The sequence below is a fragment of the Chelonoidis abingdonii genome, chromosome 1 (assembly GCF_003597395.2).
Source record: "Chelonoidis abingdonii isolate Lonesome George chromosome 1, CheloAbing_2.0, whole genome shotgun sequence".
Taxonomy (NCBI): domain Eukaryota; kingdom Metazoa; phylum Chordata; order Testudines; family Testudinidae; genus Chelonoidis; species Chelonoidis abingdonii.
Window position 1 is genome coordinate 285,769,681 of NC_133769.1, and position 72,089 is coordinate 285,841,769.

Sequence of the window (72,089 nt, forward strand, 5' to 3'; positions counted from 1 at the left end):
ATCAGTGTAATTTATGTATGGAATTGACAGCAGGAAATGAAATAACATTGACTGATTAGTTGTTAGTGGTGGTTATTGATAGATTTCCCCCCCCTGGGTTATTAAGAATCTATACTGTGTGATGAACCAGAAAATCAAGGTGTCAAGGTTCCTTCCCCACTCTGAACTTTAGGGTACAGATGTGGGGACCTGCATGGACACTTCGAAGATTAATTACTAGCTTAGATCTGGTATTGCTAGCATCACCCCCAAGTACTACCTTTTTCCCTGGGTAGTCTAGAGGTAGTTCACCAATTCCCTGGTGAACACAGATCCAAACCAGTTGGATCTTAAAACAAGTAGAAATTAACCATCCCCCCTCCTTTCTCCCACCAACTCCTGGTGAATCCAGATCCATCCCCTTGGATCTAAAAACAAGGAAAATATCAATCAGTTATTAAGAAAAAGGTTTTAATGAAAGGAAGGAAAGGTAAAAGAAAACCCTCTGGGAGAGATTAGCATACCAGCTACTCTCACAGACAACAGATTCCAAACACAGAGAATGTTCCCCTGGGCAAAACTTAGTTACACAAAAAATACCCAAATACCCAATTTTGATAATTCCCTTAATGGTACCGAGACAAGTTACAAAGAAAATAAACATAAACTTATTTATCCCTTTCTAAAACTTACTACTCTGATAAGATGCTGGTTCCTTGATCTTTTTCACTCTCTGCTAAACTGAAACTCTAACAAAGAAAACTTCCCTCCTTCCGTTTTGAACCATCCTGTTCCCCCATTGGTTCCTCTGTCAGGTTGTCAGCTAGGCTTAGGTGAACTTCTTACCCTTTACAGGTAAAAGAGGCATTAACCTTACCTATCTGTTATAACCAAGGTACTATATCCAGTGATAAAAATCACTGGATGTGGCCAAAATGCACGGGCCGCCCGGGGGGGGCAAGTGGGGCAATTTTGCCCCAGGTCCCGGGCTCCACACGGGCCCCCAGAGAAACGATCGAGGCTCCCACCTCCGCCCCTCTCCTGAGCGCTTAGCGCAACAAGCACCGTTTACTCGCATGGCGCCACTGCAGGTCCATCTGGCGGGCCTCCTGAGCTCGCCCTGCTCAGAGCCGCGTGGTCAGGGGCAGAGCGAGAGCTCCGGGCTGAGCGGAAGGGAGTCAGAGAGCCAGAGAGGCACGCTGCAGCTGTTCAGGGCGCGCGCTGAGCTCCGGGTGAGCCGGGGGGGAGTCTTGGGGCCAGTCAGGGAGGGGCAGAGGTGGGGGCTGTCAGGGACAGAAAACGGGGGGTTGGATTGTGCATTCGGGGGTTTGTCAGAACTCAGTGAGGGGGGGTAGATAGGGGTGGGCAGTCAAGGGGACGGAGCAGGGGGGTCCCAGATGGTGGTTGGGTGGGATCTCTGGGGGGGTAGTGACAAGTGAGCAGGGTCGGGGATCTTGAGGAGCAGTCAAGGGTGTAGAAGTTGGTGTCTGAGTGGTGTTTTACTTCAGGGGGGTCACAGGGGCAGGGCAGGTTGGATGGCAGCCCACACTTCCTTAATTTCCTTAAAGCTTACATTCAGCAGTTTAGGGCTTGCAGAAGACAAGCTCGTTAGGTTTTCTGTTAGGGCTACCATCCTTTCACTTCTCAAATTCAAATTATAGTCAATATTTTAATTTCAAGTGCCATGGAGATTCATGTCAGGAGAGTTTGAGTTCATTTAAAATTCCGGATAGGAGGGGATCACATGAGAAGAGCAATATCCTTCCAAACCCTGCCAATGGAGACCCCTCCCACTCCCCCTCCCTTCCCTGAGGTCTCAGAGGGTTAATTCAATGGTTCACAAACGTTTTGTCCCTGGTGACCTTGTCACACTAGTCATGAATCTACTGAGTGCCACCCCGCCTTATAAATTGAAAACACTTTTTATATATTTAACACTATTATTAAATGCTGGAGGCAAAGCGGGGTTTGACGGTGGAGGCTCGGACAAAACTCGCACCCCATGTAATACCTCGGACCCTGAGGACGGTCCCAAAGCCTCAGAGGTTGAGAACCTCTAGTGGTTTAATTAATTTTAGCACCGGATGTCATCCAACGCATGTGTGCTATTTTGACATATCATTTCTACAAACATTCAGGCTTCAATCCAGATTCGTAACAAGGCTAAATCTCCTCACTTGTGTGAGTATGATGCTATCCTATATGCTAAGACAAACCACACGTAGACCGTCTCCAGTTTTTGAGGGACTCCACGGAGCATCTAGGACAGAGATCCATGAGTCAGATAATCACGGAGGAAGGACGGCTACCTATTGTCACGGTCAGGTACAATAAGGACACTATAATGCGCATCACGAATTGGCTAGAATACTGTTCGTGCCAAAAAATCTTTCCCTTCTAGCGGATGATGTTGTACATGACAGTGACCACTCAACAAATCATGACCTCGTCTAAGATTGCAATCCTAGCGGCACTGTGGCAATTTGGCCCATTGTTCAGAGACAGATTACGGTCGCACGATGGACACTTTGGTTTGACCACCCAATATGGCTGTTCTTTATGTTCTAACCTAAAAGAAGCCAAAGTATATGGATGAGTCTCAATGGAAAGCCAGCAGTGTTGATGCAGAAAACTGGAAAAATTCTGAGACTGGATGGGCTCTAGACATTTGGTCACCAACTGAGGCGTGTTTAAAGTTTTTGGATTTTATTTTCAAGCCAGATCATTTCGTTTTATGTGTTCCTAGTTTAAACAATCAAAACAGCTGTACAGCAAAATTGACCACCACAGTCTGTGACAACCTCAAACCATGTTCATGTTTTTGGCTAACTAGATTTCAGTTTATCAATTAAAAAAAAAACAACATAATTTTGATCGTGATAAGCGACATTGTCCATGATTTTTTTTCTGCTCTTATTAAAAACGCCTAGTTCTTCGATCCAAAAACAGTTTTCATTGAATATTTGTCAACCCTTTGTGGCTTAAGTGCTTTTACCGCTCAGCTGATGCTAAAACCGATACCTTGTAAAGAAGTTTTCTCAAAACTGGGTTTGTGCTGAGATGTGGAAGGTTTATTTTTCCCAGGTCTGCCCGTGGAGGGGAGCAAGTGGGGCAATTTGCCCTGGGCCCCACAGGGGCCCCCACGAGAATATAGTATTGCAATTTTTTTCTGGAAGGGGCCCTCAAAATTGCTTTGCCCCAGTCCCCCTGAATCATCTGGGCAGCCCTGAAATGCACACAAGGTTGGTAGTCGGGGAGAGATTGTACACTGCTGATCCTGGGGCTGCTGTGTGCAGGGCTACTCCCCTGGTACAAATTAAAGCAATATAAGAGAAGAGATAACTGAAACAAGATGCCAAAACCACAGTTGGGTTATAGAGGAATCATAGCTATGCCCTTCTCTCCTCCATTCATACCTTTTATGTCAGCAGCATGAGTCAGGATGGTGGTTTAGAAACCTTTCAATTGTCCGTTTGTGATGTGAGGAATCTATTTGAGGTACCTGCCTGAAGCCAGATATGCTTGATCTATACTCAGATTTTACTGGTGACATGGTGCCTGCAAAATGGAGGATCTGGACTTGAATCCCTGCAGATAACCATTTGTAAATAACGGTGCCTGGTAGAAATTTGAAAAAGACAGATTGTCATTACCTAGAGAAATTCCACAAAGAAGACTACATTTTAAAGCAATTACAATTGGTAAGTGCAACATCCCCTGAGCACAAATCCCTTAAAATCCAGAAATGCCAAGTTATGGGACCTCTCCTAACCGTACCCTAAAGCTCACACAACATTTCCACTGACAATGACAGCTTCTGCATCTACCCAAGAATTTCCTTCAACCTCCAACAGATAAGAAAACACTACACAATACATCATTCTTTCTAACAGTGTAATGCAAATGTTACTTACCAACTCAGTGGTATTATCAAATATTCAGTGTTTGCATAATTGCAGAGTAAGTGGGAGGTGAGTCATAAGTTTGTGGGAGGAGTTTTAGGTGATAATTATTTTTTGCCTTAACACTGATTCTATTGCACTACCTTTTCTGAGTTTTGTCTGTGCCCACACACAATCTGAATTGCTAGATTTTCCTTTACAAAAATCTCTTTGGTGGGGTGTGGGTATGGGGGGATGATTCTTTCATTCTCTAATCTGTCATTGCAAACCAGTGCTCCCTCTATCCCATTTACTCTCAAAATATAGCTGTATTACTGGCACATATTCTGGAAGTTTTTTTTCTCAGAAGTACTTTAAAAAAATGTTAAAAAAAAAAACAAAACAAACACTCAGGAGACAGCTGAAAATCTAGTGGTTTCATAGTCATCCATTACTTCAGTGGAACAATAGTTGTCGTGTTCAGTTATATGCACAACCCTACTATTTTCCATTCCAACCCTTCTTACATTACATCCCACCTTTTTTTTCTCCTATGACTCAGACTATATGCGAAACCAAGGGCCTCTTGTCTTTCCTTAAAACAGGTACTTGGTTTAGAGGTTTCCTATTGCTAAAAAGATTATTTTCTGCAGCTGTAATCTGAATATGTGTGAGATTCTTAACTATTTCTTAGATGGCCATGTGGAATGAAAGTGATGTAATATTTAATTTTGTAATAAATTTTCTTTGCAACATTTTAAGCTAGTTAATAACCTCAAAGGGCAATACATTGTTGTACTCCCTTAGAAGACAATGTTGTGTCTGTTGCTTTTCACCAGGGGCGGCTCCAGGCCCCAGCACGCCATGCTCGTGCTTGGGGCGGCCAGCTGTGGGGGGCGCTCTGCTGGCACCACGAGGGCGGCAGGCAGGCTGCCTCCAGTGGCTTGCCTGCAGAGGATCCGCTGGTCCTGCAGCTTTGGTGGACCTCCAAAGCCACAGGACCAGTGGCCACTCCACAGGCAAACCACCGGAGGCAGCCTGCCTGCCGTGCTTGGGGTGGCAAAATCCCTAGAGCCGCCCCAGCTCTTTGCAACAACAAATGTAACAGGAATGAACCTCCTGAATATATCGGAGTTCAAGTGATTGTGTTTACTAACTACCATACCAGGCCTACCTACATACACAGACTGCTTCTCTGGCAGGATTCTGGTGGCTTTTGAAATATAGAAGACAGTGAGTACCACAAACTATTTGAAGAAATACTACCCAATTCTTATATTCTGCAACTAGGAGCCAGATTTACACTCAGAATTACAATCTGTTTCCCAGTCTCCCCCTCATGATTCTCTCACATCAGGAGAAAAGTATGTGTGCCAGTTCTATACCTGGCTTAGGCTACTCCCCTGGCACATTGAGGTGCTGGAACTATGGCTCTTACTTCCCAACCCTGCCTACCTACTCTCTTCCAACCTGTGCAGGAAGGGTAGGAATCTTGCAAATGCTATCTCTCCTACCCCTCTACTATCTGTGATTAAGGTAGTCTACAAAGAGGAGTAAGGGAGTGCTCTCTTACTTCTCTTGCCTAAGAGCATAAGATCGGTCACACTGAGTCAGACCAATGGTCCATCAAGCCCAGTATCCTGTCTTCCAACACTGAACATTGCCAAGTGCTTCAGAGGGAATGAACAGAGCAGGCAATCATCAAGTGAGCCACCTCCATCATCCACTCCCAGCTTCTGACAGTCAGAGGCTAGGGACACCAAGTTCATAGACTTGCATCTGTAACAATCCTGGCTAATAGCTATTGATGTATCTATTCTCCATGAACTTGTCTAATTGTTTTTTACCCTGTTATATTTTTGGCCTTCACATAATCCCCTGGCAATGAGTTCCAAAAATTGATTTTGCATTGTGTGAAGTACTTTGTTTTGTTTGTTTTAAACTTGATGCCTATTAATTTCCTTGCATGACCCCTGGTTCTTGTGTTATATGAAAGAGTAAATTACAGGTCCTCATTCACTTTCTGAACACCATTCATGATTTTATAGGCCTCTGTCATATCCTATCCTAGTCGTCTCTTTTCCAGAAGTCCCACTCTTATTAATATCTCCTCATATGAAAACTGTTCCATACCCCTAACCATTTTTGTTGCCCTTGTCGGTACCTCTTCCAATTCAAATATACTGTTATATCCTTGGGAGCAGCCGGTTTTGGAAGAAATCACTTGAGGCCAGAGAGCAGACAGCTAACAAAAATACCATTTATTTACAGACACAGAGCTCGCCTAACCGGCCGAAGCTGGCTGGGCTATTCGCTAATAATCTAACTCAGTTGCCATAGGAACAAAAACCATGACAACCAAATACACAACATATTCCTCACCCCCTAATAAGAACATTCCCTAAATAAAACACACACTAGACTAGAAAAGGAGGGTAGACTGCCTCCATTCCTGGCTAAACCCTGGGGATTATTTTGCCCCATAACCGTAGGTTCGCCCTAGCTAAAGATCCAGCCGATGAGGAGGCCTTCTGTTTCTAGGTGGATTATGGCAAACTTCTGATGTTGTTGCACCTGAAAGTGCCATGGGCTTAGGGTCTGCAGCACGAACAGGTGAGGAGGTGGTATCAGCTCGTGCTGGGCAAAGGGGTATCTCAACCGCCGGCAGTAATGGAGGAGAACAGTCAGGAACAGGTGATTCGTGATTCAGTGTCTCACCAGAAGAGGTGAAGTCAGACCACTTAACTGCAGATGTGTCCTGAGTACTGGCATGACCTGGCAACATCTGATTTACATGTTGCTGCCAGGTAAGATTCTCTGCAGTCTGGAGTGTGTAGGAAACAGATCCTCTTTGAGAGATGATTGTGGCAGGGACCCATTTAGCTTTGGAAGTATAATTCTGAGCTGAAACTGGGTGTTCCGGGCTAAAGATTCAGTCTTTTGCTCTGGGTGCCTGTCTGATGACTTGATATTGCTGCTGATGTTGCACAATTTGTCGAGGTTTAGAAGGTTTTAGCAGATCAAAGCAAGTGCGCAGCTGTTGTCCCATTATTAGAAAGGACAGGGATGCCTGGGTCGTAGCATGAGGTGTGTTTCTGTAGAAAAGTAAGAAGGTATCCAGACGCTTTTGAATGGGGTGTTGTCCCCTTGCTGATTTTAAAGCATTTCATTGTCTGCACAAATTTTTCAGCTAATCCGTTGGTGGATGGATGATATGGTGCTGACGTGATGTGGTGTATCCCATTTGCCTTCATAAAATTTTGAAACTTCTGAGAGACGAACTGTGGTTCGTTGTCGCTCACAAGTTGTTCTGGCAGATCGAAATGACTAAAGAGTTCCCGTAGTTTTTGGATAGTACTCTCTGTAGTAGTGGACTGCATTATAGAGACTTTTGGCCATTTAGAATGGGCATCTACTGCCACCAAGAACATGCTTCCTTCAAGGGGGCCAGCGAAGTCAATGTGAATATACGTTGCCACGGGTTTTCAGGCCAGTCCCATGGGTGTAGGGGTGCCCACTGGGGTGCATTCCTCACACCCTGACATGACATACAAGCTTTTGCCTTCTCTTCAATAGCACTGTCCAATCCAGGCCACCAAAAATAGCTTCGTGCAATTTCCTTCATGCGCACTATTCCACAGTGACCGGAATGTAGCTGTTCTAACATCTGTGATCTCAGTGGTGGTGGAATAATGACACGTCTCCCCACAACAAAACAACCAGATTGGACCGATAACTCCGTCCTCCTGGACATGTAGGTAACAAGGTCGGGTGAGACCGGAGAGGTTTGTCGAGATTTTCCATGCATCACCAGGTCCATAACTTGGGACAATACTGGGTCAACGCGAGTTGCCTTCTTTATCTGAGTAGCAGTGATGGGTGTATTCTCTACCTGTTCAAAGTAGAAGATTTCCTTTTGGGCACTATCTTGATGTTTGACCGGCAAAGGCAACCTTGAGAGGCCATCTGCATTGCCGTGCAGAGTGGATTTCCGATATTTGATTTCATATGTGTGTGCTGAAAGTAACAATGCCCAACGTTGCATACGACTAGCAGCTAATGGGGGAATGCCTGTGTAGGGTCCAAAAATTGACGTCAGAGGTCGATGGTCTGTGAGAAGAGTAAACTTTGCCCAAACAGGTACTGATGAAACTTCCGAATTTCAAAAAAAATTCCTAATGCCTCACGTTCGATTTGGGCGTAGTTAGTTTCTGCTTTGCTTAGAGTGCGTGAAGCAAAAGCAATAGGTCTCTCTTCTCCCGAAGGCATAATGTGTGACACGACTGCTCCCACTCCATAAGGGGAGGCATCGCAGGCCAATTGTAGGGGTAAGGATGGATCAAAGTGCGTTAGAACTTCAGAATTTAGCAATGCATCCTTAGCTTTGTTAAATGCAACATCACAGGCTTCAGTCCACTTCCAGGCCTTGTTCTGCCCAAGGAGCTCATGAAAGGTTTTAGCAGTGTGGCTAACTGTGAGATGAACTTTCCATAATAGTTCAGTAGTCCTAGAAACGAGCGCAGCTGGCTTACATTTCGAGGTGGGGGAGCCTCCACAATAGCTTTAACTTTTGCAGGGGCCTTATGAAGACCTGCAGAATCAATGATGTGTCCCAAAATATTCAACAGAGGGCTTGAAGAATTCACACTTGTCTTTGCGAACTCGTAGGCCATACTCTTCCAGTCTTTGTAGGGTAGCCTCTAAATTCTTTAAGTGATCCTCTTCATTCCTTCCAGTGACCAGGATATCATCCAGATAGCACTGAACTCCTGACAAGCCACACAAGATCTGGTCCATAGCCCTCTGGAACAGGGCGGGAGCAGACGTTATTCCGAAGGGTAGGCGACAGTATCGATAAAGCCCCTTATGAGTCACAATAGTCAACAGCTCTTGGGACTTTTCATCGACGTGCATCTGTAAATATGCTTGACTCAGATCAATCTTACTGAACTTTTGTCCCCAGCCAGGCCTGCGAAGAGGTCATCGATGCGGGGAAGCGGGTATTGCTCTGCACACAACACTGGGTTGACAGTGACTTTAAAATCACCGCAAATCCGGAGAGAGCCATCTTTCTTCACTATTGGGGATGATAGGAGTGGCCCATGAGCTATGGGTAACTGGTATTAGGACTCCATTGGTGACCAGGCGCTCCAGGTCTGCTTCAACTTTTGGCCTGATGGCATATGGCACAGTTCGGGCTTTCAGATATTTTGGTGGACTGTCAGGTTTAATGTTCAATGTCACAGTGATTCCCTTCATACTTCCCAAATCATCTCCAAAAACAGCAGCATGTTTCCTTAGTATAGGGGTTAGACTGGTTTCTTCTTTAGTCATCCGGTGCACTTCTGCCCAGTTCAGCTGAATCTTCCCAAGCCAAGACCTACCCATTAAGGCTGGGTAGTTACCTCTCACCACAAACACTGGCAATTTAGCAGCCTGTCCATTGAGCTCCACCTTAACATCAATAGTGCCCAACATGGGCACAGTTTCTCCCGTATATGTCTTCAGAACAGTTTTTGTTGCCTTAAGCGGAAGATGCTGTAGCTTTTCTTTATACACAGTCTCAGAGACCAGTGAGACGGCTGCACCGGTGTCCAGTTCCATGCGTATAGGTTTGCCATCCAACAACGAGGTTACCCAGTATGCACGTGAGCCCACCGCCAAAGACAAAACATGCAGTGACACTTCCGCTTGCGATGAGGTGTCACCTTGATCATCCTGGGTCTGCTCTAGAGTATGCAGGGTTCCTCTTTTTGTCGGTCAGACCACAGGCCTCTTTTTCTTTTGTTTACAGGCACACTCATTGTGTCCCTTTTTGCCACAGTGCCGACACACCAGGTCCTTACACCAGCATTCTGATGCCTGGTGACCTGGCTTACCACAGCAGTAACATTATTGACTCTGCAGAGTTTTGTGGGTAGGTTCTTGTGACACTGTTTGCACCCTAGGGGATGCACCGATATATTGCGTCTCAGCCAGTTCCATGGAGACAGCAATATCAACAGCCTTCTGTAATTTAAGCTGAGCCTCTGTCAGTAGGCGCTTCCATATAGCTTCACTGTACAGGCCACACACTAACCTGTCAAGCAGGGCATCATTTAACATTTCTTTAAATTCACAGTGTTCTGCTAGTTTTTTTAAAATTGCTACAAATTGTATAACTGTTTCATCTTCTTTTTGGTCTCTTTTGTGGAACCGATATCTTTTAGCAATTACCAGTGGTTTGGGGGAAAAATGGGACCCCAGGATTTCCACAATGTCACTGTAAGATTTAGTCTCAGGCTTAACCGGGTGTAGTAAGCTGCGTAGCAGGGAGTAGGTTTTAGCCCCCACAACAATGAAGAATATTGGCATCTTCTTCTCTTCTGTAATGTCATTTGCAATAACTAAAAGCTCAAAACGCTCAGTATACACATGCCACTGCTCTATATTCTCATCAAAAGGTTCCAGTGGCCTGGTCAGAGTAGCCATGATTTTTAGTTTCACTTTCACAGTCAGTGCAAACAAGCAGTTTTTTTGTTTGTTTGTATTTTACCTTGACTTCTACTTCCTTCTCTTACTGGAGCAGCACCGGAATCCCATCCTCATCGCCACTTGTTATATCCTTGTGGGCAGTCGGTTTAGGAAGAAATCACTTGAGGCCAGACAGCAGACAGCTAACAAAACTACCATTTATTTACAGAAACAGTGTTCGCCTAACCGGCCAAAGGTGGCTGGGCTATCCCCTAATAATCTAACTCAGTGGCCATAGGAACAAAAACCATGACAACTAAATACACAATATATACCATTTTTTGAGATGAGGTGACCAGAACTGCATACAGTATTCAAGATGCGGGTAAACCACTGATTTATATAGTATCATTATGAAATTTTGGTCTTATTATATATCCTTTTTCTAATGGTTCCTAACATTCTGTTTGCATTTTTGACTGCCGCTGCACATTGAATGGATGTTTTCAGAGAACTGTCCACAATGACTCCATAATCTCTTTCTTGAGTGATAACAGCTAATTTAGATCCCATAATTTTGTATGTATATTTGGAATTATGTTTTCCAACATACATTACTTTGCATTTATCAACATTAAATTTTATCTACTATTTTGTATCTCTGTCACCTAGTTTAGCAAGATCCCTTTGTAACTCTTTGCAGTTAGTTTTGGAATTAACTATCTTGAATAATTTTGTGTCATCTGCAAATTTTGCCACCTCAATGTATACCCCATTTTCATCATTTATGATTAGGTTGAACAGTAAAGGTCCCAGTACATAGCCCTGGAAGACACTGCTATTTACCTCTCTCCACTCAAAAAAATGACCCACTCTTTTTTCCTGTATTTTAACCAGTTACTGATCTATGAGAGGCCCTTCCCTCGTATCCCATGACTCCTTATTTTGCTTAAGAGGCTTTTGATGAGGTATCTTATCAAAGGGTTTTTGAAAGTCCAAGTACACTATATCCACTGGATCACCCCTGTCCACTTGTTTGTTGACCTGAATCAAATAATTCTAACAGATTGGTGAGGCATTATTTCCCCTTAAAAAACTTCATTGTAAAGTTGTGTTCATCTATATGTCTGATAATTCTGTTCTGCATGCAACAGATGGGGACAACTTATTCCTGGTAATGGCTATCCAGTTATGGGGCAAATTTCCAAAACTGGTTAGGTGAAGCCATTGTCTGACTATTTTAGGAAACACTTCTATTCCTGCCATCTTGAATAGGCCTTTCCTCCATATTAATGGCACACACTAAATAAAATAAAATAAAACTTACAAAGAGAGGCTGAGGGAACAGGGGTTTAGTCTGCAGAAGAGAAGAGCGAGGGCTATGATAGCAGCCTTCAACTACCTGCAGAGGGGTTCCAAAGAGGATGGAGTTAGGTTGTTCTCAGTGGTGGCAGATGACAGAATAAGGAGCAGTGGTCTCAAGTTGCAGTGGTTGAGGTTTAGGTTGGATATTAGGAAACATTATTTCACTAGGAGGGTGGTGAAGCACTGGAATGAGTTACCTAGGGAGGTGGTGGAATCTCCATCCTTAGAGGTTTTTAAGGCCTGGATTGACAAAGCCTGGGCTGGGATGATTTAGTTGGTGTTGGTTCTGCTTTGATCAGGAGATTGGACTAGATGGCCTCCTGAGGTCTCTTCCAACCCTAATATTCTATGATGCTATGAAAATAGCAAGCAAACCCTGCCAATGCCTGCCAAAAATTATCCTGAAGCAAATCAACCTGAAATAATAATTAGTGAAAATAAATATAAATAAAATCTTTAAAAAAACCCCAAAGATATCTAAAAATAAATAAACCCTTCCATAGTCAGAGATTTTTCCCCAAAAAAGGAAGTGCCAGAGATTCTTTGAAGTCCATTATGGGCTTCATTATTATTATTACTGATTTTATGCAATACGTAGCAGTATAAAATCCTAAAACATACTTTAAAAAACAAAACAACTAAACAGTAATAATTTTAGTCATACTTTGAAAAAGTTTTATAATGACCTCTACTACCCATTAACAGATATAGTTGGTCATAAAATGGTGAAATATAGTGATAGCCTGAAACCATGCCAGAGAAGAATTTTCACAGGCCACTGGAGCAGATGTCAGCTTCTTCCCATGTTTTGCACAAGTCATTCTGCATTGGAAATTCTGGAATCTGACAACACCTATGTGGCAAAATAACAACACTTATGGAATTATGAAACGAACTAGTGAGACTACTGACGTGGTAGCTCTACTTGCTGATAATGCTGAAAATATAAAAAGTATCATTTCAAGTGTTTTTTGTAAGATTCAGGAAAGTGTCCAGAATATTAAAGATAACTTCAATGGTTAATAATTGACATTCAAGATTTCACACAGAAATTTGCATGCATTCCTTCTGTTTCATTTCTTCCCTTATTCCTCCCTTATTCAACATTTGTTATTTTTTCCAAAATAACCATATATTGATATCTGAAAAAATGTTGTCATGCAAAACACATATTGTACTTTTCCACTTTTAGTTGCACAATTTTCAAAAATGAAAGGCCAAGTCCTTCAGCTGATATAAACCAGCATAATTCTACCAACTGTGGATTTGGTCTTGAGTATGAATTTTCTAACACTTAAACAAATCCAAATGTTGGTTTCTCCACCAAAGATGCAGAGGTTTAATTGTAATGTTTAATATAGAAAGTAAGAAAAGAAGTACCTCTTTGATAAGTCACTTTAAAATACCCTTCAATTCCCATTATTTTGTTCTTAAAGAAGTGATATAATTTGATGATCAAAATTTTAATTGTTGGCTGAATAGAATTTTCATAACCAAACAGCTATCAGAAATCCACTGCTTGACAACAAAAAGGCATGCATAACATTATTTTAAAGCTCCTGTTCAGTGTTTGAATATATAAAGGGTTTTTTTTTGGTTTGTTTGTTTTTTAAAAAAATCCATGTACCGAGGTAAAAAAAGCCCGAAGAATTATTAAATATTGTTCTACATTATAAAACACAACTAATTTTGGATGGAGTGCTATGGAACTACCATTTTCTCTTCTACTTTGCAATTTCTCAGGAAAAATTATAGCACCCATCTTTAGACCCATATTTGTTTCTTAAAATTAAAATTTAGGGAGTAGGGATAGAAAAGAGAACTTGCTATGGATGTCTGGACTCAATCTTAGCAATGGAGTCCAGGATTTTTAAAAAGGGGTGCTGAAAGTTAGGTTATTAAGTCTGTATTTAAACATTTAAATAAGATGACTGATATTCAAAAGTGTTGACCCCTTAGAACTAGCTTAGCTCCAGGAGCTAGTGTATATAATGGAGTCAGTTTCCAGAAAGTTGTCATCCTTAGGTTCAAAAGTTGCCACCGATAAGCAGAGATCAAGCCATGCATCACTGAGGTTAAAGGGACAATAAAAATGAAAAAGTGATCTCTAAACATGCAAAATCACTTAATAAAAATGACTCTGCTGGAAAGAAAATGGGAAGCAATTAAGAATCAAGATAGGATTCAAGAAACCTACATTCTTGGAATTCCAAATGAACGAGACTCTGAGTTGTAGGTGGGTAGGAAATTGTATCTTTAAGCTCCTGAAAAGGGATATTAAAAATTATCCCAAGTAAATGAAGAGCAGTTAAAATATCCCAACATGAAAAAACAAGAAAGGGGCAAGAGGGAAGGCAGCACTATTACTGCTACCCTGCCTGAAGTATATGATAGAGTGAATTCTGAAAGTAGCTGAAGTCATAAGGGTTATATGATAATTGGGTTCTATGGAGTTCTTCAGAAAATATCATATAGTCCAGTTTCATAGCCATGTTTGAAAGAGCTTGTTCTTCTTAAATGGCCATATGAAGCATCAGTAGTGGAAACAAGTGGAGTATTTCCAGGAAAATTCTGGGTTATCTATGAAGAAATGTAGATTGGCCAGATCTTGGGGTTCAGATGCCCTGCTGGGAGTGCAGATCAGGATGTGTATGCGGAGTTATCATTAAAGATCATCTTTGCCCTTCCCTGACCCTGATGCAGTCTCTGTGCAGGGCCAGTCCCTCTGTCCTGGGTTAGAACAAGTTAGAAAATCCTGAGCACAGATCACTGTTTTGGGGGGCCAAAACCACACCAGGGGAGGACATGGATGTGACAGCCATCCCCCTTTACTCAAGACAGATCCTCTTTTTCCTGCTATATCAGCAGCAGGGAGGAGTGGTCTAGAAACCACTGAATGATCCACTAGGGTGATTCTTCTAAGACAGATATGCTGGCTTTAAAGTCAGTATATGTCATTGGTTCAGCCCAAAGCAGCCTCACTAAACCAGAGAATCTGACTATTTTTTCTGTGACATTAGTTCATCTAACACCTGGCTGGAAGGGATATTTATAGCCAATCAATCTGGCTCCTTTGACTTCTCAGAAGAGAAAGACTGATATACTTATTTTCAATAGCCTTCCCAAATAATATATATTTTGGAAATTCATTCACCCATTTCATAGATTTATAGACATTAAGGCCAGAAAGGACCACTGTTATAATTTAGACCAATCTCCTGTATAAAACAGACTGTAACATTTTATCCAATGATACCGTCACTAAGCCTAGTTACTAGTGGTAGAACTAAAGCATATCTGTCAGAAAGACATTCAGGTCAGCTCTGGGTAAAAATTTTCATACTAATAGTCAATCCAAAATTACTTGTGAATTAGACACAAATTTACAGAGTAGCTTTGCCCCTCTCTTCACTCTCCACCACCGCCAAAGTGGCTACATTCACAAAACCAGAGAAGGATGTGGTGATTCTGTTATTAATGTTAGCCTAATAGTTAGGGTGCTTATGTAGAAGGCAGGAGATCAAGTTTCAACTCCCCACCCTGGAGCAGGGACATGGACAAACATCTCTTCTCCTTCAAGATGATTGTCCTAACCACAACATTAGATGGTATGCTGGTATGAGTGTTCCTTAATCTTTCCACTTGAAGCTGCTCTACTTTGTATAAAATATTGAAATTGTCACCGGGACAGAGAAAGAGTGACTCTGTAATCTGGAGTTTAGTGCATTTACCTAAGAAGGGGGCAGTCTACTTCAGAGTGAGACTATGAAACTGGATCTACCACATGAGTGTCCTAAACATGGGACTGAAGGTTAAAATGAAGTGTGGGGGGCACCTCCAATTCTTCCTTCACCAGTCTGTAAATATAGTCCTTCATTTCTGTTGTTTTTATTTTAAAAATGTCCAGAAAGAAAACAAGTGTGTTAAGTATTTTAGATACATGGGATTATAAACAGAATTAACTGCCATTGGGGAAACAATACTTCCTTAAAGATCTTTATTAAAAGAACAAACAAACAAACAAAAAAAGTAAATACAACTATTTTGAAGGAATTCTATTAACATTGTCATTTTATGCAAAATACATCTAAAATAAGGTAATTTTATATAAACAGCACTGGTTGTTAAAAGTAAAAAGCCCATGGTATACGTGGGATAATAAACCCACCTTAGGATCCAAGGAATCAAAATTACTATTCCTTTCCTATTATTTTCTTTTAAATGAATTAATGCATTATTGATGCATTCATGGCAGCTGCTGAGGAGACAGAATTAATGTAATTCTAATTCAATTCCACCTCAGCACTTCTATATTTTAACCAATAATGTATAATTAAATGATCCTTTAAAAATAAATTGAATTACTTAGAGGTCTATTCTTCTTCAGTGTACTTGAGTAATTCTCCTTGGTGTTCACAGTGCAAGAAGAGTGGGGCTGTGTTTACCCTAAATAATCCATGAACTAACCCCTATGCATTGCTTCATAGCGGATGCAGTTAGAGCAAATTCTTTATGTTCTCCTGGACATATGAGGTTCTATGTGATCTAATATAAACTATACATTTCTATTGAACCTAACACCATCATCTGAATGACAGCCAATTTTATAAAATTATGTTTTTGTTTTGTTTTGTTTCAAAAAAACACCTAGAATCCACCCCTCTCATTCACATTAGAGCTGGGGAAAAAATTTAGACTGAAACTTTGTGTGGCAACATATGCAGATTTGGAAACTACTAAATATTTCACATTTTCATGATGATTTTGTCAAATTATTTTGAGAAAAAAACAAAAAAAATCTTGTTTTGTTTCAACATTTGCAAAATTAAAAGTTTCATTTTTTTCCCATTCAAAACACTTTGGTTTCAATATTTCCTGTTTTTAAAATGAAAAACATATAAATCTAACTGTTGCTGTAATCAAATAAAACATTTCATTCAACTGAAAACAATTTATTCTCGACTTTTTGATTTGCCAAGAAATTTAAAAATGTCCCCAAATGACTTTTTCCTTGTAAAAAATTGCCGTCCAACTGAAAAATCCATTTGTCTAGCCCTATTTCAGAGAACTCTTTCCTCATTTATTTACTGTATTCTTTGCTTTCAGGTGCTCCCCGAGAAGGGATATCACCAGGCTTCCGCCAACATCAGCCAGAGAAGGCTGTGTGTGAAAAGATGAATTTTGCATTATGCCTTAAAGCACTCAGCTTGGACTCACTCTGATCTCTTACTCTATAGAGTTCCACAGCCCAGAGTCCTCAACTGCAAACACCCTTTCAATAGACTAGAAAAATTTTACTCTGGGCTCTGTTAATGACAGCATCCCTGAATAGTTGGTGTGGTAGGCCATGGAAGGAGAGATTAGTCCTGCTTCTCCTCTGCCTAGCAACTTGTGTAGTTATTTATCCATCTCCCATTGACCTCTTTCTATCTGTTCCACAGAAACACCTTCGTCTGAAACAATCCTAAGGAACCTTGCCATGGCCCTACTTATCTCTGTCCATCTGCTAATGTCATCTAACTCCTGGATTGTGTTTGTGCACATGGAGCTATATGGGAAGAGAGTCAAAAGAAACCAGTTAGGAGAAGGAGGCTTGCAAGATCCTCAGTTGTATGAATATCCTTAGCCCAGGTTCACTGAGCATTTGCAAACAAGGGCTGAAGTTCACAAATGCATAGAGGTCTTGATCTAAAGTCAAGATTCAAAGGCCATTGAAGATACCCACTGACTTCAGTGGGCCTTGGATCAGATCCTAGAACTTGAACTCCAGACTTATTTTAAATGAGTCTAATGTTCAAAGATGAAATAATTCTAGTTTCAAACATTTTTTGGATATTTAAGCTGAGTTCTCAGACTTTGTGGATGGATAAGCAGTAGCACTGCCTTTCAGCCAGTGTGTAGCCAATGCATTAAACATCATGCGGGGACAATAGGTTTAATCTGAACTACTGATATGTTGGTTAAAGGCTGATAATTAACTCAGTCTAAATATTGTTTTTTAAAATTTCCATTAGGTACATACTTAAATCTCTAACAACGAGTCTGAAACTTACTCCTGGGTGTTAATTCAGTAAAAATGTGTTGCCACTTTGTAATGGTTCCCAATATCAGTTTATCTGAAATTAGCTTAGTTTAACTTTAATGCTGCAGAGAAAAACTGTAACCATCTGGCAAACAGATGCTAGAATTTTGTAACTATCAGTTAGTGGCAGCAAGATGGGAGAAGGTGAGGAAACGTAAGGGAAAAAGACCTCCAGAGTTAGAGTGAATAGAGTAGTCAAGAAATGTCTCTCCACCTGCTTAGTGATCTTACTGACTGAGCCACCACTGTCATATCATTTACCCTTCCGCAACTGATGAGAGATTGATACACACTTTTAATTATGTTCAGTGCCGCTTAAGATAACACCTGCAGAAAGATTTTTAATTCTTCTCAGTACTGCTGCTTTACAGTTCATCCTGATCTCTCAGCTGCTTGTTCAGTAGCTGAATCAAAGAAAGAGAGGGCGGTGCTATGTTTTATTCATTAATCTCACTAATTTAATAGACTGCTAACTAGCACTGGCATCCTGCTGCATGGCAAGTGTGATAAAAGGAGGGGAGGAAGGAATAGCTCCCTTTTATGGACACTCATCTAGCCAGTAGCTATAAAATCCCTCTTAGTAGCTGTTCCCTAATTGCTCTATCTGTAAAGGGTTAAAAAGTCTCACTGCGATGCATAGGTAAAAGGAAGTAAGTGGGCACCTGGTCAACAACCAATAGGAAGTCTGGAACTTTTTAAAATTGAAACAAGACTCCCTTTTTGTCTGTCTGTGGTTGTTCCAGGGGAGAGGCAGACAGGGAGCAGTTATGCTTTAAGAAGCTTGGGCCAGGTATGAAAAATCATCAGTACCATACCCAGAAACTATTCATCTAAAACCTCAGATATGTAAGTAGATCAGGAAATATCTAGAAGACTTGATTAGATTTATCCCTTTTATTTCTTTATGGCTTGTGGATTCTTCTGTGCTAACCCCACTTCATTCTGCTCTAGCTAAAATTTCTGGATAGTTTGTAGATATACAGTGCATTGCAGGAAATCTAACTTCAGAGTAACAAAGCTATGAATAATATGAAATGGTCCACCTCAATAGGATAAACCTTAATCTCTTTTTAGAGTTCAAATGATAAAGAACTCATAGTAACAAATGCAACATGAGCATCAGAACACCTGCTAGGGATCCATCCAGGCTGTTGGACTATGAGCGTTTATAATAGATAGTAAAAATAGTACTGGAACTAGGGGCATTGATATTAACTTCTCCCTTGCTTCTAAATCAGAGATCGGCAAACTTTGGCATGCGGTCTGCCAGGGTAAGAGCCCTGGCAGGCTGGGCTGGTTTGTTTACCTGCAGCAACTGCAGGTTGGGCCGATCGCTGCTCCCACTGGTTGCAGTTCGCCGCTCCAGGCCAATGGGGGCTGTGGGAAGTGGTGCGGGCCGAAGGATGTGCTGGCCACGGCTTCTTGCAGCCCCCATTTACCTGGAGTGGCAAACCACAGCCAGTGGAAGCCGTGATCAGCCGAACCTGCAGACACAGCAGGTAAACAAACCGGCCCAGCCTGACAGAGTGCTTACCCTGGTGGGCTGTGGGCCGAAGGTTGCCAATCCCTGTTCTAGATGCTTTCTACTCAGTGTTATCTGGGTTGTGACTCAGAAAGCTAGACTTCATTTATGTTCATACCTCTGTTAGGCATTGGGTTCATTATTTAAGCAACAAGAATGATGCCTATGTTTGAAATGTAGCACTGGGAACAGGTCTACAACTTCTCCCTTAGACATAGCTACCATCTCTTGCGGGAGGTGGATCAACTACCCCAACGGGAGCTCTCCCATCAGCATACTAGTGTTTTCACTGAAATGCTACAGAGCCACAGCTGTACCAGTGTAACAGCACTGCTGCAGTTCTTTAAGTGTAGACCTGGGTGTTATCAGCAGGTTCAAAATTTTCCATTCAAAGCTTTTAATTGATGAAAAGTTGTGTTTTTGACCAAACAAAATCTTTCATGGAAAGTATGATTTCTTCTATATTTTTTTTTTCAGTTTTTCACTGGAAAGCCAAAATCCTCAAACTGAACATTTTTTGACAAATATTTTCCATTGTTTGATAGCCTTCAGTTTCATTTGCTAAAATCATGAAAACATAGTTTACAGATTTTGATGAAAAAATATAATTTTTCAGTGGGAAAAAAATCCCCCTAAGAATAGTATGCATGGCTGTATGAATTGTCAGTAAAAGAGCTAGGTGGAGAACTAGGTTCAAGTTCCTGGTCCGAGTGGGACAGAGCAGGAGCTTGAACCTAGTTCTCCCATATCCCAAGTGAGTACCCTGAATACCGAGACATTGGTTATTCTCTCCTTCCTGGTTTTGAACAAAAATTCTATCCTGGATGAATGTTTTCAATCAACGTTTAATCAAAATGGTACATTCCTGCACAAGAGCTTCAGTTTCCATGAATCAGCACTTTTCAACAACAAAGTAGAGTCAAAAATTTGCTAACTCCTCTGGTCTTTAAGTATGTAAGTCTCTGTGGTCATATGAAGTGTCTACATAGCAATGGAATTAAATCTAAGATGAAGCAACGGAGGCAAGGACAAATTATCCCATTTTATAACCTCTGAAGTCTTAAGAAAGTAATGCGGTTTATATACAGTTTTGTACTGTGAGCCACAGGTATCTGCATTTTTTTTTAACATTAATATGAGAGAACAGAGAAAGAAAAACAGAATTGTTGCTGTGATTTCCAAAATCTTCTGTGTTTCAGTATCATTTACACTTTCCAAACTCAGGGCAATACCCTTCTAAAAATACTAACATTATGATGTGATTATAGATTACATTAATTTTCAGGTTGACTATAGGAGTTTGCAATCATATAATTATTCAGAACTATTGTAAAATATGAATCAATAGTTAATTAGATAAAAAGTTACTTCTACAATAAAATGAATTCATACCAAAAGGGGAGAAAAGCTATTTTAAAATTATTCTGCCTGTCTTTTTTGGAACCTTTTGAAATTGATTTTTGAGTTTGAAAGTCTCCTGATTAACTGTTTACCCATTCAAAAACATATTTGTTATTGGTAAGTAACTGCCACCCACTTTTCTGGAGCTTTATTATTTACTGGTACATATAATGAAAGCAAAGATGGGCTTGTGGTTAAAGCTGGTCAAAACTAGGAATTTCCAATTCACAGGAAACTTGGACATTTTGAAATCTGATTTCATTCCAATTTAGACAGAACCCATAATTTTTTTCTAAATTTTCCACAAACTGGAAATTCTGTAGAATTTTTTTCAGAAATACCAACTTATGGTGTTCCAAAATGAAACATTCCTTGAGACCCCGGCAGCGGGCTTACTGAAATTAACATGATCCTTGTAAGTGCTGCTCACCATTGAATAACATGTCATGAATCTAACAGGAATTATTTCAATCAAGGTCAGCAACTCCTAAGGCTACCAAGGTCTGTGGATCTGGAATGTCCCGGCATCTCCACTATGCAGACTGCAGGATATCCAGACTCTCACCCTATCTATCTTCCCAGCTTGGCTTATTCTCAGGGCAAGTGGAGGATATCTATGTTTCAATTCCCAGCTTCCCACAGCTCCCATTGGCTGGGAACAGGGAATTGTGGCCACTGGGAGCTGTGGGTGGCCCTGCCTGTGGATGGTCAACGTAAACAAAATGTCTCACAGCCTGCCAGTGGATTACCCTGACGGGCCACAGGCCAAAGGATGCTGACCCTTGTTTAATCTTATTAAAAGACAAAGCATAAAAAATTGTTACTTACTGCTCTGTAATCTCCCAAACCAATTTGCCTATGTTCTTCCTTCCCTGTTTGTGATTTTACACACACTTTCTGGATTCCAATGATCTGTCAATTGGTTCTTTGGATCTGGCTGTTTCTGCTTCTATATGTTCACATTAGTTCCAGAGTAATTCAATCAGAATGGTACCATCAGTCATGTCCAAGATGATGATCAGTAAGCTGCAGCAAAAAGAAATTATGTCACAGAGAGGTCCATGATACAGAGCTCCTGACTGTTTCAGTGTAACAGAATCCTCCTGATTATATTATGCTAGGGATTTTGAAGCAGAGAGTTTCAACACTTCAGAGAGAGAGAGAGAAAAAGGAAAACATTTATTCCACTAGTATGATAAGGAATTATTATTTTAGCAAATTAGAAGAAAACTCAGCGTCCTCACAGAGGTGAAAGACATTATTTCCACTATTTCTTTTTCTTCTTCTTCTTCTTCTTCTTTGATTCATGTTTGTCAGATCAGCAGCAACAATGGGGCCAAATGCAGTATTGTCCAGCTATATGGGAAGAAGAACAGGAGACACTGGATATGGTTTAATTAGGCCACAACTTTTTTATTAGTCGACTGGGAGTACTCAGCAGATAAAAGTGTACGGTGAAGGCAACTGCATGATCATTTCATTATCTATTCAGGGGCTTCCAACAGCTCCCCCCACCCACCCACACACTTTTCCATTCTGGTCCCCAGAAAATCCACTGGTGCAATCTTACCACCCACCACCTCAAATGAGGGTTAAGGTGGGATTTAAACCTTTTTTACTATATGTCATTCTTTCCCATGTCTATCCAACACATCCTTGATCTTCCTGTTTCTAGTTACTTACCCTCCAGTATGTGTCACCACGTATGATGTACTTTCTGGGTCCCTTCACGTGTGTAAACCATCACAGTTGTCTTTCTTGAATAACCCTAGACAATTTCTTATAGTTTCTTTTTTTTATTATTTTCTGCAGTATTTCTGTCAGCCAATTCATTTCTGCAGTCAGTATATTTCATTCATTTGCTTTCCTCATACTACAGCTTTGACCTGTACAGCAGTATCAACACAACCATTGTCCCATATACACTGATTTTCATTTTTATCAAAATATCTTTAGCTTTCCAGATCTTGCAGAGCTTTCTGAATTCAGTAGAGTCTAATCAGGTTCTTCTTTTTATGTCATCTTCACAATTCCCATTCTTCAATACTAGTCCTCCATGAGATACAATTTTTTCACTTGTTCTAGTTTTTGGCCTCTGATTTTGATCTATACTTCTAACTCTTATCTTTTTTAAGACATACATTTCCATTGTTTTTGTCTTTTCTGTACTGATCTTCAATTCAAATTTTCTGCTTTCCTAATCTACTATCTCAATTATTCTCTGTAAATTCTTATTGGTCAGCCTTAGAGTCTGCTATTCACTGTCTTCCCACATAATATGACTCATCCTGTTGTTACTTTGGGTTTTCTGAATCCGAAGCTCTGGTAACTGGTCTGTGTTTTCCAGGCAGTGACAGGACATAAATCAAAGGGAACACAGCTGCTCTATCTAATAAATTATTGGTACACATAAGAGTGCTTTAACCCCAAAATCCTTTTTTTATTAAGTCTAAGGTAGACATCAAAACCCAGCAATAGTCTACAAGCACCACAAACATGGTTACCCAAAGTCTGAGGTGATGTTTGAGTGTGCAGCAGCATATCTCTGGTGGGCAGCCTTCCTCCTCACTGCTGGAGAGATTGATGTCTATGTTTCTTTGCTTGTAGAACTCCAAATTTCTTCAAAGTATATTCTCTAATTAATTTTTTATAGGTAGTATAAGACAAAGCAAAAATTCACAGTAACCCCTGTGGCCACTCCTCAGAAACAGTAAAGGAAAAACAACAACAACAAAAAACACTCTCATATTTTCTACTTATCAGCAAAGCCACTTCTCAGCAAAAACTTATAATCAGAAGCACACAGGTTCACAGTTTCATGGTCAGTTTCTTCACACTCCCATCCATTTCTTTGAATCTGTCACTCTCTTATCTTTGTTAATATGCATTTAAGCTGCAGATATCTTTTTCTTTTTCTTTTTGTCTACCTAAGCATGACCAAATTCTTTTTCACTATGTGGTGTCCTCACTTCCAGCTTATGATGGCTAAGTGCACAAGATGGCTCTGGATTATGTCAAAACCAGGTTATGCTAAGTCCAGTTCTCTCATAGACAGCTGCAATGGCACAGGTGCCAGCAAACAGAGATGCAAACAGGAGAGTTTGAGTGGGATTTTACAGAGGGAGTTTGGGGAAGACTAAGGCCTGATCTACACTACGTGTTTATGCCGAATTTAACAGCGATAAACCGATTTAACCCTGCACCCATCCACACAACAAAGCCCTTTATATCAATATAAAGGGCTTTTAAAACTGATTTCTGTACGACTCCCCGACGAGGGGAGTAGCGCTGAAATCAGTATTGCCATGCCGGATTAGGGTTAGTGTGGCCACAATTCGGTGGTATTTGCCTCCGGGCGGTATCCTACAGTGCACCATTGTGACCGCTCTGAAAAGCCATCTGAACTCGGCTGCACTGGTGAGATAGACAGGAAAAGCCCTGCAAACTTTTGAATTTCATTTCCTGTTTGACCAACGTGGAGAGCTCACCAGCACAGGTGACCACGCAGAGCTCATCAGCACAGATAACAATGAAGTCTCCTGAGAATCAAAGAAGAGCTCCAGCATGGACTGCACGGGAGGTACTGGATCTGATCATTGTATGGGAAGAGGATTCCATGCTAACAGAACTCCATTCCAAAAGATGAAATGAAAAAACATTTGAAAAAATTTCCAAGGCCATGATGGAGAGACACCACACCAGGGACTCAGTATAGTGCAGAATGAAAGTTAAGGAGCTCAGACAAGCCTACTAGAAAACCAAAGAAGCAAACGGAAGGTCCAAGACAGGGCCGAAAATATGCCGCTTCTATGCTGAGCTGCATGCAATTCTAGAGGGGTCCACCACCACTACCCCACCCCTGTCCGTGGATTCCAAGTTGGGGGTGGTAATCTCAGCCATGCCTGAGAATTCTGTGGACGGGGAAGATGAAGAGGAGGAAGAGGAGGACGAGCTTTCAGAGAGCACACAGCACTCCGTTCTCCCCAAGAGCCAGGAGATTTTTTTTGCCCTGACGGAATTACCCTCTGAGCCCTCCCAAGCCACTATCCCAGACAACGAAGCCATGGAAGGGACCTCTGGTGAGTGTACCTTTGTAAATATAAAACATGGTTTAGGATGGAGGCTGGCACAACTGATTAAGAGAGCTTTAAACTAGGAATTGGGGGGAGATGTCCAGGTAATCTCCATGCCGAATTTTAATATTGAGAGGGAAGAAAACGAAGCAAGAAAGGATATTGTCATGGGCAGGAGAATGGACATCCAGAGGAAGGGTACTCTAGATACAATTCTAATAGGTGATACTGGCGGTAGAATGTCTGTGCATAATCGTGTAAAGAATGTGAGTGAAGCCAAACAGCAAGAATTAAGATGTTTGTACACCAATGCGAGAAACCTAGGTAACAAAATGGAGGAACTAGAGTTACCGGTGCAGGAAGGAAAACCAGATATTATAGGGATAACAGAAACATAGTGGAATAGTAGTCATAACTGGAGTACAGGTATTGAAGGGTATGTGCTGTTTAGGAAAGAGAAATAAAGGCAAAGGTGGTGGAGTAGCATTTTATATCAATGATGAGGTACACTGTAAAGAAATACGAAGTGATGGAATGGATAAGACAAAGTCTGTCTGGGCAAAAATCACATTGGGGAAGAAAGCTACTAGATCCTCCACTGAGATAATGCTTGGGGTGTGCTTTAGACCGCCGTGATCTGATTTGGATATGGATAGATACCTCTTTAATGTTTTTAATGAAGTAAGTACTAATGGGAATTGTGTGATCATGGGAAACTTTAACTTCCCAGATATATACTGAAGGACAACTGCTAGTAATAATCATAGAGCTCAGATTTTCCTGGATGTGATAGCTGATGGATTCCTTCACCAAGTAGTTGCTGAACCAACAAGAGAGGATGCCATGTTAGATTTGGTTTTGGTGAGTAGTGAGGACCTCATAGAAGAAATGGTTGTAGGGGACAACCTTGGTTCGAGCGATCATGAGCTAATTCAGTTTAAACTAAGTGGAAGGATATAAACAAATAGATCTGCGACTAGGGTTTTTTATTTCAAAAGTGCTAACTTTAAAGAATTAAGGAAATTAGTTAGGGGAGCAGATTGGACTGAAGAACTTGGGGATCTAAGGCTGGAGGAAGCCTGTAATTACGTTAAGTCAAAGTTGCAGAAATTATCAGAAGCCTGTATCACAAGAAAGGGGAAAAAAATCATAGGCAGGAGTTCTAAACCAAGCTGAATGAGCAAGCATATCAGAGGTGATTAAGAAAAAGCAGAAAGCCTACAAGGAATGGAAGATGGGAATGATCAGCAAGGAAAGCTACCTTATTGAGGTCAGAACATGTATGGATAAAGTTAGAAAGGTCAAAAGCCATGTAGAGTTATACCTTGCAAAAGGAATTAAAAGTAATAGTAAAAGGTTCTATAGCCATATAAATAAGAATAAAATAAAGAAAGAAGTGGGACCGCTAAAGACTGTGAATGGAGCGGAGGTCAAGGATAAACTAGGCATGGCCCAATATCTAAACAAATACTTTGCCTCAGTCTTTAATGAGGCTAATGAGGAGCTTAGGTATAATGATAGGATGACAAACAGGAATGAGGATATGGAGCAAGATATTACCACATCCGAGATAGAAACCAAATTTGAACAGCATAATGGGACAAAATCAGGGGGCCCAGATAACCTTCATGCAAGAATATTAAAAGAACTGGTACATGAAATTGCAAGACCATTAGCAAGAATTTTTAATGAATCTGTAAACTCAGGGGTTGTACCGTATGACTGGAGAATTGCTAATATAGTTCCTATCTTTAAGAAAGGTAAAAAAATGTGGTCCGGGCAACTACAGGCCTGTCAGTTTGACATCTGTAGTATGCAAGGTCTTGGAAAAAAATTTGAAGGAAAAAGTATTCAAAGACATTGAGGTCAATGGTAATTGGGACAAAATACAACATGGTTTTACAAAAGGTAGATAGTGCCAAACCAACTGGATCTCCTTCTTTGACAAGGTAACAGATTTTTTAGACAAAGGAAATGCATGGATCTAATATACCTTGATTTCAGTAATGCATTTGATACGGTTCCACATGGGGAATTATTAGTTAAATTGGAAAAGATGAGGATCAATATGAAAATTGTAAGGTGGATGAAGAACTGGTTAAAGGGGAGACTCCAACAGGTCGTACTGAAGGGTGAAACTGTCAGGTTGAAGGAGGTTACTAGTGGAGTTCCTCAAGGATCAGTTTTGGGGACCGATCTTATTTAACCTTTTTAATACTGACCTTGGACAAAGAGCGGGGTGCTAATAAAGTTTGCCGATGACACAAAGCTGGGGTATTGCTAACACAGAGAAGGACCAGGATATCGTACAGGAAGACCTGGATGACCTTGTAAACTGGAGTAATAATAATAGGATGAAATTTAATAGTGAAAAGTGCAAGGTCATGCATTTAGGGATTAATAACAAGAACTATTGTTATAAGCTGAGGAGGCATCAGTTGGAAGTAACTGAGGAGGAGAGGGACCTTGGAGTACTGGTCGATCACAGGATGACTATGAGCTGCCAATGTGATACGGCTGTGCAAAACGCTAATGCGGTCTTGGGATGCTTCCGGCAAGGTATTTGCAGAAGAGATAAGGAAGTGTTAGTAAAGGCAGTGGTAAGACCTCATCTGGAATTGTGTGCAATTCAGGTCTCCCATGTTTAAGAAGGATGAATTCAAACTTGATCAGGTATGGAGAAGGGCTACTAGGATGATCCAAGGAATGGAAAATCTGTCATATGAAAGGAGACTCAAAGAGCTTGGCTTGTTATGCGAACCAAAAGAAGGCTAAGGGGAGATATGATTGCTCTCTATAAATATATCAGAGGAATAAATACCAGGGAGGGAGAGGAATTATTTAAGCTCAGTATCAGTGTGGACACAAGAACAAATGGGTATAAACTATCTATCAGGAAGTTTAGACCTGAAATTAGATGAAGGTTTGTAACCATCAGAGGAGTGAAGTTCTGGAAAGAGCCTTCCAAGGGGAATAGTGAGGGCAAAAGACATATCTGGCTTCAAGACTAAGGCCTTGGCTACACTGACGCTTTACAAGGCTGCAACTTTCTGGCTCAGGGGTGTGAAAAAAACACCTCCCTGAGTGCTGCAAGATACAGCACTGTAAAGCGCCAGTGTAAACAGTGCCACAGCGCTGCAAGCTAATCCCCATGGGGACCTGGAGTACGTGCAGCGCTGGGAGAGCTCTTTCCCAGCGCTGGCGCTGCGACCACACTCACACTTCAAAGGGCTGCAGCGGCAGTGCTCCCGCGGCAGCGCTTTGAAGTTTTGAGTGTAGCCAAACCCTAAGCTTGATAAATTTATGGAGGGGATGGTATAATGGGATAGCCTAATTTTGGCAATTAATTCATCTTTGACTACTAGTGGAAAATATGCCCTATGGCTGGTGATGAGATGAGATCTGAGTTACTACAGAGAATTCTTTCCTGGGTGTCTGATTGGTGAGTCTTGCCCACATGCTCAGAGTTTAGCTGATCGCCATATTTGGGGTTGGGAAGGAATTTTCCTCCAGGGCAGATTGGCAGAGGCTCTGGAGGTTTTTCGCCTTCACCTGCAGCGTGGGGCACAGGTCCTTTGCTAAAAGGTTCTCTGTACCTTGAAGTCTTTAAACCATGATTTGAGGACTTCAATGGCTCAGACACATGTTTGATACAGGAGTGGGTGAGTGAGATTCTGTTGCCTCCATTGTTCAGGAGGTCAAACTAGATGATAATAATGGTCCCTTCTGACCTTAAAGTCTATGATACTATGATAACAATATTTCATGTCTCAGTGCTACAGTCCTTACTGTTGAACAAATCTGATGATAGCGTGCAACTTTGTTTCACTCCTATAGTCATTTTGAACCATTCTATCATCTTGTCTACTCTCACCATATTCATGAACTAGCTGTAAATGTTTTCTAATCAGTTTTCTCAATTCCTCAGTGATGTTATTCATTCTCAACACTTGTCATAACCCTTCCTGCGAAATGCTATCAAAACCACGTTTGAAGTCTATACAGTTGTTATAGCATGTTTTGTTGTGTCTTATGTACTTCTCTGGCAGCTATCTAATCAAAAATGGCTGATCCATTTTACTTTATCCTGGCCTATTCCTTGGCCAGCACTGCTTCCATGAATCTCTTCATTTACTTCTGTAAAGTCTTGGTGAATACACCACACTCAATACACCACTTCTTATCTCCATTGTTATAAATATGTACAATTATCACTTCCCTGCATTTGCTCAGTGCAGTTCCTTTATTGTGTTCTTCACCTGTTTGCAGCAGTTCTGTGGTTGTGCTGCCTTTTTCTCTTTTTAACTTTCCATGGAGATCTTTACTTCTTTTTCTGAGAATTCTGGCCTGTGTTTTCATTCATTTGTACTGTGAAACTTCTCCAGCACCATTTCATAGAATATCAGGGTTAGAAACGAACTCAGGAGGTCATGTATTCCAACATACTGCTCAAAGCAGGACCAATCCCCAGACAAATTTTTGCCCCAGATCCCTAGATGCCCCCCTCAGTGATTGAGCTCACAACCTTGGATTTAGCAGGCTAATGCTCAAACCAATGTACTATCCCTCCCTGGAGGGGAAGTACTGCTTCCCTCCTCCTGCCCTTCCCTCCCAGGAAGTCCTAAGTGCCACCAAACAGCTGTTTAGCAGTGCTTAGGACTTTCCAGGAGAGAGGGAGGAAGGGAAAGAGGGGGAGGAGTGGAGACACAGAGCTTCCCTGCTCCTCCTGCCCCCTCCCAGTGCTTCGCGCTTAAGACTTTCTGGGAGGGAAGGGGAAGGAGCGGAGACGTAGCACTTCCCCTCTCCTCCTCCTCTCTTTGAGAAAGTCCTAAGTGCCGCCAAACAGTTGTTTGGCAGTGGGGGAGGCGCTGGGTGAGTGGGGGAGGAGGCAGAGAAGAGGAACTTGTGCAATGCCCCCTTGTAAAGTCATTGCTCTTCCACAGAATCTTACAAGCAGTGGAAAGAGCAGGCAGCCAAATGACATTATAAGGAAGCATTGGACAACTTTAAATGAGGATTTCCCTAATTGAGCAGCTACATATCTTTGAAACAATGTTAAGCAAGAAGATGTTAAATGAGGAGTTACTGTATTTTATTACACTGCTTCTTGTATCTTCAACATTTATTTCTTCTTGTAATAGAGACATAATGATTTTTCTCACAATTTCTTGTTACTTTTCCTATTTTCTGGTTCTTTCAATTTTCCACACCATAGATCTTAGTTCTTGGAAATTTTTAAAAGTTTTTTTAGTTGCTGTCATCCTCAAGCCTATATCAGCCTCAAGTGATCTACATGACAACACACTTGATTTCTATCTGTGATTCATGTTCTTACTTTGTCAATCAGGTGAAACCCAAGTCCACAAGTGAACTTCCTGTGAGGTTTTCTTTATTTAAATAGCATGTTCAATATCAACAGGTTGTTGCTTAGACTGGAATTTAGTAACATTTCTCCTCCTTTTCTTTTCTTAACCAACCCTAAATCTGCCTATTTCTCAAGCCCAGGAATTCCAGTCTGATGCAGATTTTCTATTAAAATCTCCCATAACCAAAAACATATCTCATTTTGAATCTTCTTCTTGTGCTTTCTACAGATTGTTATAAAATTCATCAATGTCTTTTTTAGGGGCTGCTGAGATCAGCACATATACTTCTACTATTGTGACTACATTGGATTTTATTCTGTATCTTGCCTTCAACATACAAAGAGATATTGGTGACACTCCCCAAAGCTACTCAGAGTTGTGAAACACGTTGACTACCACTTGCCCTTAGCATAAAGCAATGTTGTCTCTTCCTGCTATGGAACATATCCCTGAAACAAACAGCCTCTGGCAGCAGTGATTTACAGAAATCCGCAGGCCTTGCTCCCTCTGTACAGATCGTGATAAGCACACCAAACCCCCAAGTTTTCTGAGCAATCCCTGCAATGTCCAGCTCTTAATAGTCACAGAAATTACCAAACCTGTTTTCCCCAAAGTAACAATACACACCAGCTCATAAGATTCAAATCAAATAATAGTGATTCAAGCAATAATGAGTAAGAATATTGGAAATAGATGGCTAGATATAAAACAAAATTATAACACACTTTCTAAGAAACTAAATTTACCTAACAAGTTATTTTATTGGCTAAAGAAGCTGACCTCACTCAAAGTGCTCTCCAGCATGTTCAGCTAAGACTAGCTGAGACCCCCTTTTTCATGAAGCCAAAGCACTATCCTTTTAGTACCTCAGGGAAGGGTGCATGCAGGCCCTATTTGGCTCCCACCAAAAATAGTCAAGCAAACCTGACAATTCTGAAAGGATAGTTAAAGGCAGGTATATCAGTCTTGGAATGATTAAAGACCTTTTTTATCCATGAATTGAAAGACTTAAACCTAAGTTCAATTAAGGTCTGCCTGTAACATTTAAAAACTTCTTCCACTGGAAGAGGAGACAGGAGAAGCTGCAGAAAAATTGTGTGCAACAAAGGGAAAAGGCCTCTCTTAGATAAAGAACTGATTTTCTCTATAAAGAAAAACTTGGATTTATTTCTGTTTGAGAAGGGGGCCTTGATGCCCAGAGCAGCTGGCCCCAGAGTGGGTTAGAAATGTTGGCTGATGATTGTAGCCAGTATAAGAAAAGGCTTTACTGCAATGGAAGTTAGGAGATGTAATGAAAGAGGTGCACTGTCACAATACATAACTCCTTACACAGTATCTGTATATACATTTCACAATGATATTAATGACCAGAGTGGCACCAGATTTCATTTGAAGATAAGAACGTAAGAGTGGCCATACTGGGCCAGCCCACAGCCCCTTTTGGCCTAGTATCCTGTCTTCTGAGAGTGGCCAATGCCAGGTGCCCCACAGGGAACAAGCATAACATGTAATCATCAAATGAACCATCCCCTATTGCTCATGCCCAGGTCCTGGAAAACAGACTCTAGGGGCACCATCCCCGCTCATCCTGGCTAATAGCTGTTGTTCTGTCCCAGTATGTCTTTTCTTATGTATGAGTTCATCATCTGTACAATACTTTGTCATATAAAACAATTCTGTAGAATCAAATTGGTAAGTAACTTGGCTTGATGCTTCAATGTAGGTCACATAAGTACCTTTGAACATCCAATCCCATGTCCACTTTTGATTACTGCACACTTCAACAAAATGCTGTCTTATAATCTTGTGTATTTAGCCATACATTTTGGATTTGTTTAAAACAGGAATTTATAAGTGTAGTAAATTAAATAAAAATTATGTTTACTTAAATAAGCATATTCACTCAATAAAGTATCCACTACTGTCTGGCATTTAATCCTTGTTTTGTACTATATCTCATAGGGATGACTGAATAACAAGACAAATAAAGTTTAATTAGGTAGTTTCCTTTTAGTAAATGTAAGAAAGGAAACAAGAAAAGCATCCTAGCTATTTCAGTGAACAGTAATTTATCATCACTCTCTAGATAATTAAACCTACAGTATATTATCAGCACATTATTTAACGGATCAGTTTGACTTAGGAGAGGACATGGTTAACAGTACATCTGGTACAAAGTCCTCTTTGCCTTAGTCACACGAGTAATCCCTTCATCTTAAACACAACTACTCAAGGGAGTAAGGCAAGTAGGATTTTTGTTCCTATAGTACTATTATTGATTAAGGTTATATCTACACTGCAATTTGAGGTGTGATTGTAACATGGGGAGACATACCCTTGCTAACTTTACTCATACTAGCACAGCTAGAAATAGCAGTGTAGACGCAGTAGCAGAGGACTAAGTATGTCACACCCTAAGCGCACACTTGCATTGCTAACCTATGCTGAAGCCCATGCTGCTACATCTACACTGGCATTTTTAGCAGTGCTAGCACAGGTAACACTAACATAGATATATCTTCTTGGGCTGCAATCACACCTTGGATTGTAGCGTATACATACCTTGATTAGTTTGCCAAAGTCACTCCTATCACAACTTCTCCTGGTTTATTATTGCACATTTTCCTTTCTTTTTTATGGTTCATATAATAATATTGCATTTCATTAGTATAAATAAGGTGTTATTCTGGATTTACAGTAGTGGAGCTGAGAACAGGCTCTGGCTCACTATGTATTGCCCTGGTCTCCTTGAAGTCCTATAGATGGACTCCATAATGCAGGGTGTTAATTTTGCAGTTGGTAGTAGAAGCAGTCTGATTTCTAGAGGCATTTAATGCAATGCCTATGCTGTGAATAATTGTTCCATTGCAAAGTACTTGTCTGTAGTTAGGCTTGGAAGGATTAAATTTTTACAGGTAATGTCAATTTCACCATACACACACAAACTGACAAAAACAAAAACAGATTATAATAATAATTTACAGATAGACAAAGTAAGAAAATTGGTGCTTTGTATTTCTTAGAATTTTATTTAATGATATTTCCTTCATATGGTTTGACATGTGATATTGACAATTTGTGTTTAATGCTTATAAACAGGGGTCAGCAAACTTTCAGAAGTGGTGTGCCGAGTCTTCATTTATTCACTCTAATTTAAGTTTTGCCGTTCCACTAATACATTACAACGTTTTTAGGAGGTCTGTTTCTATAAGTGTATAATATATTACTAAACTATTGTTGTATGTAAAGTAAATAGGATTTTTAAAATGCTTAAGAAGCTTCATTTAAAATTAAATTAAAATGCAAAGCCTGCCGGACCGGTGGCCAGGACCCGGGCAGTGTGAGTGCCACTGCAAATCACCTCGCATGCCGCCTTTGGCACCCATGCCATAGGTTGCCTACCCCTGTTATAAAAGATTAATTTGTTGAATCTCAGTGTCTACTGTCATTAAAAAAATATTGTCTAACACTGCCCATAATTTCCCACAAGTGTGAATTTTTAAATAAACTTTGAAAAAATGCTTACAATAAATATTAATATTGCCCATGAATATTATTAAAAATTAGTTTATCTGTGAGACAAGATGTGTAAGGTAGTATCTTTTATTTCATCAACTTCTGTTGGTGAGAGAGACAAGCTTTCAACATGACAAAGAGATTTTCTTCAAGTCTGGGAAAACGGAGTGTCACAGCTAAATACAAGGTGGAACAGATTGTTTGCATAAGTAATTAACATATATTTTAAGGGACCATGGGCACTGATGAAGATAGAGGATCAGCAATTTTCTTTCATGGAGAGGGCTATGTCAAGAAGAATTCTGCTGATTTCAATCCATGACCAAGTCCCCAATGAAGTGGTCAGACAGAGGAGTGCAGTGCAGGACATCATTGTTGAAAGCAGGTACAGTAAAATGTGATGGCCTGGGCATGTAGTGAAGCTCACTGACAATCGATGGAGTGCAGCTGTTGCTGAATGGTACCCATGGGAACTGAAATGACCACTTGGCTGACCTCCAAAGAGATGGGAAGATTTCATCATGAAAAGACATAGCCACAAATGGAGAAAGAAGACCAGGATAAGAGCAGAATGGAAGACGTTGCGATTGACACCATCTATATGAGGTCTGAAGAACTGATCAATAAAGGTGATCAAGGTGACTATTTATCCCTTTCCCATTGGCCCAGAGCAGCGACCTGCACCCAGTGGGAGCTGCTATCAGCCGGACCTGTGGACTGGGCAGGTAAACACACTGGCCCAGCCCGCCAGGGGCTTTCCCTACACAAGTGGCGACCCCTGTTTGAGAAACCCTGATGTGCGCTAACCCCAGGTATTACATTGGCAGTTAGAGAAAACATTTAGTTGTATCACCTAATCAATTATTTCAGCATCCACAATATTGAATACGTATAGTACTTCAAATAAAGAAAGCTACTGCAGCTATTAGGCTGACATAGTATCTTTGGTTCAATGATATAATACAATTAATGAAGACATTTTGCCTCTAATCTATGATTCATTTTTATGGTGTTTTCCCAGGCTCAATCCCACTGACTTTTTGTAAAATTACAGGAAACTGTACTGAGATCTAGCCCACAGATTAAGTTTGAGCCACCCCTAGCATCTCTATCTTCTTTCTGCATATCCAAGCTGTAGAGGATGACCCTGAAGCCTGTGCTCTCCCTGCCATTCAGTGCAGATCAGCTTTGGACTATATTCAGGGGTGAAGGTGAGCCAGTACAGGCTGGTACTCTGAACTGGTAAGAACCCACACCTAGCCCATACCCAGCCCACACTAAAGTGCTGCCGCGGCAGCACTTTAATATCCCTGCCCCTTTTTCCTCCACTGTTGTTGCAAAGACTGCACTTAACATTGCTGCCCTTTCCCCCCACCCCACCCCCCCTCGTCGTCAGCCCTGCCTATAGGGTCCATACCAGCAGAGCTGTCGACAGGGGAGGCAAAAGGGGCAGGGACATTAAAGCATTGCCCCAGTAGTGCTTTAAGGATGGTCCTTTGTGGCAGCAGCGTTTTAATGTTGCTTCTCCCCCACCCCGTTGGCAGGACCACCGATGGGAGAGGGGAGGTGCAGCAAAGTTAAAGTACTGCTGCGGCAAAAGACCCTGCAGTGCTTTAATGTTCCTGCTTCTTTTACCCCCCCTTCCAGACACTGATGGGTGGTAGGGTGCAAAGGAACCAGCTGCCCTGGGTCTGGTGATTTAAAAGGGCCAGATGGGCTGCCACTACTGCAGCAGCTGCGTCCGGAGCTCCGGGCCCTTTAAATCAACATGGATCAGTTGGGCCAAAGGCTGGCTGGTGGATGCTAACCCCAGCCCCACCCCTTCTGCTTGATGCCCTGCCCCTTCTGGGGACCAGAGCCACGCCCCAATACCGGTAAGTGTCCTCAGTTACTTTCACCCCTGACTATGTTGCTCTATCTGACTTGTGTCTGAATAACATATATATTCACACAAATATATCTGCCCAAATTACTTAATTCAATGCTTGCTTTTTAGAATAACAAGAGTAAGGCAGCAAACTTTTAGGCAAGTAGGTTAACTATAACCCATTGCTACATTTAAAAAAAAAATATTTTCCTCCTTTGGACTAAGGACTTTACAAATACCTTAACATATGAATGCTGCAGATGAATAGATTACAACTACCCTGTAAAACTACCCGAAACTGTACTGAGATCCATTTCACAGATTCAATCTGAGTTATCTCTGGCAGCTCCTTCTCCTCCCTGCAAGGCTAGGCTGGATCTGACTAGAGCTCAACATAGCTGTATGTTTTGTATCCCTGACAGAAGTCATTACTGATTGGCCTGGAGTTTCCAGCTTCTGACTAACAGGTTATGTGTATACATGTTGTAATGTTTTCTTTTAATGAAGTCTTCCACATCAGCTTCAAAACACCTACTGAGGATGTTTAACAACTTCCTGCGCTCCATCGCAAGGGTTCCCAAATTGTGGAATGTGAGATATCTCTGGGTGGTACACAGGAGAAATTGTGTAATGGTGCATTTTATTAATTAATTATTTTATTTATTGAATTATCATAATAGGTCTCTCAGATGAAGCTGTAAAACTCTGTGGTATTTTTTTAGTGTAAAAGAGGGTAGTACAGAGCCCTCATCTCCGATCACTGTAAGGCATGGGTTCAGTTGCCAAGCAACTGTCCAGACTAACTGAGCTCAGAACTTAGTCAGAGTTTTGTTTTTGTTTTTTTGTTTGTATATGTGGCACTCTACCTATATATATAACAGTAGCAGTGAAATATAGACAGATGGCTAAAGACAGGTAGTGTTAAGAACACTCAAAGTGTCACTGATAAGAAGGGTAGGAGTATACAGGAGGCTCATATATCTGGAAGAGATACATAATAAGGAAAGTTTGGGAACCTCTGCTCTAGAGTACTGAAATAGCAACTACTGTACTTCTGTGCATTCACTCAAGCCTTTATACTGTCATCTTGTCTGAGAATGTTTCCATATCAACGCACAGTAAGTAGGAACAAAAGATGTAATGATAGCAATAAGGTTTTTGGCTGAACACCAGAAAATAATAAGAAAAAAAAAAAACAATGATAAGAGGATTACACTTACATGTGATAGGCCCCCAGGGTCTGATCCTGCTTCCATTGAAATGAGTGACAAAATTCCCATTGACCATAATGGTGCAAGATTGGCCCTTAGAAAGTCAACAGACCTGTTTGCCAGAATACCTTAAGCCACTTTGAAAATGACAGCAGAAGAAAACAATATTTTATTATAAATGATAATATATTGATTAATTTCAAATAAACAAAAGTCAGCTTAATAAACCAGAGTTAATAGAAGGGGTTCTTTCTTAGCATCTTCTTAACCAATGATCTAGATGTTACTCTGACTGCTGTGGCTATGGATCTCTGACTCGTCTACTCTTTTCAGTGTCCCCCGCCCGTTAGTGAAAACTTTTGAGATTTTTTTTCCCACTTCTTTTATTTTATTTTAAGGCCTTGAGCACATTTGCTCCATCTGACTCATTCTATTTGTCAGTGCTGCATAGTGCCTAGTGCCTATTCCTATTTTTAGTGTCACTTAGTATCTGCTGAGGAGGCTTTTAAGTCTATCTTTGCTTTTATCATGTCTGAGCTTGGAAGTTGTTCACATCTTCAAGGACCTTCTCTTCAATCCCTCTGCTCTTATTGTGTCCTTTGCAGGTAGATTACTCTTTTGTAATTCTGTGTCTTCTAGGGACTATGAGAGCCAGCCTTGCTGATTTTTGATCTTTTGGCCTTCTAAAGTGAACTTTGTCTCTAGGCTCCAAGTATGGTGCTTTGGGTTTTGCTTTGTTTTGAAATTTGAAATAGATTTTACAGTATGAGGCCTCACAAGGTGTCCATCCACACAGCCTCATATCATGCAGCCAGCATCTTGCTAAGAGGCTTGGGGAGATGAAAGGGGCACTAACTACCTTTGTACTGTACCTATCAGTAGCAGGTGAGCAGTGAGACAGACAGGAATATGTCATTCTATGAGTGACATGTTCTGTTCTCTAATTCCTTCCACTAACATTAGCATAGAATAACTTTCCACTTTGGTCATCAATGTATCATCCCTTTATTTCTATCCTTTTCCTTTTCTCAACACTATGCAAACAGAGAGCAGGGTGGTTGAAACCTTAATATCATAAGAAAAGCTTGTCCTCAAAATAATCTATCGAAAATGTCATAAGAACAAACCAACCACACAATATATTATTGAACATACCATGGAAAACAGCTGTTCCCATGAAACGTAACTCAAAGTATATTTGCTGTCAGGGTGTTTTCTTTTACAGACTGACTTGGGTACCAAACTGCAATGGGCTCTGAAGGTATTTGATTGTGGCCAGAAATGCTCACCCATTCTCCAATACCTGCTATGTATCTTCCTCACTGGTGTATCTCAATTTATATTTGTATAGGTAATTAATCTTCCCATTCACACTAATAACATTAACATAGGATCTTTTCATTTAATTTAGCATCCCTTCAGTCTCCCAGATGAAAGGTTTTTCAAGTGAACATTGTAAATGAACAATGGTGCTGTTTGTAAGAGGTTGCATCATTTGCTTGAAAATATGACCATATTTCTGAGTCCACAATAAAAGGCCTGATCAAGAATCTATTGAAATCTATAGAAAGATTGCCACTAACTTCCCTGGGTCTTGCATCAGGATCTGAATGTCTATATACAGTTTTCTGATGTAAAGATACAGAGAGATTTTCAAATATTGATTGAATTGGTAGTAGAAAAAATGCAATCCTGATCTAATTCACCTACTAAACACCACAACCAGAACAGAGATAAAACATAATCCACCCAGAATCACAAGCACTAACACAGTCTGAAACTAAACGAGAATCAAAATATCGTTAGCAGTACAGCTAGACAAAACATTTAAAAATAATGAAAAATACAAATGTCAAAGCAGTTTCTGTTTCAGAAATTTTGTCTTTTTTATGAATATTTTAATCAATATTTGTACTGGAAACATTCTCTAAAATATTATGTACATCATCTTTGTTAAACATACATCCTTTATACTCTGTCTCATAACATTGCAGATGCAGATTATTAAAACTACATAATGTATGAACATTCCACTGTAAATATATATTCTAAAAAGACAGGAAGAGTGATATGATATCTTTTTATTGGATCAACTTCTGTTGGCAAGACATGCTTGTTTCTTGCACCAATAGAAGTTGGTCCAATGAAAGATATTAATTCAGCCACCTTGTCTCTCTAATATCCTGGGACCAACAGAGCTACAATATTACTGTATATTTTCTAACATATTTTTACTTATTTTGCTAAAACTCTAATTGGTACCTCCTTATCTAGATTTTGTTTTAAAAAAAAGGCAAACAAAAACCAACAACCCAAATCCTCTGTTTTCATGTATTCATCATCTCTTACAATAGTTGTCTTATTATTACTTATCTACTTCTTGTGGCCTTGAAATTACTGGTTTTCTAGCTCTATTCAGTTAGTATTTATCCTCCTTAGTGTCTTTTACTGTGGAGGTCTACATCTGGCTAGTAAACCACACATTTGTCTTGTTTGCTTATCCTGGCTATCTACACAGACCAAAAATCCGCTATACAAAAACACACAAACCAACGTTCTGATTTCTTATAAAACTTTGAAAACGGTGTCAACAAGATGAATACAGAAAGCAGAAAAAATCCCTTTTAAATTTTCTTATAACACTATTAAATATATAATAGCCACTTCTCTAACATTGTTTAATGCACATTTGTCTAGCACAGTTGTTTATACACTTCTTACAATTCTGACCAACTCTAATTACTTTTAGTGTTGTCATACAGGCTCCAACTGAGATCAGGTCCCCACTTTGCTAGGCATTATACAAACACGTAGAGAGAGTCAATATATCCTCAATAGTTTATTATTTTGTCTAACTAGACAAACAATTAGAGAGGTGAAGTGGCTCATCCTTGGACACACAGCAGGTTAGTGATAGAGGTGAGATTAGAACTCAGGACTCCTAACTCCTAAATCAGTGCCTTATCTACTACAATATGCTGTTTTCCATAACCAAGTCTCATTATCAAGAACATCAGCAATGCAATTAGCGCTTGTGTGCACTGAAGGAGAGGCAACTCCTGTCGTGGATCTCTTGCTATAGTGAGATATGTGGCACCAGATGATCCCTCAGGGATCATGTTCTTCAGGGCTTGAGTCATGCCAGAATGCTCTGGAATGCCATTCTGGCAGTTGGGAAGGGGGGCGCAGAGAGGAGGGCATTCTGGTACTTCCAGTCCTATCACTTACAAATGTGCATTCCAACAGCTTTTTTTTTTGGAACTCACACATTGATTATTATATTTGAACCCAGCAGAGAAGGTGATAGACACAGAAAGGAGCTGATAGACACACGTCTATCTGCTGTGGTGACTTTCTTGTTCTGGCAGCAAAACTGAAACCAACACAAAATTGAGTCTTTTAACTGGGAATGACCAAACACTTCAAGGGACAAGACATCACATTCCTTCACCTTTGCTTTAAATACTTTCCAAATATATACAGCAATTCACTAGTTAACAACTTATAAATTCAGGCACACACTCATTTTCAGACTCTTTTGGGATAACATGGTGGTGGTGGTGGTGGTGGTGCAGGTGTCCTGAACAACAGAAACAGTCAGAAGTAAGGAATCAGCTTCATCTGGTAAGCAATCAGCTGCATCTGGCACCAAAGTTTCTCCCAACTAGCTGTCAAAATTAGTAGTTGTCATGGAAGGAGGTTTGACCAGAAGAACAGCATGTCTTACTAGAATATTCCCTCACTCTGGTACTTGTTGAGGCTGCAACTGGTCCATAAATCATTTCCCTAAAGTATTATCAGATAGTTTTACCACAAACAAAACCAGTCCCATGCATTTTACAATTTCTCCAGGCACCCATTTCACTCTACAACCGGAGTTGCAAGACCACACTAAGTCTTCTACTTGAAAAGAATGACGACAAGTCATATGTCGTTGACCGGTTTGCATAGCCTGGGATCTGGCTACATGTGAAGCAATGTCAGGACATATCAGATCCCAACAGGTACACAAAGATAGCTTGAAAAACAAAAATACTTGTTGGGTGGCTCCTGGCTAGTAAGAATCACTGTGATGAGTTTCTATAGACAAGCAAGAAATTGTCCAATTTCTGCAGATGGCTCAGAAGAGACTTCTTAGCTCTAAAGACATACTTAAGTGTCTGCACAAAGTGTTTTCCTACTCCTTTTTTTAGCAGGAGGCTATAGAGAGATTACGTGACCTGAAATCCATTTGAAGCTAGGAACCTCTAAACAGTGTTGAGGTCTATTGTCACTTATCAACAGTAACAGTAAACCAGATTGGCTAAACAAGGTACAAAGATGTCCAATGTTCTTAGTAGCGGTAGCAGAAGTCATTCTGAAAATTTCTGTCCATTTCAAATTATGTCAACTACTGTGAAAAACATATAACCTTCGAATGGTCTGGCATATGGCACGTGAAGAAGTGTCCAAGGAATCTGAGCGCACAACTAAGGGTGTAGATAAGCAGGGCCAGGATCATGCTGAATTTGCCGACACACAATGCAGCATTCACCTTCATCAAAGTGTCTTTGCCAACACCCAGCCACCAGACAGGAATCTAGGTTATGGCCTTAATTCATACAATGTCAAAATGACCTTCATAAAGAGCTTCCAAAACGTGAGACTGAAATGATTTTGGAAGGATTGCTTGCATTCCCCATAAGCGGCAACCTTGATTCACAGATAAATCAGGCCTATGTGACACAAACTGTGTAAACTGGGGATTCTTTTGATCCAATACTGTACTCTGTAGTACCATTGCCTTCACAAGAGAAAGCACATCATCATTAGCCGTTTCTTTATTGATGTCTGTGCTAGTAATGGGCAACCTACCCATCAAACTGAGATGCAACATTTCGGCTGAAGCTTTTTTGGGTTGATGGATTGGGTCCTTGGGCATGGCAGGTATGACAGACCAGCATTACCATGCTGAGTACCTTTATGGAATTAAATAGTATACGAATGAGCTGAAAGAAGCAATGCCCATTGTTGCATAAGAGCAGCAGGTAATGATGGGATTCCATGTTTTTGTCCAAAAAATGGAAGTGTTGATCCAGCAGCAAGGTAAAATGGCTACCATACATTTAAGTATGGAACTTCCATATTCTGAAAATAATCCTGAGAGTTTCTTGCTATATTTACACATACTTCTTCTCAGGGCTGGTGAATGTTTGTGAAAGAAAGGTGATTGGTTTCTCCATGCCATCAGGAAAAATGTGGGAAAGAGCTGCACCCACTCCATATGGTGAAGCATCACAAATTGCTTGCAATGGTAATGAGGCATCAAAGTGCTCAAGGATTCTGGCTGATGTTAACAGCTTCTTTGTTTACTTAAATGCTTACTCACTCTCTTTTTCTTTGCTTGTAAGAATTTGTGTAAAGGTGCCAATACTGTTGCCGGACTAGGCAGAAATTTATCATAGTAGTTAAGGAGTCCTAAGAATGAATGTAACTGTGACATGTTCTCTGTTGATGACACTTGAAGAACTGCCTTCTCTTTCTCTAGTGATTGCCTTAAGTTCATTGGATCAGTTACATGTTCATTCAAATGAACATTTGAAAATGTCACATTTTTCTTGACATACTCTCAGTCCATAGTTTTACAAACATTTGCAAAACAGTGTCCAAGTTTTGAAGATGATACTCTTAATCATTTCCCTGTAACCAGATGTCATCCAAATAGCATTGAACTCTATTCAGACCCTTCAGAATCTCATTTATGGCTTTCTGGAACAGGTCAGGTGATGATGTGATATCGAAAGGCAATCTATTGTAATAAAATAAGCCTTTTGTGAGATATTTGTGAGACACTGGATCAATCTCCATTTGTAGGCATGTATTGGGCAAATCCCATTTATTGAAACATCGTCCTCCACTAAGAGCAGAAAACAAATCTTCAGTATGAGATAGTGCAGAGGTAGGCAACCTATGGCACGGGTGCCGAAGGCTGCACGTGAGCTGATTTTCAGTGGCACTCAAACTGCCCGGGTCCTGGCCACTGCTCTAGGGGGATCTGCATTTTAATTTAATTTTAAATGAAGCTTCTTAAACATTTTAAAAACTTTATTTACTTTACATACAACAATAGTTTAGTTATATATTATAGACTTATAGAAAGAGACCTTCTAAAAATGTTAAAATGCATTACTGGCGCACAAAATCTTAAATCAGAGTGAATAAATGAAGACTCAGCACACCACTTCTGAAAGGTTGCCAACCCCTGAGGTAGTGCATACTGATCTGCACATAAAACTGGATTCAGCATCACTTTGAAATCTCCACATATTGCTCATCTGTCCAAGTTCTTTTTTTAAATAGTCTGTCCAGTATATCTTGAAGGTTTTGAGGAATTTTCATGACTACCTTGATCTTGATCCAATTCAAAGTGAGCTTCTGAAGCCAAAATCTGCCAAATAATGGTGGACAAGTCCCTTCAATCATGCACAAGGTTAAAACAACTGGTTGTGCATCTAGGTGAACTTTCACCAGGAATATCCCTTTGGGGACTAGCTTTTCTCCCATATAAGTTCTTTCTTAGGGTCAGTCTTCACATGTATCTTTTTGGATGGACAGTTACTTTGTATTGCTCATTGTTGTAGTCTACAACATGTCACAGTTATGTGTCCTTTTTTCAGGTTTTTCCTGCAAATGACCTGGCATGTCCAGCAATCTTCTCAGCATGTGTCATTTGAGCACAATGGTCACACGGAGATTCCTTACATTACTGTGTTCTTCTGTCTCATTGATTCAGAAGCTGAACTTCCCAACTCACAGTAAATTCCAGAGAATCTTTTTTTGCAGTTTCCATGGCAATAGCTATTTCAATTGCCTCCTTGAATGTAAATACTGATACATTTTTTTTCCAGATTTGGTAATTGTATAATCCAGAAGCAAACTGGTCACATAGAGGCCTGGTCTACACTAGTCTGTTATTTCGGAATTAGTCGAGTTAATTCGGAAACAAAGAAAACATTCCGTCCACATGCCCAATCCGGCTTTTTCGATTTAAAGGGCTCTTTAAATCAATTTCTGTACTCCACCTCAGAAAGTGGAGTAGCACTTAAATCGAGATCACAATCCCAGGTTAAAGGTATTGTGAACACAATTCAACATTATTTGCCTCCAGGAACTATCCCAGAATGCTCCCTTGTGACCGCTGTGGACAACACTCTTAACTCCGATGCACTAGGCAGGTGGGCTGGAAAAGCTCCGGTAACTTTTGAATTTCAATTCCTGTTTGGTCACCATCAGTACAGGTGACTGTTAGCAAAGTCCACCATCACAGGTGACCATGCAGAGTCCACCATTACAAGAGATCATGCGGTCCCGGATTCGCAGACGAGCTCTAGCATGGTCCGAACAGGAGGCATTGGATATCATTGCATGTTGGGGAGATGAATCTGTTATGTCAGAATTAAGTTCCAAAAAAAGGAACGCAAATACATACACTAAAGTCTCCAGGGCCATGACAGAAAGAGGCTACTCCAGGGACACAGATCAGTGTCATACAAAAATCAAGGAGCTCAGGCAAGCATACCAAAAAGCCAGGGAGGTAAACAGGCACTCTGGATTACAGCCCCATACATCCCGCTTCTACCCTGAGCTCCATGCAATTATGGGGGGTGACGCCACCACCACCCACCACTGTCCATGGACACCTGCAAGGGGGGAGATTCACGGAGCGAGGAGGAAGAATCATTAGAGGATGAAAAGGAGGAAGAGGAAGAGGAGGAGGAGGAGGACAGTGCAGAGGCGACAAGTGGGGAATCCATTTCCCCCTCTAGCCAGGAACTATGCTTAAGGCTGGAGCCAATAGCCTCCCTCAACTCCCACTGTGGAATCCCAGACCATGACCCTGGAGAAGATACTTCTGGTGAGTGAAAGCCTGATTGGAGCCACATGGTGGGGGGTGGGGGAGGAAACCCAGCCATGCTGGGCTGTTGGCATATAGTTTAAAGAGCTCATCTCTATTCAAAGCCTCATTGGAGCCACATGGTGGGTGCAGGGCGTTGGGGGTGGGTGGGTGAAGTGATCATCCCAGAGAGCCCGCAGGCCCTCCTTTATGGCAAACCCACCAAGCATAGTTCGCTATGGGAAAAGGGTCCCAGCAGTTTGAAAACATTGAAATGAATGTAGAAGAAGCAGAACCCCACATGCCCCTAGGCTGCCTGCAAACTGAATTCTGTTGCCCACGTGTATGTGATGGCTTACTCATATCAAAATGTCCCCTATGTTCTCTGAAATGTAAATTTTAAAATATTACCCTCTCTTTTTCTTCTCCCACAGGTGCAAATGTTTCAACGTGGTCCCTATCTACTCCATCCCAGAGGCTGGTCCAGATTAGAAAGTGGAAAAAATGAAGTCGGGAAGACATGTTCGCCAAGCTCATGCAGTCCTGCCACACTGATAGGGCCTAGCTGAATGCGTGGAGGCAAACAATTGCGGAGTCCCATAAAGCATTACAGGAACACGAACAGAGGAGGGATGCACGTGATGAGAGCAGGCAGGACACTATGGTCAAGCTCATGGGGGAGCAAACTGACATGCTCCGCTGTATGGTGGATCTAATGCGGGAAATGCAGCAAGACCACAGACTGCCGCTGCAGCCCATAGAAAACCTCACCCAGATGCCCAAGAACATGAAGGGGGAAGCTACGGTGACCCACACACTCAACCCCAGAGGATCGCCCAAGTAGCAGAAACCTGGCATATGTGAACTTTTGATTTGGTTTCTTGACTTATGCTTCCTCCCTCCTCCACCCTCCTAACTCCCCACCCCTCCACCCCAGTCTGCCTCCTGTTCTCTCAATGTGTTGCACAACAAATAACAAAGAACAGTTTTAAAACAATGTAGAATGTATTTAATTATGCGTGAGGTATTTACAATGGTCAAAACTGCAGCAGAGATCTGAGCAGGCTCCATGCTAGCCATGCTATGGCGACTGCACAGGTAATCCTGGAAAAAGGGTGTGAAATGAGCGATTTGAGATGGCCAATAAAAAGCGGTAAATGGTTGTCTTCTGTAGCTTTCATGGAGTCGGGAAGCTCGTTAGAGCTGCAAGAGCAGGAGAGCAGAGTTTATGGTGGAAATGTGAGCAGAGTTTGCAGCGGAAGCTGTGCGGCTCTGTTCATGATGGCTGAAAAATGGCAGGGAATTGCTGCCTTTTGTACCATCTCCGGGCACCCAGGACAGATGGCATGGAAAAAGTGGCAGAAGCTGTGCAGTTCTGTTCATGGTAGCCGAAAAAAGGCAGGAAATGGTTAGATGAAAGAGTAGATAGAAAGACGAGATGACATGCAAGGTGGATTGATAGTACCAGGAGACAGGCGGTGCACTGTGCTGCACCGTCTGCTGGCAGCATGGCATCTGCCGTAACTTTCACGGAGGGAAGAGCGAGTGATGGCACAAACCCAGAAACACCTGAGAGAATGTTTTTGCCCCATCATGCACTAGGAGCTTAACCCACAATTCCAATGGATGGCAGAGACTGCGGGAACTGTGGGATAGCTACCACAGTGCACCGCTCTGACATTTGATGCTAGCCTCGGTATTGTGGATGCACTCCACCGAATTCACGCAATTTAGTGGGGACACAGAACACAGAATGTATAAAATTGCTTCCAAAAATTTAAATAAAATAAGTTCGAATTAATTTCGTACTGTAGATATACCCAGAGTGTCACTTCATGTATGTCCAAACTGACAGTGCTCTGACAGCTGCCTTAGAGCAGCAATTAACTGTACTACCAACTCTTCACTTCCCTGATGTAGCTTATGGAACCAGTATTGTTCTGCTATCGTTGGGGTAGGAGAAAAATGTTTCCACACTGCTGCAATAATTGTGGTGTAGGTGGCAGTTCCAGGCACAGTTGGGGACAGTAAGTCACATGGTAGTCCATATGTTTTCAGACCCATAACTTTCAGCAAGATTGAAATCTGTTGTCTGTCTGGAATTGAATTACAAACTACAAATTACTCAAATCATTTGAGATACACTCAACCCAGGGGATTCACAGTTTTTGTTGAACTCAACAATATCGCTCACAGAAGTTACCATTTCTCCGCTCTCCTGTTGCACTCCATGTCCTCATATATGTCTTAACACCCATAGGGAAACTTTTATTTCCTTTTTCTTATTATTCACCCATTTGTTCTTGATTTGCCTCTGCTGTCTGTGGACTTACACTGAAGAATGAAGAATTCTTTCTTTTGCTATATTTCATTCACTCTGCTGGCTGTAGACTCTAAGTGCAGGCTAACAACGGTTTCTCTCTCTGTGCGATTGCACATGGTCAGAAAAGATGGGTGCTTGCTTTCCCCTTGCTGTTTTGTTTGAATAGCTTCATCAAGAATTTGTAGCCAGCTCTTCCCTTATTAGTTTTTATTTACCCACTTGCCCTCTGTAGCTGGCTGGCTGCAGCTACCTGAAGCAAAAAGCGTCTGTCTGCCATCTGGAGCCTGTAAGTGAACTTTTCTCCCTTTTTATTTACATATTATTTTCTTATTTTTTTCTTCATGTTCAGCAGAGGTAGCACTGGCCACTTATGGGATATAAATTCCTCATCACAAACATATTATATTTGGACCCAGCTGAGAAGGATATAGACATAGAGCTGCCTCCTGTGGTGACTTTCTTGCTCTGGCAGCAAAACTGAAATCAACATAAAAGTGAGGTTTTTTTTACACTGAGGTGAGGCAGTGGAGTACAGAACAATTAAATATTCAAGGGGACAAGACATCACTCTGACGTTCTCATACTATTTAAGGTTTATGTGAAAAGATTTTGATTGTGGTTTATGGAAGGTGGGTATTAATTTTTTTCAGGGCTGGTCTTTACCAAAGTTTATTACTGTAGTCACCCTTTGCAAAAGGGCTTTTGAACTTTATTGGGACTGTTCCAGGGGAAAAGCCTATGTGCTGCACTCTAATCTTAGAGCAGGGATCTGCAACCTTTGGCACTTGGTTTGCCAGGGTAAGCACCCTGGCAGGCTGGGACGGTTTGTTTACCTGCCACGTCCACAGGTTTGTCCGATCACGGCTCTCACTGGCTGCAGTTTGCCATTCCAGGCCAATGGGGGTGGTGGGAAGCCGCAACCAGCACATCCCTTGGCCCGCACTGCTTCCCGCAGCACTCATTGGCCTAGGACGGTGAACCACGGCCAGTGGGAGCCCTGGTCGGCCAAACCTGCCGATGCGGCAGGTAAACAAACTGGCCCAGCCCGCCGGGGTGCTTACCCTGGCGAGCCGTATGCCAGAGGTTGCCGACCCCTGAGTTAGCCCCATGCCACAGGTTATTATTTTGATTGTTACTATCTGAAGGAGTTTATTACTAGAGGTTCCCAAGGCACGCCATTGAGTATGTACAGGGACCATCCAGGTGAAGGCACCACCAAGTTTAGCTTCCTTTAGGAGTAAAGGGACTGCAGCAGAGAGGTGGATAGAGGATTCCCACTTATTCAACATTACCACTGGAATACTCAGGATCTCCCTTAATGTCAACAACATCAGGCATCCAGGCACACAGGTGAGTGTTGCTTGCTCCCAAGTAACCGTGGTAAGAAAGGGGGGTTGGGGGGTTACATTAGCTCAGGGGTAGGCAACCTATGGCACAAGCTGCTTTTCAGTTGCACTCCTGCTGCCTGGCTCCTGGCCACCGGTCTGGGGGGCTCTGCATTTTAGTTTAATTTTAAATGAAGCTTAAACATTTTAAAAACGCTATTTACTTTAGATATGATAGATAGGATGCTTTAGAGTGGGCCCGAAGGCCCACAAGATAGGCTGAGGAGGTGATCACAGGCTTGATGCATGAACAAGGGGGGCTCAGAACGTGAATAAATGAAGTCAGGAAGCAGGATAACTCCCCCCCCTCCCCCACCCTTGCACTCAAGCTTGGGAAATGCCGATAAAAAAGTTCTCAGTACTGATGACTACTGCTTGTAGGCCAGGAACTGCTCAAGGCCATGAATTTTGTAATCAAATGCTTTACCAGGTGCCGTTAATTAACCACAGGCAATTAAATGCTTTAACTGTGATGTAAACTTGCTTATATAAATTTGTGCTCTATTGAAGAAAGTGAGGGCTGGTTTTGGTTCTCTGTGGAGAACGGGCTTGTTCTTTGTTGTGTATATGCATGCAGCAATAAAAAACTTGGTTTCGGACTTTGCTGGGTTGCCTGTCTCTCTTGTGGTCAGACAATGAACCTGAAAAGTCTGGGATAAAGATAACTCTGACAAATTCAACAATAGTTTAGTTATATTTTATAGACTTATAGAAAGAGACCTTCTAAAAACATTAAAATGTATTACTGGCTTGCAAAACCTTAAATTAGAGTGAATAAATGAAGACACGGCACACCACTTCTGAAAGTTTGCTGACCCCTGCATTAGCTTGAGTTAACTGCAGACCACTTTTTTCCAAGTACTTTAGAAAAGCTAATCTGGACACTTTCCACGTTTGTTTCACTCTAGGCTGAACTCCAGCATGAATCAGAAGTGTTTGCACACCAATATAAACATGTGGAGTATCAGGGGCGGCTCTAGACATTTCGCCCCCCCAAGCACAGCGGCATGCCACAGGGAATGCTCTGCCGGTCGCCGGTCCCGCAGCTCCGATGGACCTTCTGCAAGCATGCCGTCGAAGGCTGCCTGTCTGCTGCCCCCCTGGTGACTGGCAGAGTGCCCCCCGCAGCATGCTGCCCCAAGCATGCGCTTGTCTTGCTGGGGCCTGGAGCCGCCCCTGTGGAGTATCCAGACAAGCCTTTCCAAATGTGTTAAGTAAAGGGAGTCCTCAGACTTACAACCCCTGACTTATGTCGGATGCCACTTACGATGCTTTTCAATTGACTAACCGTTTTGCTCCTATGACGCTTGGTTTGCCCTTACTATGCTTGATTTGCATACAGTTCACTTGTAATCATGTCCTGGTTGTATTATACTGATATGAAGCTGGAAGGGGCCGCTTCTGATTGGCTTTGAGGCAGCAGGGTAGCTTGTTGCTGGGTAGGGTTGCTACTTGTATTTGATTGGCTCCTGTCCCCAGGGCTCAGCCAATCACTATTCAAGCTTTCTGATTGACTGAGGCTCATCATGTGTGCCATTCTCCCTGGCTTTCTGAGCCTGTGTTTCTGACATTCTGAGCAGCATTAGTGAGTGTATATGTTTATTTGAATGCTGTTTACAAAATATAGTGTACAATAAATACATTGATGTTGCAACACTAGTCATCAAAAATTCATTTAATACAAAAATCTCAGTTATTGTGGTTAAAATAGTGTATTAAGCCTTGGATCAGGAACCAATCCCCCTTTCATACTATTGATTCCTAAGGGAAAAGCAGTTTCGACTTACGACGCAATACTGAGGAAAGAATTGTGTCATAAGATCAAGGTCTTCCTGTATTGATAATTAATTGGCAATCAATAAACTCAAAGTAAAAACCACAGTGTACAGATAACCAAAAGAAATAGCAGTTATGCTGCTACTCTTTGCTGCCGTTGAAGCCTATGACTGGGTTTCATTTCCCCGTATAGAATCCATTCCAACATAATTCAACCTAGAGTTATGGATGACTATAGAAAACTGCATTTGAAGGAACACATCTCAACTACCAAATATTTCAGAAGTGACAAAAATCATTCTTGAGCATCACTGAACCCTGGACTTCCATTGTTAGACCATAATATGAAAAATAACTTCAAATTCTGAAAAGTATGAAGTTTCCTAGAGCATATCCCAGTCACAAACAAGACAATCACAGAATAAGTGGAATCCCTGTAAAATTGGGATGGGGTTAGTGGACATGAACTTCAATGACCAGTCACACTGTGTCTCACTCTGGTCATGTTAATTGCATATGTAGGCACCCCAGGCGCATTGGAAGTATATTCTATTATTGAAGGTCACTAAGGGTATGTCTACCCTATGAAATTAAATCTATTTTATATACATTGATTTTTAGAAATCGATTTTATACAGTCAATTGTGTATGGGCTGGTCTACACTACGGGGTAAAATCGATTTTAGATACGCAATTTCAGCTACGTGAATAACGTAGCTGAAGTCAAATATCTAAAATCGATTTACTCACCCTTCCTCACTGCGCGGGATCGATGTCTGCGGCTCGCCATGTTGATTCCGGAACTCCGTTGGGGTTGGTGGAGTTCCGGAATCGATATAAGCGCGCTCAGGGATCGATATATCCCGTCTAGATTAGACGCAATATATCGATCCCCGAGCAATCGATTTTAACGCGCTGATACGGTGTGTAGTCTAGACGTGGCCTATGTCCCCACTAAGCGCATTAAGTCGGCGGAGTCTAGGTTGACCAGATAGCAAGTGTGAAAAATTGGGATGGGGGTGGGGGATAATAGGAGCCCATATTAAAAAAAAGCCCAAAATATCGGGACTGTCCCTATAAAACCAGGACCTCTGGTCACTCTAGTGGAGTGCATCCTCACTACCATGGCTAGCATCAACTCACAGAGCGGTGCATAGTGGGTAGCTATCCCACAGTTCCCGCAGTCTCCGTCGCCCATTGGAATTCTGGGTTAAACTCTCAATGCCTGATGGGGCAAAAACATTGTTGTGGGTGGTTTTGGGTACATGTAGTCAGTTGCCCCTCCCTGTATGAAAGTAAGAGCTGTCAATCGTTTTGCACTTTTTTTCCTGGGTTATCCATGCAGCTGCCATACCATGGCAAGCATGGAGCCCACTCAGCTTACCGGCATGCACTTTAAATGCTCGCTGGTGCTGTTTGCTGCCTAGGTCAGACCTCAGGATAATCAGCATTCCCATTGTTATTGCTGCTTGCTCTATGCTCCATAATATCTATGAGAGTAAGGGGGAGACTTTTATGGTGGGGTGAAAGGTTGAGGCAAATCACCTGGCATCCAATTTTGAGCAGCCAGACACAAGAGTGATTAGAAAAGCACAGCAAGCTGCACTGTGCATCAGAGAGGCTTTGAAAACCAGTTTCATGACTGGCCAGGCTATGGTGTGACAGTTGTGTTTGCTTCTCCTTGATGCAAATCCATCCGCTTTGTTGATTTTAATTCCCTTCGAAATAAAGTAACTTATTAATTTTTAAAAAATAACATAATGGACAAGGTAGCCTGGATGAGGTGGCGGAGGAGAGAAGGACACAGCCTCATTCTTTATTGTAGTCATACTGAAAATCAAACTATTTGAATAACGGCCTTCTGTTGCTTGGGTCATCCTCTGGAGTGGAGTGGCTGGGTGCCTGGAGCCTCCTCCCACACCCCGTGTTCTTGGGCATCTGAGTGAGGAGGCTATGGAACATGGGGAGGAGGGTAAGCGGTTATACAGTGGATGCAGTGGGGGTCTGTGCTCTTGCTGGCTTTCCTCAGCATCATGTCCTACCTCCTCTCTTCACGCTCACTTAATTCTTTCCTGGCCTCTGCCACTGAATGCTTCCATGCACTGAGCTGTGCCTTATCAGTGCAGGAGGACTGCATGAGCTCGGAAAACATGTCATCATGAGCACATTTTTTTCACCTTCTAAAGTGCAGTAACCTCAGGGAGAGAGATAATAGGGGAACCATAGAAACATTCTACACTCTATGATTCTGGGGGGACTGTATAATCAGGTGTGCTGCTGAGTGCTGCTGAGTTCGCTATGCTGACCAGACAGGAAATTAAATTCAAAAGTTCCCGGAGCTTTTCCTGTGTACCTGGCTAGTGCATCGTAGTTCAAAGTGCTGTCCAGAGCAGTCACATTGGAGCACTCTGGGATAGCTACTGAAGGCCAGTACCATTGATTTGCGTCCGCGCTACCCCAAATTCAACCCAGCAAGGTTGATTTTAGCGCTAATCCCCTCGTCGGGGGAGGAGTACAGACGTCGATTTTAAGAGCCCTTTAAGTCAATGGAATGGGGTTGGTTGTGTGGACGCATTCATTTTAAAATCGACCTAATGTGGCTAAATTTGACCTAACCCCGTAGTGTAGACCAGGCCTTACTGAACCTTTAGTAATCCTATTATTTTTAGGATTCAATTTACACTTGCCGTTCAGTATATACCCAAAACTTTTTCCTCGACTGAGTCCATCTTTAATTCAAAATGAACACTATCTGTCACGTGACACAGAAATTCCTATGCCCAATTGTGATGGGGCTTAACTGTGAGAGGTCATTGGGTGAGACCAATTAGCCAGGCTCTGAGCTTGGGGAGGTGACCATAATGGTTCCTTCTGACCTTGGAATCTACGAACATTTCAAAGGTTCAAGTTTTTCTCTGAGGAGAAACCACCCTGTTCATTGCAAAATATTGCAACAAAAAATCTGCCTACTGAAGCCATACAAGATGCACCGCTGAATGCAAAGATTCTCGGACAAGGGAAATGGGACAGCTTTATGTAGAAATGGCTTATGAAGCATGTAGGGGAGCCTGAACATGTACACATTCATGATTGCCAAAACATAATACTTGAACTTTTTCCATGCTACATGAGGTGGGAAAACACATCAAAGGGAATGCCTCAGCCATTAAGGCGGGCAGAAATAACCTTCAGTATTCTTCACATTTCTGCTAGTTTCACAGTCTGTGAATTTGCAACAGATTTTGAAACATGAGTTAATGCCTCTGGCATTGGGATGACAAATGGCAGTCTAAGAAGAGGCACAAAAGCAATACTGGGTGATGTACTGACATCTGATGTCCGCTGCCAACCAAAAGTTACTCCTGTTGGGAGAGGCTGTCTTGTGGTAGTTGAACAAGCTTTGGTTCAAGCCATAGGAAACCTGTCCAGAGCCAAAACATTTGGAGACTTTGCTGACACTGTTGAAAAACAAACAAAGAAACAAACAATTGTAGAAAAATAAAGCCAGTGTGCCACAGAATAAACACTGTGTTTGATAGGTATTACAAGAAATCTGTTGAGGCTGGAGGGATAGCTCAGTGGTTTGAGCATTGGTCTGCTAAATCCAGTTTTCAATCCTTGAGGGGACCATTTAGGTATCTGGGGCAAAATCAGTACTTGGTCCTGCTAGTAAAGGTAGGGGACTGGACCCAATGACCTTTTAAGGTTCTTTCCAGTTCTATAAGAAAGGTATATCTCCATATATTTTTATTTATTTTTTTAAATTACTATTAAGGGTGGGTACAAGGTAAAAATTTTCAACTGATACAGACCCATCCAAAGAGTGGTGGAAGGCAGATATGTGCCTATTCAAAGTAACTGGATGAATTTAGTTGTGTTTCCAGAAAATAATGAGGATCCTATAATGCTTTTATCTGAGGAACTAATGACAAAAGTGCCACATGATAAAATCATCATCCTGGCTGGTGGATTTCAGGATGAGGCTGAAGTATGGTGTTCAATAGCAGCAGCTGACACTTAGTAGTTATGCCCGCATCAGGAAAAAAACTGAAACAGGAATGATTTTACATTGTGTCCACAGTGATACCAACAGTGAATTGTTGCAGACAGGGACATTCAAGTACTTATTTTTTTGAAGACTCACTATAGCAAAATGACAGGTGATCAGCTTTAGAAGAAAGCTGGCACATCAAAAGAATTGCAATACTTTCTTATTCCTGTCATTTTTGAGAAACTACAATATGGACCCACTATTCTGACAACTGCTTCCATTTTATGCCTTGACTGTTTGTGATGATCCTTCTTTTATTGATGGACACGGCAAGAAACCTGGATGAAAAGTTTTACAGTGACACCATTGGCTTCTATCACACACGGAACAAGCTAACCTGGACTTGGAGAATATATAAAGTACAGAAGAGGTTCTTTGTAAGCTGAATGGCTTGCCCGAGGTGCAGAGCAATGACAAAGCATATGCAATTTTGTTCATATTCTTCCAGTTGACAAAAGCTCTACCCCCAACACATGTTGCTCTTTTATTCCACATACTGAGAGCTCATTACCTGGGATAAGTTTGGAGACAGGCCCACTGCCAAAATCCAATACTTCCTCTTCCAAATAGAATGGGCTGGAAACAGATGGATGGAGGTCTGGTGCCATAGCTCATCCCATTACCACCAATATCAGTAGACTACGTGGAGGCATACTCTGTGGCAGCACAACAGAGTGCAGAAGTCAACAATACAGATGCAGGATAGCACAATTTGTTTTTACAGGAGCATGCAAATATAGAGAACTGCAACAAGGGTGTGTTAAGCATTTAGATTAATTTTATCAAATAAGTAGATATGTCATAATAAGTGCCCTAATAAGATGCAGCTTCAATCTGCCACTTAATATCAAAGTTTCTTGAAATAGCACATTAATATGTGTGCTTAATTTGTGTACATTAAAATGTTTGCTTAATTTTTAGTCAAGAAAATATCAGTTGTTTTAAAAACACATATTTTCAGATTAGGTGCTGTACTTTTGGGAGCTAAATCAGCTTGTATACTTTTGTTTCACGGTGTTAATGATCAAGTTGTAAGAGCCATTTAAATATGCACATTCAAGGTTGTATAATATATTGAAATATTTCTAGTACTTTTGCAAATAAGAAACTGAAATTCAATAGCTTTATAAAAAATTCTGCATGTTGACACTTTTCTTGTATCCTACAGCTCATTCAGATCCAACTGAAGTATGGTAATCCTAAATTAAAAGAAATAAAGATTTACACTTCAGTGATTTCTCCATGTTACTGTGTTCTCTTTGTAGAGGCCTTTGTACACAACATACAGATTGGTAACCATATTTGGACTTCCTAATTATCTGTAATAGACTTTTTACTAGCTTTTAACAAAAATACCTCCTAGAGTTAACTTTTCTTGAAATTCAACTAGCCTGTATATTCACTGGATTATATTGCAGTCCTGCTGGCTAAAGGTCTAAAATGCATATTGGGTGAAAGCCACTGTACTTGATGGTTTCAAACCAAATATTTCTTTCTGGTGAAAAATAGAAAATAAAGTTATTTTATTGAATCCTCCAATTATTTGATCCTCCAACAATAAATTAATATTTTTTCCATTTATAATCTAGGAGGTATATTTCACCACTGAAAATACTTTATAGTTATTCAGTTCAAGGGGATCTAATGGGAGATTACATGGTAGAAAAAAACATTTTATGTTGGCAGATATTTAGTGTTCCTGTATCATATTGTGTAAAACATTATTTTTTCAATAAATAGTTGAATTATCATTCAAAAATTCCCTATTGTTCTGATTCAAACATGATTTGAATGAGAATAATCATGAGAGCTGTTCTGCCATTGTGATAATGCACACTTTTTCCCTCCAGGACAAATGACACTGATTTTAGTAAGACCAGAAATCTGCATTTTCATCTCAGAAAGCCCCTTTTTTAATAATTATTTTGAAAATGTCAGGCTTAATTTCTTATGTCAAGATAGACAAATAGCTCTTTAGGATTATTAATAAATGCAAAGATTTTGTCTTCTAGATAAGGGACTTTGCTCTGTGCCAGTCTCAAGTAGTTTTCATTAGTTAAAGAAATGAGACCCTTTGTGATCTTATAAAAGTACTACATCTTCTTGTCTCCTAGGCTCTGTACAATTCCAACCTTCCTGCAACTCTGTTCTTCTCATTTCTCTACCTTTTTGACTACACAAATGATTTCAGTCTCCTTTTCTTGTTCTTCTCTTCTAATTCCTACTGAAAGCTGTTTGAGGCAGTGACTGTCTCATCCTCTGTGTCTCAACAGTACCTAGCACAATGGGCCCCCAATGTCAGTAGTGACATCTAGGTACAATACTACTAATAATAATTAGAACAGCTCAATTATTTTCAAACTACTGTAATACAGGTAATATAGTGTAATACAGGTAATGTGGTGTAAAAAGAAAATTAAATATTTGAAAGTATTAAAAAACAAACCCCAGAACCATTATTTGGTGTCCATACGCTCCCTTGCACAGCTGTGAAGTCATAACCCCATTTCCTTCACTCCTGGATTACAAGGAATGGGAGAAACTGAAGTCTAGTTCTAGACTCTCCAAAGGCAAAGGTGGGGGGCTACTGGTCTCTAGATCCCTATTCTGTATCACCTAATGGACCTGAGTAGGCAGGCTGGGGTAATTTATGGATAAGTTAAACAGAATTTAGAATATAGAATCTAGTAGATAATAACCTATTGGAACAATTTAGTAGATTGCAAGAGAGAATTATACCTCTCCTAGAGGCTTCTATCAGGTGGTTAAAAAAATGTATCAAATTATGTTAATTCTTTGTCTCAGCTCTTTGACTATAGCTAAGGTGCCCACAGCATAGCTCTTGAAAGATATAAAGGTAGCTTTCCACTCATTTGATTATAGTCTTCCATGTGCTGGCTTGGTCTCCTGGTATGATTTAGACCAGCCATATAACTGATCTAAGATACGACAAATAACAATGGTGTAAGGGAAAATCTGTGAAGTCTAGGGAAGAAAAGCTCTGAACAAACATTTCCCTTGACCATACCATTATGACAGCAGCTCTGAGAGGGCTGGCATAGGCTGTGCTACAGTGGCTCTGCACCACTGGAAGATCTCTCTACAACCAGATGATCCTCATGTGGCTACCTACACTGGATTTAGGGCCAGAAGCTGCATCACACCCCAGCTTCTGGGCACAGAGTGATTTCTATGGAGCCCTATTTAATTCCTTTAGAACCATATTGGTTTCATCCTCATGGCATTCTCCAAGGCTTTTTCACAAGTGTTTTCTTCCCCAAATCTCCTAGGGGCATTGTAGCTCTTTCAAGTATAGTGACTCCAGAAGCTGACACCCCTATAATGGGCTGTGACACAAAAGCTGCCATCTTCTCCCCAAATATTTACACAGTGTAGAAGACAAATGCAGATAATCAGATAATTTTACATAAATAGGAGTGCATTATATTGTAGAAATACACAAGCCTTGGAAATGTATAATGGAAATGATGTAGAAATATGGTGATCTATTTGAAAAACCATTGTCTGAGCTCAGGCATGCTTCCTTTGCACTGTCAATGCACAGATGCTCAGATGGAGTAAATCAACGTAGCTCCACTGTCTTCACTGGTAGCATGACAATTTACATTGGATGTGGCCCTGTTTGGTCTGTTTCAGACCTGGCGTGCAAATTCCTCTTGCAGCAGAACTTTGCATCGCTGTAGCCATCTTCCTTTCCTGGGAGGAAAGCATAAAATATGATTGGTCTCCTGGACAGAATTACAGATATCCTCTTGGCTATTTTTACATGTCATGTTCAAGTTGGTTTGCAATCTGATCAAAGCCCAATCAGTCTCTTTATATTAGGTTTGTCTGTCTCTAATTCAAAACAACTTTCTTCCTGATGCTTCACAGGAAAGGGTATATTAATTATGTGATTATTTTTTCAAAGACCTTTAGTTCATGATAAAAGAGTTAATGTCTCTTTTCTTGGGTGAGGGGGAGGAGCTTCTGATTAGTACCAAATTCTATCCTGGAGTAAGTGGACACATCTCCCATTGGAGTTGCAGCCATCTGGTTTATGGAAGAATTTGCTTGCTACCAGGGATGTATTTCTTCCTGCTTCCTTCTTTCTTTTCGACAAAGTACATAGGCTCAGAGTAACAAGAATGCCCTAAAATTACTATGTCACTCAGGAAATGATACTCATGATGAAAATTGAGTACATGAAAAACTACAGTTCTGTTTTGGCCATTAGAAATAATAGGTTAAATTCATATATGGTAAGCTATATTGACTTCAATTGGCACTACACATGGGCTAAATCAGTCCCAAAAATTCAAAAGAGACTCATTCAGATCCTTAAACCTGGAACTTCTGGGGCAGAAAAGTTGGCTTGTTGTATTGATATAAATGAATGGAGGGCAGAAAAATACATAAATTAAATACCAAACTCAGATTTTTTTTATAATAGGCAGTGCTTGTCCTGGCATCATTAGTTAAGGGTGTCTAAACCTTTACATTATTACTCCTGTTTTCAATTGCTTTTAATTGTGCCAAAGTTTAACCATTTGGGCTGAAGTTTTTCATGCCATGTCTTCACCTCAAGCTAAATCATTTTAGAAAAATTCAGCAAAAAATTCTGTCATTTTCAAGAATGAGACTAGGGAAAAGCATTTGTTTTTTGTCTCAATTATTTAAAAATGTTTTGTTGTGATGCATTACCACCTCCATGATGTAGAGCAGAGAGACTTGAAATTTGGTTGTGGAAAAAATATGTGATCATGAAATTAGAGGCTTTAGCGTAATGTCTACGCACAAGGGGGTAAAATGTAGGCTGCACAGGCAACCTTAATTGTGATATTAATTTCTTGTGTGCTTGACTTTGAAACCCTAATGTTCTTTTAACTAGGCAGGGGAAGGATTGTCTATGTTTTGATTTTTTAAATATAATTTATGTATAGGTTTTCCTTCAAGGCCTGATGCAGCTCCCACATAAGTCAATGGGAGCATTTCTATTGACTTAAATGGACACTAAATCAGAACTTTGGTGCTCAAACAGTATCTGAAAATATATAATACTGGAGAAGTTATAGGATAAAATTCTGCATTCCTAACTTGACCTTGACTTCATCATGTTTCAAGAAGCTGAAGGGTTATTTCTACAGTCATGAGGGCTAAAACACTGCTTTTTTTAAATGAAAGCTTAGAGTCTGCAAAAGGTGAACGCCAAGACAAGCCACATATATAGATGAAGCAGGAAAAAGCAGATTCATGGGCTAGTGGTTTGACACCCTTGATCAAATGAATGATCAGGAATAGGAGAAAAAGATTAGAGGGAAAATAGAATAAATCATTAGATTGAATACATCTTTGGAGGAATCATCTTGGAAGCTAATACTTAGTTGAACAAACATAAGAAAACTCGGGTAAAAGGGTAAATCACAAATAAAAAAAAGTGCTTTGAATTAGGATTTCATAAATCAATAATTGTACTACAAGGGCATTATTTTCCCTGAGATTGTTAGTCTTCACCCACTCACAGTTCACCCACTGGTGTTAGTATACTACCGGTAGACTTCCAAGGAAAATCATATTTTTTTTTATTTGTACACTGATCTATAAAATATGCACTGAGCGATTTGTAGCCTCTGCCAGGTGATTTGTTCAGGGATGTAGTGCTGAAGCACAGAATGTCAACATACCGTACTCATGTAACTAAACAATCCCCAGGAGTGTGGCTTCTTAATAATGTTTTGGTTTTGGGTTTTTTTTTAAATGGTCATTTATAAAAACATTTTTAAATAATACATTTCTGATTTATGTCAATCGCCATTGCTGCATCAACTGGCTTGGGAACAGTTATACCCTTACTCGCCTTGAATACCACAACACTCCACAAGCAGTCCTATTGAAGTCAATGAGTGTAATCGTGAACTAAAATATGAAGAAAATAACATGAAGAAGAATTGAGCATCCAATTTATAAAAACAATAGTGCCAAATTATGGCTGTTTCTGTGCTGATATGCTGTACAAAGAGAGGTTGCAGGAAGCCTCTCATGCCTCCTCACTCCATATTTGCAACTGAAAAGCAGCCATAATTTGGTTGCAAGCAATCCTGAGCTTGGGGAGTGTGTGGAGCAGCTTTCATTGTTGAGTTCGAATGTGTGGTGTAGCTGCAGTGACCAAAGGTTATTCTCCATTTTGAGACACAGGACTCTGACCTGCGGGGGGCAGAAAAGGAACAGAACATTTGGCCAAACACAGATGTAGTGTAAGGAAGTTATAGTCTACTAAAGTCTATGGAGCTGTAGCCACTGACATCAAGTCTGACACCCCGTCTAGACTACGCGCCATATCGGCGCGTTAAAATCGATTGCTCGGGGATCGATATATCGCGTCTGATCTGGACGGGATATAGATCAGATCCGCGCTACCATCGATTCCGGAACTCATCAAACAACACGAGTTCCGGAATCGACATGGCGACCGCGCACCATCGATCCCGCGCGGTGAAGACGGGTAAGTAAATCGATTTTAGATATTCAATTTCAGCTACGCTATTCTCGTAGCTGAAATTGCGTATCTAAAATCGATTTTCGCGTTAGTGTAGGGCCTCAACTGTTGTTATGGGTTACTATCATCAGTGACAGCAAGAGCAGGCTAAGTGTGGTTTACACTGCTAAAAGCTAGGTTACGGCTTTCATCCTGTTACTAATGCTTCTAAAAATACTGAGTGTTAAATACAAGCTTTCATGCCTTAATAAGATTACAAAACAACCGATTTTAGCAGCATTAAACTGATTTAATGCTGTCGTCACATTATGAGGCTTTTGTATTGATATAGGGCTCTTTAAAATCAGTTTCTGTACTCCCCCACGAGAGAGTCACACTAAAATCGGTATTCATATCGGATTAGGTTAGTGTGGCCGCAAATCGATGGATTGCCTCCGACGGTATCCACAGTGCAACACTGTGACCGCGCTGGACAGCAATCTGAACTCGATGCAGTGGCCAGGTAACAGGAAAAGCCCACAAAATTTTGATTTTCATTTCCTGTTTGCCAGCGTGGAGCTCTGATCAGCACAGATGGCAATGCAGTTCCAATCAAAAAGAGCTCCAGCTGGACTGTACGGGAGTACTGGATCTGATCGCTGTATGGGGAACAATCTGTTCTATCAAGCTCCATTACAAGAAGACAAATGCCAAAGCGTTTGAAAAAAAAATCTACAGGCTACACAGTGCTGCATGAGAGCGTAACGGGAAGCCAGAGACTCAAATGGATGCTCATGAGGGAGAGAGGGTACTGAGGACTCCACTATCCCACAGTCCACAGCAGTCTCCGAAATATTGCATTCTTGGCTGAGCTCCCCAGCCTGTAGGGTCAACACATGTCCGGAGTGGTCAGGGAATAGTTGTCAATTTATCCCCACATGAAGAAGGAAAGAAATAGTTTTTGACTTCTTTCAATGTTACCTATGTCTACTGAATGCTGCTGGTAGACGCGATGCTGCAGCAGTGTAAGAGCAGTATCCGTCCTCTCACCTCCCTGGTGGAGATGTACAATTGACTGATTCCGTCGTCACCATCAGCCTGTGAGTGCTCCTGACTGGCCTCAGGTGAGGCTGGCTGGGGCGCCTGGGTAAAATAGAAATGACTCCGGTCAGTAGATGGTACAGAACGGCTGGTAACCGTCTTCGTCATAGAACTGGGGCGAGCTCTATCAGCCCCTCCCTTCCTTTGCTAGAAAAGATTGTGGTACTGCCTGGACTACATAGCAGCAGCATGCTGGGGTCCTTCCCCTGCACCGCTTAATGTCTGCTGACTGTCATAGCCCAGGAGGCTGCCTCCCCTCATTTTTCTCACTAACAAGTCACTGTTTCTTATTCTGCATTCTTTATAATCATGCAAAGTGGGAGGACACTGCCACGGTAGCCCAGGAAGGTTGGGAGGAGGGAAGCAACGTGTTGCAGGAGCAGCCCTCGTGAATGGCATGTAGCTCATCATTTCTGTGGGATCTGACCGGAGCAGTTTCTTCTCTCGATACACTGTTTCTCTAACACTTGCCATATCTAAGCAGGACTGACTCTATTTTTAAACCATAAAGGAGGATTGATTCGGGAGTCATTCCCAGTTTTGCCTTTGCGTCCCCAGGCCGATTCAGCCAGGGGCACCCATATAGCAGCAGACAGTACAGAAGGACGATAACCGTCATTCTCATTGCCAATTTACAACAAACGGTACAGAACGACTGATAACCATTCTGCTATATGCAAAGGCAAATGAATGCTGCTGTGTAGCGCTGCAGTACCGCCTCTGTCAGCGGCATTCAGTACACACATGGTGACAGTGACAAAAGGCAAAACAGGCTCCATGGTTGCCATGCTATGGCGTTTGCCAGGGCAATCCAGGGAAAAAGGGCGTGAAATGATTGTCTGCCGTTGCTTTCCCGGAGGAAGGAATGACTGATGACATTTACCCGGAACCACCTGCGACAATGATTTTTGCCCCATCAGCGACTGGGCAATCAACCCAGAATTCTAAGGGGCGAGGGAGACTGCGGGAACTATGGGATAGCTATGGAATCGCTACCCACAGTGCAACGCTCCGGAAATCAACGCTAGCATCAGACTATGGACACACACTGCCGAATTAATGTGCTTAGTGTGGCCACGTGCACTCGACTTTATACAATCTGTTTTATAAAACCAGTTTATGTAAAATCGGAATAATCTCGTAGTGTAGACGTACCCACAGAGTGAGAGAGAGACCTGGCAAAGCATCACTGTGGTGAGTGCATGCTCTTATGTAGATATATTGTGCTGTCGGCATCATTATGTCTTACACAGGTGACAGGCATAATTCCTGTAGACAACACCCATTTAGTTGGTATGCTTCCTTCCCCTCATCCCATCTCCAGTCTTGAGGATTGTTCAGGTTTATATGACATGCAATACAACCCATAAAGAGTGGATATATTTACTTACTCAAAAGTTTGTCTGTTAAATGTCAGAGCTCTTTAGATAATGACCAAATTTCTAGATTTACTTAAATCAGCTCTTCTCAAATACCAGCTTGTGATCTTATCTATATACTGTCAGTGTTAGTTGTTTTATGGTATATACAGAAATTCACTAATTAGCATTAAACTATGTTTGACTTTTGATTCTGATAAATAATTAATAGTAATGCCATCTGTTCATTAGAATATGAAATAAAAATATCAATCTCTTGGACAAATCCAGCCCTGTGTCTGTTCTATAGGTTTATAAAGCAGTATGCTCAAGGGCTGCATACAAAATGTAAATTAGAACAAAAAATAGAATAGGACTGGCCTAGCTCTGGATATTTGGGATGCTGCAATCATCCTGCCCGTCTGATAAATAGTATATATTTATATTTAGTCTGAGAGAACAGTGACCATTTTTATGCACATCGTCTTGTAAATCACTAGGGCTAGAAACTAAGGACCTAATTTTACAACCACTTATTGATACTGCCGGGCACAGCATTTTCTACCAGAAACTAGTCCCATTGACTTGACTTGCTGTTACTCTGATAGTAAATAATAACCCAGTAGTAGGAGTTTTCAGGACAAGGCTCTATTATTATACACAGTTGGAAAGTTGGGAATTCAGATACATTGTTAATGTATAATTTGCTGATGGCCCCATGAGATATCAGACCTAAAGATAATGGCACTCTCATTACTATATTTCTCTCTCCCACACATCCACTTTCAAACTCATTTGAATGAAGAATTCAGAACTAGAACTAATGTTGCATATACATTCTAAGTTTGTATATTATTTCTTTTGTGGTAGCACCTCAAGATTCAGTTAGGATTGGTGTCCTCCACATCATCCAGTGGACCCACCCATTGACTAAGAGGTGGGAATTGGAAGGGAACAGCAGCAACAGTGGAGACAGGAGAAAGACGAAGGTGGTGTCCAATGGCTACTAACCTTTTTAGTGAAAACTGAAACGAAAAAAAAATCATTTAGCATTTATGACATTTTCTGTTACTGTATTTCCCCCAGCCCTTGGGCCATCCCCTTGTTTCTAATATATTTGTAGAATGTTTTCTTGTTACTGTTTATGTCTCTAGCTAGTTTAGTCTCAACTTTAATTCAATAAAGTTTAACTTAATTCAGTAATTTTAATACCTTCAGGGCCACTGTATTATAAATGCAATTGTGTATGTATTATTGTGGAATTGTATGTTTGTGCCTTTTCTAGGAGACTGACCAATGGAATCTCTGAAAGGCATTAGGAATTCCAATGGGCTTTTGGGAGCAATGCCTTTAAAACTGTAAGGGGAATGCAAGTGACCCACTTCAAATCTATCCTTTTAAAGCTTCAGCCTTGGGAGAAAACTCATTGTCTACTAACTTCCTGCCCCTGGAAACTCCAGATCAAATACCCCTGTAACATATAAAGGGTGGACTAAACTTATTGTGAGTGTGCTTGGTTTGACTTGAAGATGTGATGAACTTGTGAGGGCAAAAGAAAACCCTTGGCTGGGGTTTGGAAGAACTGCTTCTGCCGGAACCCATGTTATGGTTGGGATAATCTCTGGTAAACCTATTAGCCTGTGTGTAGGTTCTTTTATTGTTTTTAATATGTTTTTTTTCCCATAGTGATTTTAAAACATGCTTGCATGGAAGGAACTGTATTGTAATTCTGTTATCAGTCTAAGGCCTGGTCTACACTATGGGTGCACATCGATCTAAGTTACGCAACTTCAGCATTGCAGTGAGTCAACAGCAGATGTGCACCTGTCAACTCTGCCTGTGCCTCTCACTCTGGTGGAGTACCAGAGTTGACGGGAGAGCTCTCAGTGATATATTTATCATGTCTAAACTAGACATGATGAATCGACCCTGCTGGATCAATCACTGCCCGTCAATCCAGCAGGTAATGTAGACAAACCCTCAGAAAAGAAAGCATGCAGCAAAGCTTGGACAGCCTATTTCTTCTGGGATTAATACAGTGGAGGCAGGGAAGTGTGCAGCCTGGAAATAACCTGATCAGAGGGAAGAGAGATGCAGGTCCCCACCAAGTCGAGGTTTTTTCCCCACTTTGAACTTTAGCGTCCAAAAAGTGGGGACTTGCATGGACCCTTCTAAGCTTAATTCCTAGCTTAGCTCTGATAACGCTTCCACCAGCCAAAAATATAGTGTTTGGCACACTTCCTGTTCCCCCAAAACCTTCCCTGGGGAACCCAAGACCCAAACCCCTTGGGTCTTAAAACAAGGAGAAATAAACCATCCGCTCCCTTTCCCCCCTCCAGACTTTCCCCTCCCTGGGTTCCCTTGGGAAGCTATACAGATCCAAACTTCTTGGATCTTAAAACAAAGAGGAATTAACCATTCCCTTCCTCCTTTCCCCCCCACCAATCCCTGGTGAGTTCAGACCCAATCCCCTTGGGTCTTAAAACAAGGGAAAAAATTACTCAGGTTCTTAAAAAAGAAAGCTTTTAATAAAAGAAAGAAAAAAGTAAAAATTATTTTTGTAAAATCAGGATGTAAAATACTTTACAGGGTATTCAGATTCATTCAGCCTAGAAGGACTCTCCTCCCGCCTTAGCCTGAGATTTAAAGTTACAGCAAACAGAGGTAAAAATCCTTCCAGCAAAAGACAGATTTACAAGTTAAGAAAACAAACATAAGGCTAATCCACCTTTTCTGGCGATTACGTACTATTTTGAAACATGAGAGACTGAGTCACAAAGATTGGAGAAAATCTGGGTGTACGCCTGGTCCCTCTTAGCCCCAAGAGTGAACAACGAACAAAACAAACAGCACAAACAAAGACTTCCCTCCACCAAGATTTGAAAGTATCTTGTCTCCCTATTGGTCCTCTGGTCAGGTGTCAGCCAGGGTTTACTGAGCTTCTTAACCCTTTACAGGTAAAAGAGACGTTAACCCTTAACAATATGTTTATGACACCATCCAAGGAAGAAAACGTGCTGCAGAGCTGAAAGCCTGAGAGTGGGTGCCATTGTTGGACCACTGAAGGGAAACAGAGGTGTAGTGGCCTTAAACTGTGACAACTACCTTTATGTTTCCACACATTCTTAAGTAAATAAAATCCTAAGACTCTGATATTCTATATTTGAAATGAAAGCTTGGATACATGTTTAAAATAAAACATACTTAAATCTGGTATTCAGGAATCAGAAAGGAAAAGAAATAAAAACAGATTCATTATGGTATCAGATGATTATTATTATTTGATCACACTGGTTCCCCAGTGTGACTCATGAGGGGGTGGAACTGATCTAGGCAAGGAGGCTTTAAAAGCCAGAGACAGAGAGACCAGGGGGCTGCAGACAGGGGAGTTTGAGAGGGAGTTTGACAGTGGGAGGCCTATGATGGTTAGGGAGACCCGCAACACCTGTGCCAGTACTGCTTCTGTCTCCTCCACCTGCACCTATAGCCAGACAGAACGCCTGAGCATGGATGCTCCTACCCAGATCCTGCTGTGGTTTTGCAGAGACTGTGACTTGCAATTCCCACTTACTGATATCCAGGCTGGGGAGACCATTCAGTGTGAAAGGTGCCTGCTGGTGGAATCTTTCAAGCAGCAGGTGGGAGAGCTACAGGAGGAGGTGGCTAGGTAGAGGAGCATCCAAATCCACGAGCAATTCCCGGACAGTGTCCATGTGGAGATAGCTGAGGTAGCTGTCCCAGTACACAGGACTGCTGACACACTGCTGTGGAAGAGCAGATGGCTCAGGGTGGACACTGGCAGCTGGTTACTTCTGGCAGCAGGCAGTGCTCTACCCCCGCTCCCAACTCTCCCACCGTGGAAATAGGAAACCATTATGCTCTTCTTGATGCAGGAGAGAAGGAATCACCCCCTACTGCAGAGGAGGAGAAGCTTTGTACCCCTTAGGCTGGGAGGTCTTCTACCACCGCTGAGAATAGGAAATGTAGAGTAGTGGTGGTCAGAGACTCTCTTCTGAGGGAGACGGAGGCACACATCAATTGCCCTGACATTTAATCTCGGGAGGTATGCTGCCTGCTGGAGGCCTGTATCTGAGACGTTATGGAGGTATTGTCGAGGACTATCCAGCCCTCTGACTACTACTCCATGTTACACATCCATGTGGCCACGGATGATACTGTGAGGTGTGACACTGAATGGATCAAGAGTGAGTGCAGGGCTCTGGGAGTACAGGTGAAGGAGTTTAGAGTGCAAGCAGTATTCTCTTCAGTCCTTCCTATCAAAGGTAGGGGCCTGGACACAAGACAGGTGCATCGTGGAGGTGAATGCCTGGCTGCGAAGATGGTGTCACCGGGAGGGCTTTGGCTTCCTCGACCACGGGATGCTATTCCTAGAAGGACTGCTAGGAGGAAATGGCATTCACCTTTCGAGGAGGGGAAAGACCCTATTTGGAAACAGGCTGGCTAACCTAGTGAGGAGGGCTTTAAACTAGATTTGACAGGGACAGGTGAGCAAAGCCCACAGGTAAGTGGAGAACATGGAGACTTGGGAGATGGGTTGGAAATAGGAGGGAGCATGGGCTATACTTGCAGAGCAAAAGGAGGGTTAGGGCAAAACTGGGAGGCAAGATCAAATCAGTGTCTTAGATGCCTATATACAAATGGGAGAAGTATGGGTAATAAGGAGGAAGAAATGGAAGTGCTAATAATAAATGCAACTATTACACTGTAGGCATCACAGAAACCTGGTGGGATAATACACATGATTGGTGGGGGGCACATGATCACCCTACATGTCATCTCCGAGAATGTGGGAGACATGGGGAAAGTTGAAAATTCCCTGCTGACTTTGGCTGGACTTTGGCTGGCAGCCGGAGCAGAGTCATTCACAGGGGAGAAGTCCTGTTCTGCAGGGTGTCTGACCTGTGGGCTAGCTGGAGGAGATGAGTGAGGCTGTGACTGCATTGTTTTGCCTGCAGATGTGAGCCTGGGAGTGGTGGAGGAAGAGATCCCAACCTGGGGATTGAGGAGAGGAGGAGGGAAGTTCAGCATGGACTCTGGTCCCGTTAGACTGACTGCTTCATGCTCCGGTGTAGAACAGAGAGACGGGAAGGTACCGAGTTGTTAGGAGTGACGCAGGACTGAGCACACCCACTCCCCTGCCATTTCTAGGTTCATTGGGAAATAGAAGACACGTGTCCCCTTTAATGTTTTTTACAGTTTAATAGACATATGTATAGATAAACTAATTTTGCCAATATCTCCTCTCCTCTCCCAATAATCAGGACAATTCTACAAACTTGAAAGTGGTCTTTATTTTTATTATATATCTACGTGTAAATACTTTTCTCTTAAAAATAGTTCAGTTCAGTCCTACATATAAACAGCTTCATTTTGCATCATCAGTAGATTTCACTATTAAGATACAACTTAATTTTAATAACAGCATTGGTGCAAAGCATGAGAGATCCACTTTTTTGCCATATTTCCTCTGTATTCCTAGTTCTCAATGATACTGTAAGATGGAGTGCTCTCATGGAAAAAAATGAAAGCTTCATTAAGTCCTTTTACTTATACAAGATATACTGAACTCAAAAACTGCTTAAAGATGCTGGAGAATATACCAATATATAGTCTTATACTGACAAAACAAGAATAAAGACTAATTGTAGACTACAGGCAATATATCTTTCCTATCTGTCAGGTTGCTGAATTTTGTGTTTTTAATACAAAACAACAAAAAGTGTCACTTTAAGACCAATAAACACTTGGCTGCCTGTAACTTATATCTTCCTGATCAGCTGTTGCCAGCATTTATTCTGCCTTATGAGATGTTGCTTTCTGTTTAGCATATACCAAGAGAGAACAAAAAGTATGAGACCGACAAATGAATCATAATATGATTTTTTTCAGCTTCATGGCTTTTAGTTGTAATTAATCTATCAAGATGGTTAGCACAAAATGCAATCTAAAATATATCAACATCTAGCTATGTATTTCAAAGCTGCAAAAAAGAGTTTTCTATTCGTTTATTATTCTATTAACAGGGAGCACAAATGGGACATCCAACTTAGTAATGGCTCATTAACTGCTTTCCATGTTAATAATATTATGAAAAAGAGTCTTAAAATACAAAAGTTTTTAATCATTTTGGACAGCTGCAGAGGGGAAAAAATGATTCCGTTCTGACAACCATATTTTTCCAGGGGGGTGGGGATATTCTACAGGCAGTGATATGTGCCAGGACTGTGACAACAGCAGTAATTACCTTCATCCAGTGGTACTGGGAATGAAGCTGTCATTTGTCTCCATTATGGTTGAATGTTGCCTTCTACATTATTCAGCAAATGAAATGCTTTAACACCTGATTGTGCAGTGCTGCTGAACAAAAGGAGATGAAGAAAGGGGAGTTAAAAGAAAAGATAAGAAACAATATCTACTCTTTAGAAAGCATATTCTAGTGTTCTTCATTTGTTTATGTTGTCAGAAAAATTAGGAATTCACATAATAGATTCCAGAACAAATACTTTCCTCTGGTGTTTGAGATCATCACTACACTTTTTCTTCAATTTGAATGCCATGTACTTTTTATTATTATTTTTATCTGCTATTGTTCTTTCTGCTTCTTGTTTTCTGACAAAGAAAACCTTGCTCTAAATTCTTCACTGACTGAAAGGTCAATTCTTGTTTTCTTTTCTACAATTTTTAGGCACTCTCCTCTTTGGCCTAAATAAAACATTCAATCAGAATTATTTTCCTTTACCGTCCAAAGGCTAGAAGATTCTTTATGGAAAACATATTTTAGAAATGTAGAATGTTCCTGTTACAGTGAATGTGGTGAGTGAGAGGTCATACAAGGTGGGAACTGCACCTGTGATTCCTGACCTAACATCCCTTGAAATCAATGGGAAGATTCCCACTGACTGTAGTGGATATTGGATCAATCTATTGTGAGATGTTTTGGTTTTCAGTTTCAAAGTGTAATTCCAGAATAACTGGAGTAATTCCAGATATACAAGTTGTAAATGAAAGCAGTGTTTGATATATAGTAACTAATTTTGATTTGAATTATCATTACCCTAACACAGGGATTGGCAACCTTTAGCAGGCGGCCCACCAGAGTAAGCACCTACCCTGGCGAGCTCCATGCCAAGGGTTGTCGATCCCCGCCCTAACACCTCCCAATACTCCCCTCTTCTTCGGTGGCCACTACAATTAACTAGCCACCTCACAACAGCATGGCTATAGACTAATTTGAAAAAGTCTATAAAATATACATCAATAAATTGTGTTAAAACTTTGTGTTGCCAGGGCATGGTCAATCACTAGCTGGCTACCTCCTGCGGTCCCTTCCAACCCTGATATTCTATGATACCTTACAAGTTTATGGTTCCCATTTCCATTGTTCTTTGACTCTATCAGTTTTAGGGTATTTTATTGGGTAAGAGGGGTATGATATCAAGGTAAGAACAATGCCTTCTTTGTCTTAGCATATTACTGATCATAATGTCAAATAATTGAGACAAAAATATCAGTAAGATATATTAATCAATAATCATTATCAGTGTTAAGCCACCAGGCTTAGATACCATAAAAAATATGTCAATCTATGCTTTAACAGATTTTTTTTTATCCTGCATGTAACTGTTTTATTTACACATTTTCATACAGATGCAGGATGAGACAGAGAAAATTTGTTTCAAAAACGCATGTACATAAGAGTGATCTCTCAGGTGCAAAGCATATATTGGTATTCAAATTCTTTTCTACTGTACAGTGTTCCAGTTTCTTACAGAAAGACTTATAAACCTGTCGATCTCAAGAATGGAGCATTCTATTTCCTACCAGCTCTGGGATTCTAAAAAGTGTTGTAAATACCTCTGATTTGACTTAAGGAAGGTTAAATTCTATCAATGTCTTTGTGGAAGCCAGCTTTCCTGCACAGACTTTATCTTTATATGGTTAAATGATGAGACATCTTTCAGTTTCACAAATCTATTATGCAAAAATATTTCTTCATATGAATCTGCATGGGTTCCTTTGTACTGTGTATGATATATTTCTAATGATTCCTAATTATTTCTTTATCAAATGTAACAGAAAATGCTCCAGATTCTCAGTTATGGGTACTCCCAAAGAACTTGATGGATTTATCTGCATTATTAAGGCAAGTAGAATTTGACCCAAACACTAACTATTAATAGCAATATTATGACCCAGTTCAATAAAGTACTTAAATATGCATGCAATTTTAAGTGTGTAGTAATCCCATTGACTTCAATGAAAATATTCACATGGACAGAGTTAGGCATGAGATTTTCTGAATCAGTATTTATATGAAGCATAAACGGCCTTAAATTGGAGCTGGAAGATATTTTATTTCCCTACTCCTGTTCCTGTTACAAATAAAACTAGATAAATATAGTTAAGCAATTCAGTTTACTTGACCCTATTATGTATTGCATTCTTTTTCAGGAGTGAGGACATCATATCATAGCATATGATATTCCACTCAGTGAAGGCCACATGCTGGCTTTCTGACTTTGTTGAAAATAACTGTTTGACATGTTTTTTACTTCACTGAGAGGCATACTTCTCTTATGATTTGCACAAGTAATTCCAGTTCTCTTATATTCTCACAGAGGGCATTATGGAGAGAGATTAAATAGGATTTCTAAGATGCTAACAGCTTTTACTGATATAATTTAAATACACAAACAATCCATTCCATCAGTGCTTAGATGGAAAGCTGATGGATTATTTAAAGGTACCTTAATAGGAATAGCTCATATATTCTTTTCACTTGGTTTTTCCAGTTTTATATGCCACATGTGCTAAATGTTGAAGTTATTTGCAATCAGACAAGGTTAGCTGATTTCCAAATCATATTCTCTGTCTTACTTAATCCTACAGTTAGATCAGAATGTCAAATTTGTGATGCTGCAAACATATTCATGACCTAAAGAAACAGGACGAGTGGATCTTAAGCCATGCACAGGCTTTGTGCAGGCTAACTGCATGGGGTGAATTTCAC